Genomic DNA, 72,089 nt, shown 5'->3' on the forward strand with positions numbered 1-72,089 from the left:
TAAGTAAATATTTTTACCTTATTTGAGATTTGATACTCAACTTACAAATAAAACATTTTCATAAAATATAGCAACATTAGCAACGTTCATAATATTAATCCATTATTTATTACAAGGAATTGGGAAGTAAAAATATAATAAGTGGATTAGATGGACATAGTTGTAGAATTGACATCTACTCGTATCTATTGCTTACTTTCTAGCCTCTTCAACAATAATAATATGTTTTTTTTTTTCAAATTTATTTGTAAACTTAAGCGGGTAGATAAACTATTAGGGGTATAAAATGATTTCCAACCAATTGTATAATAGGTACTTAGTGCGAATTTCTAAGCAAGTTTAATTAAAAGGAACGTGTGGGCAAATTTTAATTTTAAATACATACTTAGCTCCTATGCAACAAACAATGTTCATCAACAATGTTTATCATTTGCGAAGAAAAATTAAAATTTTTATCAGAATGAGTGTGAAATACGGTAGATATTGGGTCGGTATAAAATTACAAATGGCCGTGACCCATTAGACATACAGCCATGATTCAAAATTGAAAAAAATATTTGAACAAATTTAACTTTAAAAATCATAAACAAAAGATATTAAATATATGCATATTTTTTTATATTTTTGACTGATTCTGCCCCGGACTGAATCCACTGTGCGTGGAACTGTCGATTGCACTGTCAATCAAGCCTCGTGTAAAGCCGTAGGGACTTCCATATCGTCATCACTTTCGCCTTTCTCTCGCTCGTACACCAACGTATACCTTAGGCGAGAAAAAGACGCAGAATACGCAATAACACGTTACAGTTAGGAACGTATTTTTATAGCTTTAATGGTTTGCTGACGCGGAAATTCATTTTCAACTGCAAGTTATATTGCGCAGGCATGTGTATTTGACATGTTAAAAGGGAATACGTGTCATTACATATGATAAGTACTCGCACGTATTTCTCGAATATACAAGCAAGTCGTTAAAGACATATGGTATAGCTTTTGTTTGTATATTTTACCTTTTTTAGAAGAATTGTATGCCTTTGGACCCGTTTTATTATTTTGCGATAAAACTGTAAAATTGTATCTATGCCTAATAAATACCGTCCTTACTTTTACCTTTCACAAAGAAATACGATGTTGTAATTATTCAATTTAATAAAACTACGGTACCTAATCGATTGACCCATCATCACATGGTTGCAACATGATTTACTAAATAACTTGAAAACTGAGCAAATGCTCTAGACCCTCCAGGAATTCAAATTGTAAATCAATCACCCTAGCATATCCATGCAAAGTTGAATAAACAACTCGGAAACTGGCTAACAAGCCGCAATGACGGCTGATTGCTCGGCTAGCTGCTATTTGCGAAGAAAATCAACTTTTTAGTTACCGTGGAACTTTTCCTTTGCCCTGGGAATGGGACCACTGTGCATGTTAACGCAAATTAAAATTTAAATAGGTAATGGTATGTTTTTAATGTAATGAGAAGATGAGAAATATATTATTGGTAAATATATTAAAACATAATTTTGGGTACGATAGGAATCTAAAGCTATCAAGGGTAACAAAAAATTTTTTCCCGAAGAGCTTACATTATGTTTGACATTTAGCCTTTAGGTTGATACCTACGTCGTGTGGGACTTTCCTTTTTACAAGCTTTTAATAAACTGCCCTGTTAGTATGTATGTACATATATTATGTATAGGTATTAGGTATGTTAGTGTGGGTCAAATCTGGGAAGCTAAATTTGACCCACTTCCCGATTTCCGATTGAGCTGAAACTTTGCATACATTATGTAAATCGGATGATAATACATTATTATGGAGCTGATCTGATGATGGAGACAGGAGGAGGCCATGGGAACTCTGTAATAAAACAACGAAAACTAATTGTATTTGGGGTTGTTAAAATTGTCTCGTTGAGTTTAGTGACCTATGGAAAGAGAAGTGTCAGCGAAGAAAACATATAATGGTAAGTTAGTACACTGCCAATTTTTTTGCTTGTTTTAAAACATTGCTTTAAAAAACGAGGTAAGCTGATATTCCAGGCTTGCATACAATTCGACAGGCCCATCAAAGCTTGCTTTCAGGGAAATATAAAAAGGAAAACAAGATTGAATCGACCACCGGACCGCGGGACATTTCGTACCATTCTTACAAAAGCGTATGTAACTTTGGGTACCATAGCGGTTTACAACCTTTTGGTTAAGGTTGATATTTGGACTAGAGATGCATCGGATATTCGGTTACTATCCGGTATCCGGCCAATCCGGCCAATATTTAAATATCCGGCCGGATACCGGATAGTAATGTCGGCGGCCGATCGTAAGGTTAGGCAGATCGTAATGTTCCTGTGTAATGTTTTGACGATAGTCCATTAAACCAATATACCTATATAGGTAGGATAGGTCCGTTAGGTTGCTTCATATGCCCGAAGGGCAAACTGCCCAGAAATAGGAGCCCCGCGTAGACTCAAAGAATGAGTCAAAGATTTTCACCGCCGACAGTAACATTGCAGAAATAAGTCCGCGCGAACGTGAACTACGAAACAGTCAAAACCTGGACAATGCACATCTGAAGAACTGAAATGTAGGTATAGTTCCGCCGGCCAAATATATTCGGCGGCGGGATACCGAATATTCGACCGATGGCCAGGCCGAATATCCAGTATCCGGTATCCGGCCAAACAACTATCCGTTGCATCTCTAATTTGCACCGGTACCATGGTTCTTGAATTCACTCGTCCTCGTCCACCCTTTACACACGCGCACGCACGGACGGGTTGACGTATTGCTTTCATGACTTAGTCAGGAGAAATGCCGGAATGCCGCTTTGAGTAGACTCAAATTTAAAAAAAGTATGTTTTTTTTAATATTTAAAAAATTTATACAAACATTAATAATGTTTTCGTTTAGTCGATTTCATTGGCAACGCCTATCTGGTAAATGGTCACAATCTAGTCAATACCTTTTAGCAATTCTTGTTTATATATATATATATATATTGGGGACCTCGGAAACGGCTCTAACGATTTAGATGAAATTTACTACATAGGGGTTTTCGGGATCGTAAGATCGATTTAGCTAGGTCTTATCTCTGGGAAAACGCGCATTTTTGAGTTTTTATACTATGTTTTCCGAGCTCGGTCTCCCAGATATTAATAATATTAAGCCACCCTTTTTTAATATAATACTTACTATACGAATTAAATACATAAATAAATTATTACGTTATTCATTAGTAGTAAAACAAGAGGTAAAACAACCGAAAGTCGCTTTAGATTTTTCACAACTACTTCGACTTTGTTTTTCATCAAATTTATATCTACCTATTTCTATTTTGAGTGACCTTAAAATTAATGCTAATCTCGGTTAGAAGTAATCGCATCAACGTGCATGCGTTTGATTTCACAATCTGTGACTTCTCAAGAAAGGGGCTATTGGGAGAGGGTGAGTGACAAATGGCTATCGTAAGGCGGGTTACGGCACGCGGGATCAATATCCTGCCAGGTTGCAGTGAAAGCGAATGTCAAATGATCCCACATTTACATTGCTTCTTGTATAAAACACTGGCCTTCTACATAGTCTAATAAAACATGGTCTTCTCTTCCCAGAATGACACAAGCCTACGTCACAATAACATGGCCGCTATATATAGCGCTATCACATATTATCATATAGCGCTGTCGCATGATGACGTAGGCTTGTGTCAGTCACGTGACCACGAAGAGACGGGAAGAGAGTACCAGGCGGAGTATATTATTATACCATGGGCCTTCTACTATGTGAATTATATTGTGCTGGAGCTAGATCCCGTGACTATAGTTATCTCCTATCTCTTATATACATTAAGTAAAAATAAATACTTAAATAAATATTATAGGACATTTTTTACACAAACTGACTGGCCCCACGGTAAGCTCAAGAAAGCTTCCGATCCTGAGCTGAGCTTGGCGATCCTGGCAGGGTCGCCATGTAAGGTGAGGATTCGGATTTGAGTAGAAACGAGTGTTCAGCTTAAATGATGCTTTATTACTGCACTAAATACATGAGTAAATGGTCCTTATATATATCCTATGAACTACGTACATAACTATAACCCCTACAGTGTTGTGGGTACTCAGACAACGATATATACAATATATAAACACTTAAATACATAGAAAACAACCATGACTCAGTAACAAATATCTGTATCATCATACAAATAAATGCCCTTACCAGTATTCGATCCCGGGACCATCGGCTTCATAGCAGGGTCATTACCCACTAGGCCAGACCTGTCGTCAAAATACAAATGTAAATAAATATACATATTTATTTATTAAGTTACTAAAACTCCATTTGAAGCTAAAGAGCTCTTTAGGTGGAAACTAGGGCTGTGCAAACTCACTTTCGCTCTCCTTACGCAACAACTGTAGCACACAAGCATATTTAAACTTATGTTTTATCTACATATGCGTCTAATTTAAACATTTATAGTCACTTTAAATGGCCAGTTTCCCTCAAGATGAACAAAGAAATATCATTAGCAAAGGTCGACCCTTGTCAGGCCTGCTCCGACCGACGTCATTTAAAATGCTTCGCACACCTCGACAAGAATTTAATTTCGACTGACACACACGTTTTAAATTTTTAATAGACACCGGTCGGAAGTTGCACATTACAATTCAGTAATTTCTTCTTTATTGGGTAAAGTGTAACATTGTTGGATATGGCTCGTTTTATTTAGGCCCGGATGTTAGCGGAAATTTTGTGGTTAATTCGCTCAAACTGTACTTCTAGGATGTTTTTTGGTGCATGTCGAATTTGAAGTTTCTTAAGTCAGTCTAAAAAGTTTGGTTTGGATTGACTTGGTATACGACAGAGTATCATTGTGAAAATGTAATGTTTTTAGGGCCCTGTCACTTTTTTTCGCTAAACAGTCGGGGCAGAGTTGTTTATTTGACGGACTCTACTGTTGTTTGCTTATGATACAACCTATATAAGTATATTATGCTAGCAAAACCTGTTACCAATGCAAAAACTAAAAAAAAAAGATTCAAATTCAAGAATAATAAGTACCTACCTACCTAAATTACCTTTGTAAGTACCTGCTACTTAAATAAAAATCTCATTCTTAACAAGCTTCTCTCACTTCATAAATAAAAGCTCATAAACCTACGAAGGAAACATGTTTATATTACGGAAATATAAATAACTGTACTAAATTTAGGTCCGGAGGGCGCGGAAGGCTTGCCGAAAGCGTAGATCATAATTCAGAACAACGTGTGTTGCACTTACAACCAAGGGATGAATAAAAGCTGGAAAAATTGTCGACATATTCTTGTACAAAACAATGGTACCTATTATCTAAACTACACAGTACTTATACCTAACCAAGCGACGCTTTGTGTTAGGTATTTATGTTGTTGCTGATTATTTAGGTGGTCCGCTAGCCGGCGCGGGTGCATGGAGCGACCGACCGGACGCACGCGGGTGTACTAGTATATTCTAGATATTTTTTCTGCGCGTTTATTGCCAAACCATCGTCTACCCCGGCCAACTCGTCTACACTCGACGAGTGGTATTATATAGTAGTGAGAGAAGTATGCAAGGCAGTATGGCGGCTGACGACGAGTAGCGTGGCCACACTACAAAACCGACCATCCCTCTTAGCCCTACTGAGTCGGGCGTATCGACATAAGTAATACTCGTATAATTTTGTAGTTATTCAATAAAGGCACACAGAACATATAATGTCAATATCATGTTATTTATTCCACTCGACTTCAATTGATATCTATAAAGTTTATTTTCAACTAAATATTTAGGTACCTATCAAAAATATATAGGATCAGATATTTTGTTCTTAATGTGTAAATTTTAAGTAGGCAAGGTTAACGTAATGCTCGACATGCTAATGCCCAATAGATGACACCTTGCTGTCACCTAAATTGGCAATGACTTAAGTTTCAAGATGACATGTACTGGGACCGCGTTGAGCACCAGTACTTTACCTTACAATGAGTTGGCTTGACAACAAAATTTCACGTCTATGTAATTCAACAAATTGTTTTTACGGCTCTCAATAAATTTTCATACAATTCTCCCAACTCACCTGCCAACACTCCACGGATTAACGCAAAGTTACTACAACCTTAAAACATAAGGCGGCTCGTAAATACATATAACGTTTGACACTAACCGTGTTCCACAAACATAAAAAAACGTCGTAAAACTGTGAAAAATAAACCGGCCAAGTGCGAGTCGGACTCGCGTCAAAATTTGTATGGGAACCCCACTTGAATATTTATTTTATTCTGTTTTAATATTCATTGTTATTAGCGGCAACAGAAATACATCATCTGTGACAATTTCAACTGCCTAGCTATCACGGTTCATGAGATGCAGCCTGTTGACAGACAGACAAATAGAGATACGAACAGTGGAGTCTTAGTAATAGGGTCCCGTTTTTACCCTTTGGGTACCGAATCCTAAAAAACACCTCTTAGGGTCGTGAGCGAGAACCCGATATTCACGTTATTTAAAAGCTCGGTTTTTCGTCGCGGGAAATTATGACAGATGAAATCCGCAGTGAGATTTCGCGGTGCCGGCTTACAGAAGAGACGCGAATCCCTTGAGCCTTCCTGAAAAGACGCTCACTTTCCCGACCGCGTAGTTTCGCTCTTCTTTTTCGGTTGTCTGATAATATTGTTAGTGATTGATCGGTCAAAACAATGTCTTTATACATGAGGGGCTGAGTTCTGAAACGAACTAAATGCCCCAAGGAATTGACATTACTTTCGAACCCTATTAGTTAAAGTTAAAGCATCTCAATCATATTTATACTTGCATTACAGCATACATTTAGCAGTTTTAGTTTGCATATTTATGGCATTATTAATATTAAAACATACAATTCCATCAAACCCCTACGGGAAATTTCCTACATAAAGATCTTATCTTGATATCATAAGCCCGAAATCACATTAGTTTTAGAAAAAATGTGTTAAATAATAATCATTTGTTATTTACCAGTCGCTTTTCGGAGTTTTCGGTGAAGGAAAACGTCGTGAGGAAACCGGACTAATCCCAATAAGACCGAGCTTCCCTTTTGCGTTGGAAGGTCAGATGGCAGTCGCTTTCGTAAAAACTAGTGCCGACGCCAATACCTGGTATTAGTTGCTATGCTGACCCCACGCTCCTATGAGCCGTGCCAAAATGCCGGGATAACGCGAGGAAGATGATGTTAACAGTAGGTAAATCAAAGATTTACTTAGTATGAGTAAATATGCAATTACCTACTTGAACTTTCGCTTAGTTTAGTTATTAGATATTCGCTTATAATAACACCATTAAGGTTAAAAGCAAATCGTGAATCGCGCAATAATGGCAGGCGTAGAATTCAGCTCTGCGATAACAGTATCAGCAAAACGTGAAGACAAATAGCGGCACGCCGAAATGAAATAATGCTAAATAAGCAATATGTAAAGTGTCGGAGACGGTAAAATGGAATCAATATTGATGGTCTAAGTTAAAAGAATAGGTCTATATAGGTAAATCAAGTATTTCCATTATTTTAATATTAACTACGTTACTTACCAAATAATATTATAGTAGAAACTATATGTGTTAGGTAATATTTGTCACTATCAGAGCTTTATTATGTCATCATTTTCTTTGATCTTTTCTGATTTGAATATGAGCATCCTTCACCACTTAAGTCCGCGTTGAATATATTAAAAATTTTCAACGCCATTTTCACCCACTTAGACATAGAATTTCCCAAAATATAGTTTACGAGTATGATTTACTTTCTCTGTCAGTAATACCCATGTTTTATATTTTCTAGTTACCACGTTTTCTATTCATAACAAAATGGAATAGTACCATGAGGGCGGTATAGCCTTTCGTTAAAGAGAGCCAATGTAATACCTTTAAACGAGCAATTCTTGTTTATTTATGTATTACGGGGATCTCGGAAACGGCTCTAACGATTTCGATGATATTTGCTATATGAGGGTTTCGAGGGCGATAAATCGATCTAGCTAAATTTTTATATGTTTTCCGAGCAAAGCTCGGTCTCCCTGATATTAATACTTACGAGAGCCACTAACGCTGTAATTCCCGTTATGCTTAAGTGAAATATTAACCAAGCTTTATACTTAATTAATTGACGAAAAAGTAATTTCGTCTATATATTATGATGTATTTTTTACACATTTTCTGATATTTTTGTTTTTAGGTACTTAATTTTATTTGCCATTTTTTTAATTCACAATTAAATACCGTCATTTGGAATAAGGTATGCATCGATTGAAATGTATAACTGTCCTGACAAAATGAACTTTATTCCTCTTAAAAACACCGCCACCATCTATCACTTGCACCGCAGACCTCTACGCTGGGGTAAAGCAGCAAACAGCTCCGGGGTGAGTCAATACGCTGACGAAGGCGCGGGCACACCTCGGCTACATCCAGATTCCACGGTTTATCTGTCACCGGCAGCGAAGGGACATCGTCTGAACAAACCTTTTTCATAATGTGATATGTACACACCCCTTTGATAGTTTTGGGTGGCCATTAAGAAGGAAATTTGTTCAGAGACGTCAATGTCAGGTTTTTTTGGTAAAGGTGGGAAAATTGGGGGTTTGTTATTGTTAAGCTGTCGTAACGTCGGCAACGACAACGGTTCTTGTGGAAGTTTTAAATAGTTATTTTACAAGCAGAACGGCCAATTTTCAGCTGAACGTGGTTCGAACCCTAGTACTTATGTAAGAAAATTCAATAAAAATAGGACTACCGTAAAACCACTAAACTGAAGTCAACACAGTCACACTTAACAACAAAATAATTAAATAGATAAATACAACCGACCCTTGTCAAATTAAATATGTCTGCCAAGTTCTGATATTTCAGCATATAGCAAAGGACTCCTATTATAACCCATGATTTTTCTTGTATGCATAATGATATATTAGACTGCCAATGTAACCCCATATCTCGTGTTAACTGTGTAACGTACTTAGGTCTCAAAGTAGATGAGCATTTTTCCTGGACGCACCATGTCGATTTTATTTATAGCAAACTTAAAGTATTACTGGGAAAATTTTATTATCTAAGTTTTAAAGTACCTCTGCATATTCTAAAATATTTATATGTATCCCTAGTTGAATCGATAATTGGTTATGCACTTGACTGTTACGGATTAACAACTAAAACTAATTTAAACAAGTTAGAATGTATGCAAGTTAGATTCCTGAAACTGTTAGTTAATAATAAAACTAGAGATAAAAATAAAAAAGACTATAGAAATTTGTTTAAAATATGTAATATTCTTCCGGTGAGCCTTAAGCATAAATATTTAATTTTGTACAACAATCATGGCAGTCGAGAGCATACCCATTTACACCATAACGCTGTTTGTGGAACCAGGTCGGTGTCTGCGGGCAAGTTTGTTGTGCCGAGGGTTACTAATTACTACGGCGATAGATGTCTCCACAAACGCCTTCCCTATATACTCAACAGCCTGCCCTCTGACATCAGACAGGAAGCCAATAAAGTCATATTTGGTAAAAAGCAGCGTAGTTACCTCGTAAATCGCGTGTAGCAATTGATGACATTATTACTAATGATAGATGTTAACTTTTTTTCTAATATAAGAGAGTAGAGACTGCACGATCCCACAGTCAAACCGTGTAAACTGTTTTGTGGGACACTGTAATTGTATAAGATGTATATTTTTATGTTAATAAATAATAAAATAAATAAGTATCATCTCGCTTCATCAACCAGCTTACTAGATTATATCTATTTACTATAAAATAAATATTGCTGGACCCGATCGCTAAATCCATGTTTTATTATCTGCTCTACCAAGATGCTGTGTCAGCCACCAAAAGGGAGCATCGAGCCCCTGCCGTTTAACGACTAAGTACCCTCCATTGGTATTTACTTTAGGGGTCGCAGGTATCTTTTCAAAAAGGATCATAAGTTTTAGAAGACAGCAACAGTTCATGTTTCTTAAGGTTTTCTTGCATTTTTGCCGACTAAAGTAAAATCAAATCATTTAAACACCTTAACAACTTCTTTATAAGTTTTCCCCACATTTTAGAACGAGATATTTACAGGCTATCGTTCTACCATCACTCGTCTCGGTTACCTATAAGATGGTGGTATTGGTGCTTGACGCGGTCCTAATACCTACATGTTATCTTGAAATTGTCAATAGAGGTGACAGCAGACTGTCAATTAGCATGTCTAGCATTAGTACAGTCAGCCAAGAAAGTGGTCTACCAATTTTCGACTCTATCATCTGATTGATAGACGCGAAAAGTGGTAAACCACTTTCTTAGCTGACCGTACCATCACCTTACCCAGCCGAAAAATTGCATGGACACTTTATGAATGAGTTCGTTGTACATGCATAGTTTTAAAGAGTTGGAACTAGTAGATACATCGTTCTCTAATAGTTTGTGATTATTAGAAAATCATAAGATAATTACTGTCTCATGTGTAAAGGTATTTTAAAACATTGTACAAAAGAATTTTCATTAAGTACCGGGTAACGCGACCACATGCCAGTCCCAAAGTCCCGTGTCAGTGGCACCTCGAATTAGATTAGATAACTTTTACCTACATAACCCTAATCCTTTTTATAAGCACCACATTTCTCTCAAAGCGCTCTATTTAAGTAAACAGATTAGAAACGCAATGTATTTGATGATGATCATAAATTTACATATTATTTATATTGATATCCATAATTCGAAAGAGTAATCTGAAGGCAGTTTATTTTATTTTTTTATTCAGGCGTAGGATAGGTATTAAGCCGCGTGAATAAAAATAAATTCAAGTTATAAAAAGCATACATTTAGCTACGCGGTGGTTTTCTAAATATATTACCCTTTCAAATTTTGGATAGGTACGAGATTACGAGTATGGACCTACATTATTAGATTAAACCTTTGTGCTGCATAAATTAATTGCTATACATAATATAATCGGTAAGTACTGAGCTCTTTTTTTCATTAAAAAAGTATTAAGTACCTAAATCACTACAATTTTACCTAAAGTTTGCTGTTATTAAGTTTTTTTTAAATAGTATAAATGATTTATTTCGACGTAAACAATATACCAATATATGGAGGAGACAGTAAGAGTTACATAAAAAATATAGATATATATATATATATATATATATATATATATATATATACATTTCTTGATGGATCTTCATTCTTCAGTATAATGTTTAGTTCCTCTAAACCAAGTGCATATATAAATTATATATTTAGGTATGATAATGTAAATAAACATTCGCCCTTGTCTGGAAATATCGGCTTCGTATTATATCTAATGTAGTGGTAAAACAAAGTTTGCGGGCACATTTTATTAGTAGGGAGGGGAAGTTTATGTCCACTTGAAAGTCAACAGGGCGGTATGAGAATGTCGGAGGACGAACAACAACGGTATCGTAACTATTTACGTACCTATTTATTTTGTGAATAAAGAACTTGGCTTGGACATGACAGAAAACAAGTGTAACATCTAGATGTTAGGTATCTAAAACGTAATAAATGAAATAATGAAGTACTTATATCTTTATTGCGAATATTTTATTGATTAGTTTTTATAGCTACACTCCCATTATATCTAACTCTGTTGTTTTATAACGTTATACATTTTTATATACATATCACATGACAGAGCAAAGTGATAGTGTCGTTATCGGGCGGTTAATACCTATTATAGGGCACCATAGAACTATGACGTGGATAATGGTTATACATTCTTAATTAATAATATAAGTCTAGGTATACCCACATTTTACCTACATGGGTTAATCATAAATGAGAGCCTGCATTTGGCTAGCCAACACTAACATTTGCTATGGCGGAGCTGGTAGAACTTAACGGTTTGTTTGCGTATCTGAGAACCACATTGCTGTTACGGTTATTAAACAAATATTACTGCTTTACAAAAATGAGTATAACATTTTAAATACCTAAACATTATTAGCCACTCATTAGCCATCATAACAAAGAACATCTGTAAATATTATATTTAAGACGTTTTTAAAGCAGACAGATTTCACTTATCTAAGAAACCTAGTTCGGTTTAAAAATTCTTTATTCTCATAAGAATTTGTTTAATTCACTTAAATTGAGAACTTACAATATATACATTTTATTTACATATTCCATGTCACAAAAGGAGCGGCAGACATTGTACTTAATTCTTAGTTACTTTAATTGTATCACTATGAACTTTAGCAGCACGCGTTACTTATCTTCAGATATATACATGAGATAATCCATCGAGCTCAAATCACTATACCAAAATTAAATCATATACCAAACGCTAATACAATTGCAGAACCAATTAATACAACAATGGTAAGATACGACCAGGACTACTTAAGCAAGTACCACAGACGAAAGGTCATTAGTAGTGTGTAATGAGACCTACGTGCCTAATGCGTCTGGCCTAATTGGATTTGCAAACCAATTAATGTTCAACATTCAGCTCATTATACGCCGTGCGCCGATAATGTCCAGTCATCGAGTAATTGATTAATTCTCGATTAGATTAAGATAGCACGAGTCGCGTTAAGAGGACGATTATGCTCTATAATCAAAACTTCATGTTTAGAGAAAACATTAAACATTATATAGAGTCTAATGGTTTGCTAGACCGAAAATATACACACCCTGTCTACAAAACAATCATTTAAAAACATATGGTTATGACTTATAACGTTTGCTTGTAAGGATTTAATTACCTATATGTATTTGGTATTGAGAATATCGTGCATTTTTACCAGTTTAAAATTTTAGCTTTATAGGTACCTACTTATAAAATAACTTATAAAGGCGCGATGACAAGGCTGACTAAGATTTGGTCAGACAGGGCAATCTCTCTGAAGACAAAGGTTGGGCTGATGAGGACACTGGTGTTCTCAATCTTCCTCTATGGGGCTGAAACTTGGACCCTCAAAAAAGCTGACCGCGTACGGATTGACGCATTCGAAATGTGGTGCTGGAGGAGAATGTTACGCGTTCCTTGGACAGCCCGCCGTACGAATGTGTCTATCCTACGCGAAGTGGGAATCACCCTGAGACTATCGACGATCTGTCTACGCAGAATCTTTGACTTCTTCGGTCACATAGCCAGAAGACACGACACTCTGGAGAAAATGCTGGTGACAGGAAAAAAAGAGGGATATCGAAGAGGAAGAAGTCCTATGCGATGGACTGATCAAATCAGTGATAACTCCGGCAAGAAAGTTCACGAGGCCATTCATACTGCCGAAGACCGAAACACGTGGAAAGCAATCGTTCGAAAAGTAATTTATAGAGGTCACGACCCTCAGCTATGAGGAATACGATTCAAGGAGGAGGACTTATAAAATCTGTGATCTACTACTAATTATAGTAATTATAAAGAATGAGTCACGTTAGACCGGGCCGTGTCATGGGCGGAGCACCTAACGGCCATATATTCTGTGCTGATCGTAACAGACGCGTTTTGTTAGAGAGTGAGTTTTCTGTACCTAGTACTTTTATTTATTCTGTGGTGTTACCTGCATTACACTGGTACAATAAGCCTACAGTATGTGCACACTGCACAGCACATTGATCCGCAATCGATCGAAGCATTAGCAGGCTTTGTCCGCGGTGGCGGTGCCAAATGGCGAAGTGAATGGCGGCTTTACCCTAATTGTCAGCTCATGGTTGGACGTTATTGTTTTCAGTCAAGTTCGTTACTGGCAATACTTGTTGCACTAGCTGACATTTTAACTGCATGTACCTACGTAATTCACAGAACACAGCCCACACCGTTACACACACAGTTAGTTTGACAGCCCAGACCGTGCAAGTGTTATTTAAACGTCAAAATTTCAAAAAAAATTACTTATTGGCTTATTGCATTGCATCGAAATCGCTGCCGGGCTATCAAGTTAGCTTGGTTTGACTTTAAATGAAACATGAATGTAAAGGAAAAGTGTTCTTAAACTTGGAATAAGTAGGTTTTTGTAAAAACTAGTCAATTTTGTTTTATTAGTTATTAAGTTTAAACTAGCACGAACGTGACAGGCGTGACAAATGATAAAGAGCCGACTATCTTAGGCCTTCGATCTAATTACGAAAACCACCAATTAGTTAACATGCTTGTATTGACACGGCACACCTCAAAATCAAGAGCGCCTTCCTGAAATCATAATATAATATATGATGATGACAAGAGAGAGATTCGGCTCGATTCGGGAAATTAATTAGAGACCCACTACTTAGATATGAAATAGTGAAGATATGTGACGTTCCACAGAAAAAGGTACCCTATGGCGGCCGGCGCTTACGTCGCATAGCGCCGCAATAATATTCTACGTCACATATCTTTACTATATCGTTTCTAGTTAATCTCTAATTCATTTTCCGAATCGCGCCGATTGAGATTTACAACCCTATAGTATACTCTTTAGTTTTTTTCATAAATGCTAAAACGGGGAGTAGCGGATTTGATGTGTCGTCCCTAAGCATAAATAAGCCCAACTTATAAATGCACTATACTTATTCAGACAATATACGCAATTTTTATTGTTTTGGTAAGAAGTAAATGCGGTGCAAGAAAGAAGTAAATCCGCTTCTTAAGAGTGACATTCCATTTCCAACTGCAGCTGCAATGCTGTTCATTTTACTAAGGAAGCGCGTCGCTGTCATTGTCAATTTCCATAGAAAATGAACAGTATTGCAGCTGCAGTTGGAAATGGAATGTCACTTTAACACTAACAATAAGAATTGCCTTTATTGTCAGAAAACTAGAGGGCATTTATAAGTCTGGCTTATTTATGCTCAGCCGCTACTTCCCATTCAAACGTTACTCAAATGCGAAACTTCCTTTTAATAATTTTGTGATTCACCTTCTGTTATAACTAATAAGGTCAATTACTGACGAAAACTTTAATTAGGTACAAAACATGAACAATACACATTAAAATTAAAAACATGTTTAGAGAGGATAATTTAGTTTTTGAAACTATTTATAGAAATATACAGGGTGGAAAGATAAGTCGGGCCCTGGAGGGAAACTACCTTAAATCCTTAAGCTGGCTCATTTTAGTTAAAGGAAACATTCCTTTATTTTTAAAAAGAAACAAAACTGCATTCAAAGACTTTCTAAAACTCGCTTGACTCGCCCGGGACTCGAACCGACTAAAAATTCCAAAAAATAAAAAACACGCAATTTTATTCTACTAGTCGATACAGTTAATGTTAATGATAACATTTCTCCAAGAAACATTAGGTATTACACTCGTCTGTCGTACAAAATATCCATAAAATCTAATATTTAGTACCTACTTAAGATTTTTTTAGACAAGCCAAATTGAAGAAAAATAGAAAAATACTTTGAATGCAGTTTTATTTCTTTTTAAAAATAAAGGAATGTCTCCTTTAAGTAAAATGAGCCAGCTTAAGGATTTAAGGTAGTTTCCCTCCAGGGTCCGACTTATCTTTCCACCCTGTATACTTGACTAATACTCGTAAGTTACTGGCAGGTATTTTTGCTTACCACGCATAACAACCGAACGTAACTGATAAGGGAAAATCATTTGATTTTGGAATTTATTACGCGAGAATACGTTAAACAATTGAACGTGTTTTCGAATCAGTTACGATTGTTTTACATATACCTACCTACTTAAAACAACGAAGGCTAATATGTTAATGAATGCAATAAATTATGTTACATTTGAGGAATTTTATCATCAAGCTAACGCCGAATTTTAACTTAATGTTCCGTAGATATAAAAATAATATATTTTTTTAATCGTAGTAAATATTCAACATGACAACATATCTACCATACAACCACATGATATTAAAATTATCAATATCTATTTATTTATTTTAAACTGTAGGTCTTACATACATACTCACAAGGCTTTGGTACTAACCAAGCCACAAGATTATTAGTACTTTCATTAAAGAGAATAAGATTATTGTAGGATGCCTAGTGTTCTTTAAAATGTCATAAACCGTATTATTCCTCACTGGACGTTCTCTATTCGCTCTTTCAAATTCCACCTATCTAGAAATTCTACCAGTAGAAGGATTTTCTATTTAACGCGGGTACCCTAAAATGACCATGAGATATTTTAACCGAAAACATTACCTGGCTCGGTCCAGGCATTGCATATTTGCACCTCACCGAGTTCAAACGAAGGCAAACCTTCCCAATTTTTTTTTATGGGGTGCAAAAATGTTGCAGTTGCTATTATTAATGTTTGTTAGTTTGCATGCTAAAGAAACAGTCTTTTATGATACTTTTTACGGAGAAGCTATAAGCCAGGACGCTCTGAAACAACATATAAAGCGAAATACAACATTGTAAGTAGAAATATATTTTTCATTAATTATATTTTTATTTGTCTTAATTTATTTCACCTATATTTTTTCACATAAAGTCTTCATTATATTTACCGATGTAGTGCATAATTATTTTAGATCGTAGGTATTTTCACGGAAACATACGAATGCTATTTTAGTTAGTCTCGGTGCAAGTACAGTCGCCATGAGATATATCGGAGCGGTCAAGGTGCTCACAAATATCTGAACACGCCTCTATTGTCAGGGAGTTAGAGTGCGTGTTCAGATATTGTGAACACCTTGGCCGCTCCGATATATCTGATGGCGAGTGTACAGGTTGACTGAAGTAGCATGACAAATATACGAACGTTTCCGAGAAAATACGATGGAAGACAATTATGGATGGACTACATCTGTGTCATAAAATTTGTCATCTTTCTAGTGGTGATACTGAAAGACCAATTCGAACGTAATATTAGCGCTATCGAGACGCACGGGCGAAAGATAACTAACTGATATCATTCAGATATCGTTTTGATGTCAAATGTACGTTCCATATGGCCTGTAAGCTGTAATATTAGTTACCTATAGTTTGACAAAAAAGAGTAGAAATTAAAAAGTGGCAATACTGTAGTGTCATCCCGTTTTCTTAGATTGATTTGAATAGTATTGCCACTTTTTAATTTCTACTATTTTTTGTCAGACTATAATATAAAGGAGCTCCGTGTGATATAATCACATCAATCTCAAAAAGCTTAGTGACAACAATTTTTTAAATTGTTACAATCATACAATTGCAAGTAAATTTTCATCCAAAGAATTTTTCATTTCAGTTTTTGCACAATAGAAATCGAACCTTGTGATCCCAATGAAGGCAGACGTCTAGACGGATCTTGCAACAATTTGGAACACCCCTCGAGAGGTGCTGGACGGACGCCTTTCAAGAGGGTACTGCCTCCGCACTACGGGAGAGGTAAGAAATAAACAACAATTTTATATGAAATAGAAACGCTTTTATTAATATAAATTTAAATTACTAAAAGACATAAACAGGAATATAAAACTAAAACTAACTACAGTAAAAATAACTAAAATTAAAAATACCTATCAAAATTTGGTGCCTTCGGGAGGGTGCCCAACACGCAGGCAGCGTTCCCGCGCTGGATTGCGATGGCAATTCCCTGCGCGAGAAAGCTGCCCGCGCGGGGGCTGCCCGTTGAAATAAGTGGACCTTTACATACATGCATTTGCTTTCACAGATTTTTTTAATACTTACTAAATTTACGAGTATAGGCTTTGTTGGTTTCGGAACTTTTATTTTCGGCCTCATTTCACTGTTTTCTGGAATAAAAACGAATGGCATTTGCCTTTAGAGTCTGTGCGACTCTTCTAGTCGTAGAATGTATTGGATCTCATACATTTCACAACGCTTCTCTTTTGGCACAGACTATTTTTCTTATGGCCATAAATACTGTTGCTGTTTAAACATGTATTGTTTTATGTGAAATGAGTTCCATTCGCATATACAATATCAATAAATATGTTCTCTTATAAAGTATGTAATATGAATGCAATATAAGCTTGTCCATTTCAGGATTTGAACCTAGACTGGCAGAGTCAGGCGATCCTTTGCCTCAGAGTCGTCACGTGCGCACCACTCTATTGCCCAGCGGCATTCGTCCTGACCATACCTTTACTCAGCTGGCCACTCACTTCTTTGTGTTCATGGCGTCAGATGTCGTCAATGTTCAAGATACTAGTAAGACTATACTATAACTACCCACCAGTGGCGGCGCGTCTAGATTGTTCGTAGGCAAGCCGTAGCTAAGTTGCCCTTCCTTTTCTTCATAAGTTTAAAGAAAATGGCTTAAGAGTCTGGATATCAGACAAGCCGATGGGAATCGAGTTCTATGGCCGCTCCGCCACTGCTACCCACTAAGCAAACATACCTATTTCATTCAAATTGTGAAAGATCAGAAACCGTAAATGAGATAATATATAGATACATAAATTTTAATAATTATTTATAAAACTACAAGCCATTTGCATGTCGTTTTTGGTTTATATTTAAACATTTTCGTGGTTACCTTAAATACTAACACAATTAGAAATTTTTAGAATCTGTGCTGATAGTAAAGACAAGTGTCGTATAATGTATTGGATCCCAATGATCCCATACATTCCACGACCTTCTCTTTCCGCGACGTGTAATAAACGTTACATTCAGCAATACCTTCAAGGAATAATTTGAGATGTTTTTACTGATACACCTAATCTCATTGCCAGAATCGCTTGTACAACTAGCTGCAGAAAATAAGAAAAAAAAATATACCTATTGTTTGAGATCAAGTGATTGCTTAAAACTATTCTATGTCTGTGAAGTTAGCATATCAAAGTCTAGCAGATCACGTTTTTATTGAAGTTCTATTAGCATGCACCGTAGTTCTAGAGTTCCTGATACTTTTTAGCAATAGTTCTGGCATTTTTACCGTGAAACCCAATATTATGGAACAAAACGACAGAACTAGTGCTAAAAAGTATCAGGAACTCTAGAACTATGGTGCATGCTAATAGAACTCCAATAAAAACGTGATCTGCTAGACTTTGATATGCCAACTTCACAGACATAACTATTCTTAATTTACAGTAAACTACATTCTATGGAAGCCTTACTGCTGTCTCCCGAAAGGCAAATCTGATCCAATGTGCACCCCCATAACCATTCCGAGCGACGACCCGGTATACAGGTTTTCAGATTTGCGTTGTCTCAACCTGACTAGACCCATTAGCTATCAGTCAAGTGGCTGTTTGATGAATGGCACTACGCCAGAACGAGTAAGTAAGATTTAATTATCTAAGTAAACATAAGTAAATACAATAGTATTGAATAATTTGAACAATGTCACACATGGCCTAGACCGACCATAAACTCAATGAGGATTGTATATGGAGCTGAAAATATTGCTTCAAATTAGAAATTTGCGCATAATAATAATATCGAAAATTATCCCTCTTACGCCTTAGAATGTTGTCTGAGAATGTTGAAAGTTTGTATCTGATAGGTACCTATTTCTTTGAGCGAGTAACTTATATGATGTGACGGCCGGTATGATGTGACGCTGACATAGTGCACCGACTCGCTGCCGCTTAGGCTGAATCACCAGAGACATACGAGCTCCCAGTGCTATTTTGCCTCAACTTCGCCTCCCCCTCGTAGTCTCTTCTTCCTAACCCTTGCTGCAATATTTTATTCCTAAACAGTTACGTTTACCTATACCTATGCCTCGTCGTATCTGCATGTAACAACTCACTAAATTATATACAGTTTTTCCCACACTAGCACATGTAATACAGACATAATGAAGAATTATGTTTCTTATAACTTAATTTGTTAACTCTTACAGGTTAATGCAGCTACACCTCTCTTTGACTTATCTATTGTGTATGGCAGCACGACGAAAAGTGCTCTAGAAAAAGCTAGACTGTTTTCAGGAGGACTACTGAAGTATGAGTTGGAAAATAATCGTGTGTGGCCTCCAAGGACTCGCAAATTGCCGAATCTTTGTTTGCTTAATGAAGCACCTCATGAATCTAGATGTCACAATACACGTAAGTTTAAAGTGGTTGTGGTTTACCTGCATAATTAATTATCCTATTTAGAATGGCTTACCTTTTTTTTTTAGTCCCCAGTTAATTAACAATCATTATATTCTCATAACAATGAAATATTTTACCAATCCACTATTTATTTTTTATAGCTGAAGACGGAGTAAACACGCTTTTCGGTATCAATATTTTTTCAATTTGGTTTTGGCGTAACCACAACAGAATAGCCTCAGAACTAGCAGTAATAAACCCATGTTGGAATGACGATAAACTTTTTTATACTGCCCGAGATATAAATATTGCCACATCTGTGCAAATATTCTACTATGAATTTCTGCCAATATTGCTTGGTAAGTTCTTTTTTTTCGTTTTTAATGCTTATCACTCAAAAGTTAAAAAACTTAGCACTTAGTGTAATGTCTTATACTTAGAGGTAACAATTACTTAGCACAAACTAATATTAACACGTGTTTGTTTATTTGTGGTAAAATTAGTGTACTGGTAATAAAAAAAAAAACATTCATTATTTAATTAATTTAGTTTAATGACTTACAGGTTGGGACAATTTGATGAAAGACTCCGTTCTAGCGCCCAACCCAGGGTTCCGAGATGTTTACAATAGCAACGTAATGCCGCAAATAACTTTGGAGTTCCCTTACATACTCCGATGGGCTCATCTAATGCAGGAAGGAAGGCTCAAGTATGTTCTCATTGTAAAATATTATAGTACGTATAATTTACTCGTAAATTAACTGCGTTATTTTTGAGCGTCATAATTTGTTGTTAAGTTTATCCTCCTCATTCCTTACTCACTTTTTCCATTGCACACTAAAGCCCACTTGCACCATTCCACTAACCCGGGGTTGACCGGTTAAACCTGGAGTTACCATGGTTACCGGTACAATTTGACACTGGGTCAAAGATGTAACCGCTTAATCCCGTGTAACTGGGATGGTGCAAGTAGGCCTTAAAAGGAACTAAATAATTAATCTCAATCTAATACCTACTAAATAACAAATTGAATGGGAGCTTGGTTTGTTTTGATCAATGGGAGGCTATTTGATATTATGTATAATTATGTATGTTTGAATTGGAAGTGAATATTTTAATACAAAAAAAAACAAAACTCATGTCAAACAAAATGACAACAACTATCATACAATTGTTTTATTTGGGAAAATGTAACATTTTAGAATGTACAATGAAGCCGGAAATTACTTAAAGCAAATACCAATAGTCAATCTCACATTACGAACCGGATATCTTGCCGTAGATGATAACATAGATCACATGACACAGGGCAGCTTTCGACAGGCCAGCGGGAAAGTCGACTATGTGATCGATCCTGACGTAAGTATTGTTTCATTTTATTATGGCGGGTGCTGGTTTTGCATCCAGTTGGTCTTCAGTATTATATATATTTTTTCACCACACCGGCTCAGAAAGGCTTACTTTGCACTTCAAAAACTGATAGAAAAGTAGAATTTTATTCACATGTGAGGCAAAATAATCAAATGCATATTTTGATTTGTTTTCCTATGTTTGCTGGTAGAATAGACTTTTAAATGATGATTTTGGATGATATATATTTAATAACATTCATTTGGATTTGATTTTGTTTGATTTTACATTTAATATTTGCTTCGGGTTTGTGTGGTGAAAATTTTGTGTTTCACTCGGGGGCAAATTTTGTTTGACCCTCGTGCTTTGAAATCCTCGCAACGCTCAAGATTCCATTTTTCGAATCAATCGCTACGCTCGTGGTTCAATTTTGGAATCTTTCGCTTGCTCGGGTATCAATATTAGCACGAACGAGCGGTTAAACAACAACTTTGCTTCCTTGTGAAACAAATAACTTTTTTTATAATCATGTTGACCCTCGACTAAACTAACCCTCATATTTCTAGATGGCCGATGTTGTACTCGGTGGGCACCAGCGTGCTTCGGACGTTGCTACAAGCGACTTGACTAAAGGAAGATATTTTGGTTTTCCTTCTTACTTGAAATACAGAGAGTATTGTTCTGGGTCTAGAGAAACCTTTAACAGTTTTGATGATTTTTCTGATTTGATTGATGCTGACGTAAGTAGTTTAATATTAAATATTAGCAAATCGTTTTTAAACTTATGCTAAATATGATTTTTCTATAATATTGCGTGGTGGTGGAAATATTTACAAGCTACGGTAACAGCAGGCGTTCCACAAGGCAGCGTTTTAGGACCACTCTTATTTATCATTTATATTAATAAAACTATGAACTTATCGAGGAATCCGTGATTCTTTTTGCTGATGATAGCACCGTCATATTCACAGAAGAAAATTTACAGACTTACGAGACAAAAATAAACAATTTCTTAAAATCGCTTATTGAATGGCTGAACAGTCTTCACATAATTAGACACTACCAAAATGCACTTTAAGCAAAGAATAAACACTGCCTATAAGGAAATTTATATTGAAAGTTATTTGTTACCGATTAATCTCTGCGCTTAGTCCTTTTCTTTTAGATTTTCAAATTATTTACATTTGATTTTGTTGTATTTTTTTATTTTTAGAAATTGGAACTCCTTAAAGATCTATATAAAGATATAAATGATATCGAACTCATGGCTGGTATGTGGGTGGAGAAACCAATCAGGGGTGGTTATGCTCCTCCCACGTTCTACTGTTTGATGGTCGATCAGCTTATTAGGAGCATGATATCTGATAGACACTGGTACGAACGTCCCAATCGACCAAATGCCTTTTCTGCAAGTAAGATTTCTACTTTGTGGAATACGTTACATTTAAATTAAATAACCAAACAGAAATAACTCTATACAAGATATATTTTAACCGCCTTAAAAAAAGGAGGTTCTCAGTTTGACACGTATGTTTCTTTCTATGTATGTTTGTTCGCGATTATATCGCGTTTAGCTGAATCAATTTTGATACGGTTTTCAGAAAAATGTTTGTTACATTCTACATAGAGCTTTTGTGCTTTTCAGTGGGTTGGGTTTTTGAAGGCGGCTGTCTTTAAAAAAATAAATTAAAAAACAGTTATTTAGGTTTTGTTTATTATTAAAATTTTTATTACCTTTTTTATATATATTTTTTTTTTGTATTCCAATAAACATCTTACAGGGCAACTTCAAGAAATAAGAAAAGCTACAATCTCGCAGCTCTTATGCGACGTTGGTGATAAAGTGACGCAAATCCAGCGACATGGGTTTATACGCGCTAGTCCTATGTAAGTGCATAATGTACATAAAAATATCGCTTCAATGATTACGACTAAAGTCTGCTAATAGGTGAAAATATCGAATTTTAGGCTTGTACTTATGTTAAATCGTTAAGACGCCACAAAAAAAAAAGATGAAAATGTTTTTTATATGGGGCTCCCCTGTTTTTAGTTTAATTTAGCTTTTATTATTTGTTTTTATAGTGGTAATCTAGTCGGTGCTCAATATTTAACGGTGTTAATAATTGACAGTTGCCTTGTCACGTCGATAATAGCGGCTATTATAATGCAGATGCCTCTCTTGTCTTCGAAGAAAAAAAGTGTGGAAAATCTTATCGTTAACCAAAACTATGCAAATAAATATTATGCATGGCCCTGACCTAAAATTTCATATGCTTACATTTTTGTTTTGTGTACTAACTTTTAGAACCTAAGTATATTATTAAAGTGAAAATTTTTCACTAATACTTTTTATTTACAGTAACAAAATGGTCACCTGCAAGAACATCGTAAAAATGGATTTGAAAGCCTGGAGAGACCGGGCATGCGGATAGTGATCAAAATATTTCAAACAGCTCCTCGTGTTTTAGAATAAAAAAAACCGTAATGTATCCTTCCTTCAAATTAAATTATATTTTTTTTGTCTAAATAAGCAATTTTTTTAGTCATGTCCTCATGTTTAGACGAGAGTGGACAACCATTTCTCAACACAAACATGCAATAGTCCCATTTTCTTCCCTAGGTATTAATTTTATTAACTTTGGAAATATTTTTACTTACTTAATTCATTGTGGAAATCCTCCTCATCATGTTACCTTTCCATTTCGAATAGCCTAGCTAGGTTAGGGCATCGCGATTAATTTTTAAACTTGCAAGTGCGCCGCAGACTGAAAAAGAAAAGGAACCCCTGGCCTACTATGTAAATGTCAAGCCAAGGAAATGGCCATACATTACACATACCAGTGTTCTTTTTCAGTTGGATAACATATATCAGTAAACAGTAACCTGTTTATTACGGTGAACATGGCAGGCAGTAGTTATGGTAGTTATTAGTGAATTGATTCGTACATTCCCCGTCTATGTACGTTCATTCATTTGCAGTCCAACCGATCTGGGAATAGTTTACACGAATATCGGCCCACGGGGTTATTCTGGCTAAACGATGTGTTAAGCTTGGGTTATATACGACAGACCCGGTTCTTATGTTACGGGTGATAATTTAATAGGGTCTCTATTGTTACTCAAATAGTTTTAAGTCATAATGTATTGTTTGTCCGAATTTTCGATAGTCATAATTGGTTTTTCTCAGAAACGCGTAACTTTTCAGGATTGCCATAAAACAAACCTAAACTAACCTATCTATAGAATAACCTTACGAAAGTCCTGAAAAGTTAACGGTTTCAGTTTTATAACTAACGATAATATGACAAACAATACATTATGACTTTAAACTTTATGGGAAACAAAGGGACCCCTAATAGATTATATAAGGAGTAGATATAGAATAGATAATAACGGAGTTTGCACATTTTTCAAAGTGTCGAAAATTCTGGAACATGTATGTTGTGTCCTCATTGAAGTTGCAAGCATTCATACGGTAAAAAAAGGATTAAAAGATGACCGTTACGTCACGTTAGACCGGGCCGTGTCCGGGCCGGAGCTTCCGGAGCTTACTTTTCTATGACATGACAGGCGATCACGTGATGCTTTCCATATACATAAAACGATGCGCCGGAAGCTCCGGCCCGGACACGGCCCAGTCTAACGTGAGTCATCCTATTTAAAAGCAAGCATAAATTATCAGAATCAACAGTAAACCTCGGAAGCGCTCGCAGTATTCAATTTAGCGAATAGCTACAAAAATACCAGCAACCCAGTCGTTGGGTAGTTGCACATGCATCTCCATTTCCCGCGAGTTTAAAACTATTTATTCAATTAACGCGCAAACAGCGAACGTTTTGGAAATTTATTTCATTTTACTTTAACTGTACTAGGCATCAATTTCATTTCATATTGAACTCGCGTCTGCGATATCGCGTCCGTCCATGGGACTCGTGAGGGAACTTTTCCGCGGTGCTCTGACAAATCGCGTCCGATATAAGCCCATATTTTAAAGCCTGATATTAGAAAATTTTAATTACCGAGCCGATTTTTACAGATAATCTAACGATCCTTAATATTTTAGTGATATCATTCGCAACTTCTATTTCGTATTTGTTTTTATCGACTCAAGAGAAATCCACATTGATATTTTCGTGATTACCTAGTGGCGAGTCTGAAAGTAAGTCTTAACTAACTCAGGTACTTAGTACCATTTTTACGGGTATTTATGTACCTATCGAATAATTAAAAAACGTATCCCATTAAGGAAAAGCAGCGTTAACCATAGAAGTTCCACAAGTCGATGCAGCAGAATCATCCTCATAGTTAGTGCTTCAATATATCGCCGTTATGCATTCTGCCTTTGAACCGGCAATAATTTAATTGAACCGTCTTGCGTCTTCTTGGCTGAGCCAAGTTTCGGACTTGCTTGGCTTCAATGGACAAACTTTATCACTAACCGACTTAAGATAGTGCAGTATAACGTTAGGAGTCATGGAATTAATTCGGTTTCGCTTATATAATATGGTTCGCTTAACTTTAAAGCTTGAGAATGTCTCATATTCATGGGCATTGTCTTTGCTACCTATATTGCTAGGAATAAAATGTTATATAACATTTTGTGACGGGGACAACAAATAAACACGATCATGTTATCCCTGTCCCACAATGTTAAACAACTTTATATTACAGCCAGTATGGGACCACCATAAACTTTGGTCCGCGGTCAATAATTTACCTATTCGTCTGCACCTTCCTCGATCATGTTGGCGCTTTGCCATGAAGAGATTTACAAATTCCTAGACACATCTGCATCATTCGTAATGGCAGGGGTATTATTCTTAGACTAATTTGCTAACATCTAATATTAAATAAAAAAACTGGTCAAGTGCGAGTCGGACTCGCGTTTCAAGGGTTCCGTACATCACACAATATTAAAAAAAATTTTTGTAATACGTGTAACGTGACGTGAGTGAAACGCCTTGAAAAACCCGAATGAGTCAAGTTTTCAACACATGTAACATGAAGTTTTCTGGCGTGGTGGCTTATATCTCTGCAAATATGCTAAGTAGCTTCTAGATAGGAAATTAAATGCCGAACAATAGTACAAGTGTCTAAATGCGAAGACTGAAGACCGAGCTCCGCGTAGGGCTGAAACTCGGAGCGTCCAATTCCAATGGGTCGCGCTTCCTACAACTTCCGCAAGTGTTTTAAGCGAAGGCCGAAGAGAGATAATACCTACAGGGTGGCCAAAAAATAAGTAAATTCCCGTAACCAGGGAGGTATTGGGATTATACCTACCTACTGAGCAACATTTACTATGGGACCCGAAATCGCGAAAAGAAATGTATCCTCCCATAGAAAACGGACCAGTCAAAACGTATGAAACAGCCAAATTTTTCTTTGCGATTTCGGGGTTGCACGTCGGCAACGGAAATACACTTAGTTTATTTTTTGGCCACCATGTATAGTGCTTTTTAAAACACGTGACAATACCTAGTAACCTAATCAATCAGTATACTACAAGTAACATTGCGGCTGTGTGCCAGATACAGCTTAGTCGCATTTTTTATCTTAAATCCGACTCACGCTTGAAGCTAAAGGCACATCTCTTCGGGACGCTTCGGGTCTTCGGCCTTATGCGGATTTCGGCCTAGGGCCTTCGCAATAGCTGTCTAGAACTCTAATACATCACGTTTCACTTAAACCATTGCGGCTGTGTCCCTAAAAAACCTAAACCGCATTTTTGTTCTTAAATCCGACTCACGCTTGACTCTAGATTTCTAATAGGTTTTCCTGACATCTTTAGGAAAAGGACTATTTTGTGTATTTTTTTCAGAGTTTTAGACTTAGTAGTTTCGGAGATAGAGGGGGGGGAATGGTAATTTTTTGTCTATTTTCTTGAATAACTTCTAGAATTTTTATCGTAAATTTATAAAAAAAATATATTTGAGATTCTCACAATGAGCTCTTTCGTTTGATATGTAACACGACATAGTTTGCAAAACTTTGATTTTTAATTTTATGGTTTACCCCCCAAAAGTAGCCCCTATGTTTAAAATTCATTTGTTGACGTTACATATCCGTCTTTGGGTCACGGACTTACATATGTGTACCAAATTTCAACTAAATTGGTCCAGTAGTTTCGGAGCAAATTGGCTGTGACAGACGGACGGACAGACAGACGCACGAGTGATCCTATAAGGGTTCCGTTTTTTCCTTTTGAGGTACGGAACCCTAAAAACGGAAAAGAGAAGAAAGGGCAAAGTACCTTTATACATTAAGCACGCTGCAATACTGCTACATTAATACTGCTGTTGCTGTAGTCTGAATTCGAACGGTTCCTTTATACAAAATGAGACAGAGAAAGAGCAGATTTGGCTGAGAGGCCAATTCGATCTTCTTATATTTCGATGTCAAAACGATGTAATTTTATTATCATTTGCTATTGCGTCTTGCTCGCTCTAGCATGTATTTACGAACAGGTAAGATCAAATTGCACACGCGGATGACAACAAAATGACATAATTTTGATATCAATGTAAATTCGAATTGGCCTGGGCTGTAAGGAATCGGGCTGGGTAGCTAATAGCTATCGACATCGGATGAGTAGTGTTTCTATGTACCTCTATTGTACAGTAAAGACCTTGACCCGCGGCGGCCGTGGTCGTGGTAGACATTTCCGTCTTAAAAAAGGTACCAAGAACCAAATGACGCGGCAGTCAAAAGATAATAGTTAGTGATGACTCAATACCGGAACTCTGACTAAGGAAATCGTTATCACTGGCTTTAATTCTTTACGATATGATAGGTACTTTCCCCGACGTAAGATAGGTATCATATGACATGTTTTTCTAGGTGCTTTTTGTAACCTTTATACTTTTTTTTTTATTGGTCCACTACATTTAGTACATTACCATTTTAGTGAAAACATTTTACATTACGAATAAAATATGCAAGATTTTCTTTCTAATCATTTGAACAACTTAAAATAATTCGGAAACGGAACAGACACGTTTACTGTCGGGACTGTTTGGAAGCCATTTCACTGCGCAAGAAATGCGAAAGGCGTAAAATTTTGATGGCTGCCACTCGCGTTACGCTTACGGATTTGCATATTATTGAGTCTCACGGATTGCCTTGAGCTTCCGAATCTCCCGATATATATCTAAGATAGTAACTTTGTAAGCAGGCTAGTGGTATCAGTCGCTTGGTCTAAGCAGCACTTAAGCATAGTTATTACAGATATCAATTACTTACTACTTACTCAGTCCTTACGACGGTTTGTCTACTTAAGCAGTTGAGGCACTTGTGCTCGGAAAGGCTACGGTCTGCTTAAAGCCCCATCTGCTTATAGCCCAGAGAACTTGCATGGAATATTCGATACATTTCTAATTGCGGTTGCGTGACATACGTGAAAAAAAGTTTCATTTACCGTTATCGTTGCTATGCGTTGCGTTGCGTATGCTGTTTACTAACCGTCACATAATTTATGTGACGATTATTCAGACTTTTGCCAACAAGCCAATGAAATATAATGAACAACATAACAAGCAATATTAAATAAATAATTACAGAATAATTTAAGTGAAAATACGTTCGTCTTATAAAAAAAAAGTTTATTTCACTCATGTTCAAAATAGTGTTACAAAATTTACCGCGACAAATTTGCGTATCTAAAATAGGAATTATGTTCGGACTGTGTACATATTCCAGTCGTGGAAATAGGAGTAAAACCTGTGCATGGACTGCCGCGGCTTGCGGTTGAGAAAACCGCACATTTCCCTACATCCTTGATTTATTCTTGGCGTGTTTTGTAGGGGGTACCCACATTGAGTTAACAACAGCCTGTGCTTTTGCATAAGAGTATGAAACAGAATGACAACTGCGACACATCGGGCCAACATATATGAGGCCTTCGCATACAGATTGCGACTAAATCATTTTTACCAAATCGTAAACGTGAAATTCTAAAATGCAGACAAGCAAGTAAAAAAATTGTAAATTGTATAATTAAAAAAACTACGAGTACATACATACATTAGCGTCTACTGTCTCGTTAGATACCTTTCTAACGTTAGGTAGATAAGCTAAAAATAATTTAAAAAAATATTTAAACCATATTCAAAAACAACTTAACTACTTATTTGATGTTTTTTTGTTACATGTCTTTTTAGAGTATCTATTACTACTACTATATCATTTAGTACGCTATCAATTTGTTCCTGGGGTGAGATTGTAACATAAATATCAGTTCTGTATTTTTTAAAGGAGTATAGGTCTGTATCATATTTATACAATACTTAAATATATCGTGTTTGTGTAGTGTGTTGTACTTATTCTTATTTAGTTTTCTAAATACCTTCCAGGTCTGGTTCTTACTGAGATTGATAGAATTACGTATAACCAAGATATGATTCTTGTTTAGAATTTTTGTTTCAATTTTTACTTTTCCTTTAGTAGAAGCATAATTTATCATTTCATTAACGTACTTCTTTACTAAGAGCTAATTACAGTGTTATAAAAAAGCCTCAATGTTATCTAATCTCGACTTTCCATGTTTTAAAAATACTCAGAATAAATAAAAGAACACGTCACTTGTAACACACAATCGTCTTTACAACGATCGTAGATACAAGACCATACAAAATACATTTGGTAATAAAAGGAAAATAATATAATTACATCCCCTATATTCTTGTATCGAAAGGATGGTTTCTGAAAATATGGTTCTTAGGTGCCTATATTTTAGGCTTAATATCTAGGTGAGGTAATCTTAATTAAAAACATCATAAGCTCCGTCTACAACAGGGCTTTCATATTCATTCTGTGAATAATTAAATTGTGCCATATTGTTTTCCATAAGACGTGTACCAAAAGACGATTTTTTTTTATTATTTATTTCATTTTGAGGGATTATATAAGAACCTAATTGAATATTATGAAAATCTGAGTAGGTACTTATTCATAATTTCGATATTATTGGTTACTGCTTTTTAAGGCACATTTTTGGGGGCATTCGTCATCACATGGCAGTTTTAACACTTGCATTAAAACTATCATGCCGGTAAGTGGCACGTGTTAAAAACCTATTAGGTAGGTATATGTACAGCTATTTTAGTCACGCCTAGGAAAACAAAGCATGAGCATGAAAGTGCTCTGATATAGACTAACTGTATATAAATATAACTAGGCATTTATTCGATATTAAACTTTCAACACTGTCGCAAAACATATTTTAAACTGTTTAGACGACAACAGTTTCTTGAATTTCTAGTCCCTAGTAGTGCACGAGTGACAGTCGCCGCGGGCATTCGAGCCTGAGGAAGGACCCCCGACGGGCCCGAAACATGTCGCCAATAGCGAGTAAAAATTCAAGTGAGTGAAACCATTGTCGTCTAAACAGTTTAGGGGTTTATTATAAAACGTTGTCTTAACAAGTGTTTGGTCTTATTTTTGGTAAGTGCCGAGGTAGGCGTTGCAGCTTGGACAGTAGTGGTCGGCATTCCTACAGGAATCCATACAATAAGGCACGCACACGCAGGGCCAGCAACTGCAACATAAAAATATAAACATATATCACCAGACAAAAAAAATACAAAAAAAAACAACGGGTTGCACTCCGGGAGTGCCGACAGAAGTGATAACTCAATGACTAGTCCAAAATGTCTGCAGCACTATATATAATTGACCCATCCTCCTTTCTATTGAAAAAGTTTAGTTCCGAAATTGCTGGCCAGTGAGCTTAAATTTGTAGCGTTAATTGTTTAAAATTCGATTAGAAATTGTAAAGTTACCTTGCAGACCTCGCATCTAAATATATTTGGTCATGATATTTTGAGTTTTATTCACCAGTACTAGAGTTCACTTTTATTTGCGATTTCATCAAGATGTAGCTTTATTGACTTTTATTTGAGTGATACGAGTATAAAGTAACAATATAACTGTGAGATCCTCGTATTTCAGGCCGTACAAGATTAGAACATTGAGCTTTATTGCTTAATATAAAAGTCCATTTTTTAATAATTGACCTGATTATGATACGTTATGACTACAGTTCTTTGGTGAATCGGGGGGCACGGCAGTGCCCCCGCCAAGTCGAGCGCGAAGCAAACACTGCCGTACCATCCTTTACTGGAACCATTTCGCCGCATTTTCAGGCCCCTATTTGAGAACCTCTGGATAAGACCAGAACGCAGAAATTTTGGTCATCCAGTAAGCTATAATCACATACTTAAAATCCAAAATTTCAAGACTGTAGGTCATTTAGTTCCGAAGTTAAGCGAAAGCAAAGTTTCGCATTTATGAAACTCAGTTATGATCATCAGAATAGAACTAGTACTTCCCATAAACTCAGAGAGCTGAAATTTGGTAGAGTTAGGGTTTAATGGCCACATAAAGGGAAAACCTAAAAATATTGCAATATCAGTCACGTTTTAAAGATCTAAGAACTGCATAAGTAAGTTTGTAATCCCATATAAATATATGACATTACAAAGTTACTGTTGCAGTTCCTACAAATAGTAGGTAAAGTAAAGTAAAGGTATACTACGATGTACGATGTGAGTATGAATGAAGATATGTTTAGTTATGATATGTGTATACATAGTATGGGTATGAGTACCCGAAAAGAAGGACTGCCTACAAAAAGAGATGAGATCCCATCAAAAACATTACATGTAAAAAGGTGCAAGTCTCGCAACGCTTTTACTACATAAAAGTTTTGAGATGTAATGTGAAACCAAGTCGGTTATTTTAATCAGTGCCAGGGGGTGTTAAAACCGTATCAATAAGATATCTTTAATTTGTAATACGTATAATGACTTGGCCATCGCACGGCTGCATAAAGACAAAAGGATCATCGTTACCTATTAAAAATAATTCTAATTGAACATAACGCTAGCGCTAATTGCAGTTTGAGCATTACACATATTTACGAGTACGGTACGAGTAAAGCATTATGTGCGATTGCCAAGTCATTATATGATGATTAGTGACGGATTACTGATTATTGTTTAATTATTAGATTTAATGAATGGGCAATACGAAAAACTGTTGCTACTGTACAAGAATCAGAACCGGAAAAAAAGAAAAGAAAGATTTGTAATAATAAAAAAACTACTCCTAAAAAGAAAAAAAATGTGTTAAATAAGAAAATCTAATAAAATAAATCAATATGCCCACGTTTCTACAAAAAGAAGTGAAATCCCACCAAAAACATTCTGTAAAAAACTAGCCAAGTCTCGATGGAGCTGCTTGTTTATCTCTAAAAAGTAATGAAATCTAGACAAAGTCGTGCCAAGTCTAAGGTTCCTTACTGCGATTTCTTTATTATTATAGTTAATGTTGTGTGACTTGGCCGTTGAAGGGTACACAAGGGTACAAAACCAGGTGCTCCATGACACCATTGCACCAATCTGCCATTGCACCAAAAAGAAGTGTTTGTTTCAGGCTCGCCCATACATAAGTATTATTGAAATACGCAGCTTTATCAAGCCTACAATTGACTGGTTATTGAATCAACGTTTTCCAAGTGGCAATTTTCCATCGTCAACGGGTAGCGGTTCTGGCGACAGATTGGTGCAATGGTGTCATGGAGCACCTGGTTTTGTACCCTTGTGTACCCTTCAACGGCCAAGTCACACAACATTAACTATAATAATAAAGAAATCGCAGTAAGGAACCTTAGACTTGGCACGACTTTGTCTAGATTTCATTACTTTTTAGAGATAAACAAGCAGCTCCATCGAGACTTGGCTAGTTTTTTACAGAATGTTTTTGGTGGGATAACATTGTCCGTGACACATGACGTCGGCGTTACGTTACGCGTTACGCGTTACGATGTATCGAGTTTATAATTTTTCCCCACCTCAAAAAGTACTCAGCGCCGCTAAAGAAATTTTCACTTCAAAAAGCTTTCATTTTTTCGAATTGACCTTTCAATGCGGCCAATTCAGTCATACGGGAAATTCTGTCAACAAGCATTTTTCTCTAAAACAGTACACAATTGGTAATTTCCTGGACAAAGCAGCCATTGATGAAACTAAAAGCAATGACGGAATTTCCCGTATGACAGAATTAGCCGCATTGACCTTACCTAAATACCAGACTAATATTTATAGAGCTTAATAATATAATTATGGATTGTTCATGTGGTCAAACACGGCAGCTAAAATATTTAAGACAATGGGAGTCAACAATTCTCATTCAATAATATAAACCGAACACTAGTAACTTATTTACTAAAGTCTGGAGGCCTATTGAAGAACATTAATTGCGTTCCATACATTAAATTGAAACTAAAAACTTATCTTACTCCTCCTACTCAAAAAAGCCAGCCAGATGGATCTGGATCCAGTTTAATACAAGTTATAATATTGAAATGAAGGGACTAGGTACTTACAGGAACAAAAACAGTAGCAAGGCGATGACGTGCGTCTTTGTGGTAGCTTTGTGATCCACCCGTGTCACAATAGAGGCGTGGCATGAGGGGCAGGTGAGGTTGGTGGGCTGAGGACCGACCGGGGCAATATTCATGTTGGATCTGCGGGAAAATAAACACAATTTTGATAAATACGAAGTGGGTAAGCAAAAGTAGAGATTTGAAATAACTTTGTATTTTCTTTTGGGTAGAAATAGTTTATACAGTTATTTTAAATTACGAAGAAAAGAACGACCGCTTCTGGATAAACGTATTCCCTATTTTCTTCGATGCGTAATTAAATAACGTTAAAGAAAATATGTTACACAATTTACTGTATATTAATCATTGTTATAATTTAGAAAGCGAATATTTGATTCACTGGTAATCAGCATCACGTCAGAGAGTTTCTTCTCGTAGGTAAATATGTAATAGTATTTTATACAATCGTGATATAATGGACAGATTTTCAGACGAGAACCATCTAAGGTCACGAAGCTTGCTGAGTGGCGTTAGTAGGTACGAGATTGAAAAGCTTAATTATATCACTATACAATTTCAGTCTGATATACGAAGTAATGTGGCCACCATTTGCCGTTTAGTTGATGTAACAAAAAACAAAAGTTTCCCCCGATGAGGGCGCCACTGGACGGTCGATGTAACACATCTTGTTAAGATCTAATTGATGTTTGAAGTAATTAACTATGTCAATTAATGTAATTGCTCCTGTTAATGATGGGATAAAAACATTTGCTCTATTAAAATTATCCAGCTGTAACTAACCCACTCAGAAGTCAAGGTCACGGTCAATTTTTAGATCCGCGATACGCAGCGCCGGCGCCTCGATTTCTGAACACACGCGAAACGTATTATTTTGTGCATAATTTATTTTTACAGATGGTAATTCCAAACGCCGAGTTGAAGCGCTCAACGCACCTTGCATCAACTCACTTACCTGAGGTTAACCGTTAAACCTGGAGTAACCATGGTTACCAGTACAATTTGCAACTGGGTTAACGGTTTAACGGGTTAACTTCGGGTTAGTGGGATGGTACAAATGGCCTTCAGTAGGTATCTAAGTCAATTTTTAAGACGATTTGCATTTGGGTTGAAGAAGATTTGAAAGTGGTATCAACATCATAATTCATCAGCTACTGTAAATGTATCCTTTACGCAAATAATTGCTACTTATATATGTACTTACATACTTTAGTCTTGGTTTTAGGTCTTGATTGTTTTCTTTGTAACCTTATAATTTTGTCAATCAAATTAGTGCCATAGAAGTACTAGAAGTTAGTCTTTTACGTTATGTATTTACACAATGACTGTTGGATGAATAACCAACTGAATCTATTTATTTGATAAGTTGCCTTATCGACTTGTCTTACTCACTATAAATTAGGTACCTATACTTGAATTAAATAGATTAGATAGGAAATGACACTCTTTCACATAGAAGTGATAAACAATGTTTCCCCTTAAAATTAGTCATCAAAGACTGTTAATCTAAATATAACTTATTTTTCCAGCTTGATCTTGTTGACTCTCAGACATCTGGCCATTCATCATATGTATTACATATAAAACTTGCTTGCCTTACCTTACATATGTAGATGGGCTAAATCAGGTGTTTTTTTTTTATTTCACCAGGCCCAGCGGCCAAGCAGAAAAGTTCACCTGATATTTATTTAGCTTTACTACACTAACATACTTGACGGATTTGACGTCTATTACCAACCTGTCAACCGGACATTTCACCCAGATGGACGGTTAGTACTTTTTTTTCCAATCGGACATCTGGTTTGCTGGTTAATAATAGGTAATCCTGACCTACACCCTGGCTGTACGGTTGAAACTTTTTTTTTCCTAACTATTCATCCAGGTCGCAATCAAGGTGTTCTGTTAGTATTTTTTTCCTAATCAGCCAATTGAATTGCCAACCAGGTGGTCAGTTAGTATATTTTTCCCAACAGACCAATTATAAATGCCAGCTGGTTGGTCGGTTAGTATATTTTTCCCGACAGGCGCACCAGACACACCAACCAGGTGATCAGTTAATACATTTTTCCCAACAGACCAATTAGAAATGCCAGCTGGTTGGTCCGTAAGTATATTTTTCCCGACAGGCCATCCAGACACACCAACCAGGTGGTCAGTTGGTACATTTTTCCCAAAAGTCCAACCAAGATATACCACATCTTAATAAATGATAAGTTTTTGGCAAAAATTTCATTTACAGTACATAATTATGGTTCTATTTTCCCGTACTAGTGTGTAAAATAGCACTTTTCGTGCGTATGTCAAAAGTTTAAAGGGCCATATGTACTGTAAAACGTCGTACGATACACGTGCGAATAGGTAATTCGCAACTCAAGTCGATTTAATACACTCCCTTCGGTCGTGTTTTAATTTATCGCCACTCGTTTCGAATTTCCTCTTTTCCGCACTTGTATCGTAAATAACTACTTTGGTACAAGCTTTTATCGCTGACTGTACTTTTCTTTCCACAGGCAACTAATGCTCATCGAGACAATTCTAAAAACCACAAACACAATTAGGTTGCGTTGTTTCATCACATAGTTCCTATGGCCATCTCCTGTCTCCATCATCAGATCAGCTCGATGACACCATAATATTGCATTGTCACCCGACTTACGTATGTATGCAAAATTTCAGCTCAATCGGAAACCGGGAAGTGGATCAAATTTAACTTGCAAGATTTGATTACACACAGACAGACAGACAACGGTCAGGTGAAACTAAAAAATAAAAGCTTGTAATAATAAAAAAAACAATTATAATTATTCAGTATTTATACATCCATACATAACTTCTCAAACTGACCAACATTTGTTCAGCAACTTTTATAAATTATGAATCCTTTAGACTTCCTCTTTTTCATAGAAAATAAATATTGACTTAAATGTACGCTCACATCAGTGTGTATGGCGTTGCTTGTCACGCTTTAAACATAACAAAATTTGCAATACATTGCGTCTTAGAATAAACTTTAAAGTGTAATAAAAATCAAAATATGACTTATTTTCAAAAATTGCTGAACAAATGTTGCTCAGTTTGAGGAGTACAGCCTACAGTTTAATTTATTGCTCCTGTTATAGGAAACATCCTGTATGGCAATGTTTTTTAACCGCCTTTAAAAAAAAGGTGGTTCTCAGTTTGACCCGTATGTATGTATGTTTGTTCGCGATTATCTCGCGCTTGGCTGAACCGATTTTGATGCGGTTTTCAGAAAAGTGCTTGTTACATTCTGGAGAAAATTGTAGTACCTAATATACATAGATCTGAGCTGATGCTGAACCCTGGCTACCGTCCATCTAGTGGAACTCAGGTTTGGTGCAACGTAGGCCCACGGTATTTTGCCAGCCGTTCGGGGCAGTTCCAAATCGGCATACTATAAGGAAAATATACTAACGGACCAACCAGCTGGCATTTCTAATTGGTCTGTTGGGAAAAATGTATTAACTGATCACCTGGTTGGTGTGTCTGGTGGGCCTGTCGGGAAAAATTTACTAACCGACCAACCAGCTGGCATTTCTAATTGGTCTATTGGGAAAAATGTACTAACTGATCACCTGGTTGGTGTGTCTGGTTGGCCTGTCGGGAAAAATATACTAACCGACCAACCAGCTGGCATTTCTAATTGGTCTGTTGGGAAAAATATACTAACTGACCACCTGGTTGGCAATTCAATTGGCTGATTAGGAAAAAAATACTAACAGAACACCTTGATTGCGACTTGGATGAATAGTTAGGAAAAAAAAGTTTCAACCGTACAGCCAGGGTGTAGGTCAGGATTGCCTATTATTAACCAGCAAACCAGATGTCCGGTTGGGAAAAAAAAGTACTAACCGTCCATCTGGGTGAAATGTCCGGTTGACAGGTTGGTAATAGACGTGATTTGAGATACAGTTATACCACAGACAATTATTGTGCATCCCAAGATTGATGGTCAGAGATTGGTCCTAGTATTACACCATGTATTTATATAAATGGCCCATCACTACTTAGCTACATGGATCACACACACTATAACTTTTGTAGGAAATTAGATGAAATATAGCCCGAATGAAAATACGCACTTATTTGTGTAAATTTTGTTGCACTACCCGGCCTACCCGTGTGAAGCCGGGATGGGTCGCTAGTGATATATAAAACTTCGTTGGCAGCGAAATCGCAAAGGCGCGGTTTGGGCGCGGTTAATTACCTAACTAATGCCATAATTATTATTGTAGCAGTCACCTACAGCTACATTATGTATTTTGCATTATTATGCCAGGATAAATAAATACCTACCTACCACTGATATCTTTTTAACCTTGCTGCAGCGCGGCACGTAGACAAACAGGAAGATGACTTTATTTGTGTTCTGATTAAATATTTTTTTTATATTATAAAAGTAAAAATATTAATATATACTGCAAATCACATACTATGTACCTAGATCACTACCACGATAAGGTAAACGTACTAGTGCTCGACATGCTAATGCCCAATAGATGACACGTTGCTGACACCTCTATTGACAATGACTTAAATTTCAAGATGACATGTACTGGGATCCCGTCGAGCACCAGTACGTCTACCTTAATTAAGTATCAGTGTATTATTAAGTTTACTGTTTGCCTCTCTTTTCTAATAGCTTTAATCGCTCGTTCCTCTGCAGTAAGAAAGAGTGAACGACAACGCATTAATGCTTTGGAAATGTCTAAGATACTTCGGTCACCTTATACGCAAGGAAGACGACGCAATTGAGAAGCTTGTCGTTCAGGGCGCATCATGGTTCCATTTTTATCGCCTGTCATTATGTCCGTCAATTTCGTACATGCATACTTGTTAGAACGTGACAGGTATGGTGACAAGCGATAAAAATGCTACCGTGTTACCGCTACAGACCAACCCACAGACCAAGTGAAGGTTCCCATTGGGTCACCCTTGAATAAGTGCGTGCGGAGAACAATAAATAGAGAAGCATGGCGAGACACTATAAAAATACAATGACCTCAATGACCATGACTACTCTGACAAGAGTACCTATACGACTTACAAGAAGTAGAAACTTACTGCCGTATTCGAACTTCAAGATATTCACAAGAGACGACACGTACTAGATCCATTCTAGATACGTTATAGTTTAGATATCAACTAAGTTCTCTTTTGCAGCGCAATTCGGGCAACCAATGAATTAGATCTCTAAGTCATATCCTGTGGAAATCGTTCAAGAGTATCTCCAGAATCGCGCAAATGTCAAATTTGACAGGTTAGATCTTAAACATATTGTTATCGTATCTTGGTGATGTCTAATAGATGTCTATTTCAAAATCCGAATCGGGCCCATAATTTTGCTCACATTAGCAATGTGACTAAGTAAAATTCTCAACGAGCGACAGAGACAGGAGTTATGAAATGATACTCGTAACTGCCCGATACTAACTTTAAGATACGTCAATTAATAGATCTAGAAACGATATGGATTAGATGTGTCAGTGTCAAAAATCATTTTTTTGTTTGAAGAACGTCACATTTGACAGTGACACTGACATATCTAAGCCATATAATTTCTAGATCTATTAATTGACATATATTAAAGTTCGAATCGGGCCCAAGACTAAGATTAAACTAACTAGGCTATAATAGATCTATAAAACCGCGATTAAAGCTTAGTTCTAACAGCAATACACTTAGTAGGACTTAGTTGACCACAGATAGAATTTATTTCGTTTTGATATAATTAACTTAAGTGTGATTTAGGCCCTGGTCTCCTATTTTATGCTGTACGCGGCGTCTGGCGTCAGCGTCAACGTTTTTGAACAGAAAAGACGCTGACGTCGACGTCTAAAACAGACCACAACAGTACATCTCTATAGTAAGCATCGTGACGCAGACGCTGTAAGCGGCCGATGGCGTTTATAGGAGACCAGGGCCTTATACATTATTGTCAGGTAAGTATTCAATGGATCGATACACTATAAACGGAACCACAAAAACTATGGTAACCCAATACAATACATTGATAACACACATCATTAGATAGTTAGATGTTATCAGTAGTATAAGTACAAACATTGACTGTCCCGTGCCAAGGTCACTTGTCTTATTGCCGGCTAGCGGCATTCCGGTTGTTTTCATTTAAACGATAAAAATGTTACAAACAAGAAAACAAGCTTATGTAGATTAAATTACTTGCAAACTTTATTCGGTAAGTATATAATATATTTACGTATAAAAATATTTAAATTTATGTAAATTAAAATGTATTTCAATAGTATATTTCTGGTATCACACCCAGTAGCTTATTTAAATGTAGGTACGTGTTAAAATTTAACATAATGATGACGTTTTCTTAAATTAAGTAAGTACCTACTTATTTGCTACCGTAGGTAAACCGTTATCATTTGACGGCACACTACACAAAACGCTCAGACATCTTAAAATAGTGCTATCACCTAACCTAGATGCTCAACCCACAGTCAAACAATACTCGTACTGTTGTTACAAAAAAACTGTCATCGTTCCCGTACCTAAATGATAAACGTAACATAAGTCACCACGCTACCGAACAACCCGATATAAAAGTAGAAAACGCTCAGCATCTTAAAATAGTGCTATCACCTAACCTAGATGCCCAATCCACAATCAAACAATACTCGTACTTTTGCCACAAAAAAACTGACAAGATTCCCGTACCTACTTAGGTACGGGGTATTTTTAGGTTATCATTTGATAAACATAACATAGGTCACTACGCTGCAGAACAACCGGATATAAAAGTATATAAAAAATAATAAAATCAACTCACCTGTACGGGCTGTCACTACAAAAACACTATTATAATTCCACAGAACGGGCGCGCGCTTGTAATGGTGATTTGAGACTAGCGGATAGCGGTAGGCCAGTGTCGTACTGTGTGCAGGCCTCCGTAGCCTCCAAAGAGACAAACGATGACTCATCCTTGACGTAGGCGTAATGATACTAGCCAAATAATCGTGTTAAGTATATTATTTTTCTTAAAATTTCAATCTTATTTTCTTTGTGAGTGGGCTCATAATATTTGGGTATTTAAGAGTTCACGCGGTGGTAATTAAATCGATAAATAATTATAAGTCCTTATGTATATGAAAATAGCACTGTAATAATCTTCTTATCTTATTTATATTATACGAATACACCGCTGTGATTGTACAAACTGTTTCGGTATCGTTTTTTTTTTCGTAAGTGTTCCTTTACTCGCCCTGGTTTTCATGTTTTTAAATCAATGGAAAGCAATAGAACGTAATTATGATACATATCTAATAATTTTTCACAGCCTAACTAGAGGACCTGAGAATTTGATATTAGGGTTAGGTACTATTATCCTTTTATGTTTTCCAATCAAATGTAGGAAAATTCGCCGTTAGTACGTTAAGTATTTGTTTGTGATTCCAATTGAGATTATCGCTCTGATTTCCTTTTCATAATGACATTTTTTTCTTCTAAAAACACGAATACCTACCTACGAAAATAGCTGAGGCTGGTGAGGTGATGGTGATTAAATTTAAATTTATCATAATTTTCTGTATCATTTGAAGCCAAAAATGATAATATTTTTCAATTGGTCAGAAACAGAAGCAGAAAGGTTTTTTAAGCATTGTGTAAAGATTTTTTTCCAAACACAACCAATACCTATGATGCTTTGGTGCCATTATCTGCATAGGTAGGTACCTATCCGTTTGTAGGTAGGTACGAAGTGCCAGATAAATAACGCCAATCAATGTGTACAAGAGAATAACCTGGTGACCTTACGTGACACAAACATTACTGCCACCCCCTAGTTGAACATTATTGCATGTTAATGAGTATTCTCGAGGTCATTTCATAATAAAGATTTAACATGCTATGCATCGACTTGTAATGTTATACATATTATTCTTATTTAGAATAAATATATTCTAATCATTTAACAATTATTGGAATGTGTTATATGTACTCTTACATAGGTGCACAGTTAAAACCTAATATGTTACCAAACCAATGTTGGTTAAAACTCGAAATAATATTCTAATATTTACAATGTAGTAAATATTCGAATTTTATTTTATTTTACGTACACCTTTTTTATTAGGGTTACTCGATATGTTTATCAATATATATGTTTTTCTACTCCCGTACTTTTATTTGTCATTTAAAGGGTCGTGCACACACTTTTAAAACCCTACCTTATAGTTGTCAAGACAAATCTATAGTCTATTCCCTAAAAAAGAATTTGTGCATACACGCAGTATCTTTTTGGCGATTTTACGATACTTCGTGTAATGACCACTTAAAAAATATTGAGTGAAATACAGTGTTGCCAACCTTATTTTAAATGTCATCTCTGACAAATAAGTGAACCATACATGTTTTTTTTTAAATTTCATTCAGGTATTCATTCTTTTCCCGCCCGTACCCTCCATTTTTGCTACTTCTTGAATTAAAAAGATTTGTTAAATTTTCAATTTTATTTCAAAGTAAGTGCTTGGTCGTAGAAAAAGTATTGTATGCAACGTTGTTTAACTGAGTCAAAAAATACTCGTGGCGTCTTTATTAACAATTTTCGGCTTCGCCTCAAATTGTTACTCGCGCCACTCGCCTTTTTTGACCTCTCTTAAACAACGGTTGCATAAAATACTATTAACAAAGCACTTTAACATTCAATAACGAAGCTAAATAACTAACGCTGAAGAGGTAAAATAAAAAAAAACTGTTAAAATTAAATAGTTAAATCCATATAAAAATAACTTAATAACTCTGTGTATTACACGTGCTCCTTATGTTCTGTATTTTCTACTCATTTTCACGGTATCAATGCAAATATATACCTACTGAAGTATATAAAATATTAACAACAAAAATAGTAGGTACATAAGTATACCACAATCCTTGGTACAATGCTTCAGGGGCCTATTTTAGGTTTAAACTACCTTGTTATTAATTTCGTTAGTATGTACCACTGTATACATAATATATTGTATGTAAATAAATGATTTTTCCACAACAAAAAGCAAACCTCGTTTGTTATAAATATCAATATAACAATATTTTGTTTGCCCTATTTAGAAAATTGACTCCTTCATGCCACTCCTATTATTTAAAGTTGAATATCGCTGGATGTGTTTTAATCTGATTCGAGGTTCGTCGACACGTTAGACAGAGCTAAGGTTACATTTCATTACAGAAATGCAACAGCGGGAAACTAGCGACGCCACTATCAATTTCCTTGATAAAATAAATAACGTAAATAGTAGAACAATGGGGTTGGCCGGTCGAAGTATATAGCAGATGGCAGCAGCATAGTTTGTCTTGTCAATCCCTAGAATTGTGTCAAATTTTTGTTTTTTTTTATTGGAATTTTAAGCCCTGGATAACAATCCTTTAAGCCATATTTCATAGAAAAAGGGGCAAGCTGGTGATGGCATCTATGCAAACCTTTGACAGTTGCCAACCCCATTAAATCGCGATGGAATTGAGTCAACGCCAGCAACTTGACAGTGACATTGCCTGTTGTCCATTGCTGCAACAGCTAAGCTTCTGCGTTGTAGTCTTAATATTTACACTGCTGGAGGTGGAGAGTGAAACGTTTAAATATTTCAGCGTAGTGGCTCCATTTCGACATGGCTTTGATATGTTGAGTTTAAAACCAGGTGTACAGTAAGTCTATCCAATGTAGGTTCCAATAAAAGCTCCACAATTTGTGCAATAGTGATCGGTGTTGAGACATGAGTCCATGCAGTAAGGCAGGAATACACAAGGCCAGCAACTGTAACAAAAAAAACTTTGATATATTAAATTGTCTTTTGTGTTTTTTATTATTATTTTTTACTGTACATATTTATTTTAGATGGCATTCCTATATTAAAGCCTACCACTTTTATCTTATTGCCTTCTTCTTATAAGTAACTTAAATACTAGGGACTAACGGCGCGATTCGAACTTTAAGATATCGCGATATTAGACATCCGTTAGACATTCACTAGATATGAAATAGTAAAGATATGTGACATTCCACGGAAAAAGGTACCTTATGGCGGCTGGCGCTTACGCTTATTATTAACGCCGCTCCAATATTCAGTCGGGGCAATGATACCTTTTGCCGTGGAACGTCACATATCTTTACTATATCTTATCTAGTGCATCTCTATTTCATTTCCCGAATCGCGCCGTAAGGGTCGGTTGCACCAAACCGCCTGTCACCGCTAAAGCGTTTGCTAAATTTCATTGTACGGGAAATTTCACAGATCTCTGCTGCTTAACGTTGATCAGTCTGTTAACTGTGGTTGGTGCAACTCTCCCTTAATCGCGTATTCAAGTTTCAAGATTGTGATCGTGGTCTCGGGGAAGATAACAATTTAATACTAAGAAACATTACCCAAAAAGACAAAGAAGAAGTGCAGCCACGTGTGTCCGCGTCGAAGCTCTCCGGTTAACCCTCGTGAATACACTCTGGTGGCATGAACGGCAGGTTGCAAGCATGGTGTCGGGGCCAACCATCGGCTGGTGCTGGATGATCACTGCCCCAGGGACCACATGGGTAACCTGGACTGGCGGTGGTCCCGGTGGTGGGTATCCTGAATAAGGTGGGGGCGGTTGTCCTGTGAATTGGACTGTGAAATTAGATGCGTCAAGTCGTTTAGTGATTATATAAAGTAAATATAGTCCTTATGCAATTACTTATTTTAATCATTATTAGTAAGTCATAAAAAGTAAAATTAACATTTCACAAAGGATTCGTTTCGTCTTAAATTAGTTATTAAATTTGTCGCATTAAGATTAATATGTTTTTCCGTCTCTTTTTATAGGTACTTACTCATAATTTGTTTATTTATTGTATTATTTATATACAGCATGTCACTGTACGTATGTTACTAACTAATAAATAGATAGGTACTCAAAAAGAACATTTAGTCATACCATGTTGAGTTTTCACTCTAGAGTCTAGATAATATACAAAAGAGGGTAATTTGCCTAGAAATCATATTGATCCTACCTGGCTATATAAGCCAATGGCAATATACACCGTGATATCAAAATAACACTAATTATCTTTTGTTAAAAACAAGCTACTTAAGTAAATTTATAAAGAGAAATACCTATAGTAAAAGGTACAATATATATGCAGAACGGAGAAGAAAAATTAAGTTATGTTAAGATGAAAAAAAAATACAAGTACTAAAACTTACTCTCCATGTCTGTTATTTTCACAAAGTTTAATATTATTACTATAAATACTATAAAATATGTATTTAGGAACTCAATCACAACACTGAACTGAGTCAGCGCAACCGCTATCTATACATATAATAAAGCTGTAGAGGGTCGAAAGTCTGTACATGGAAGATATTTGAAAAAAAGTTGGCTGGGGATACTTAGAATCGATAACAGAACACGTTCCAACAGTTTTTAGAATTTTTGTCTGTTTGTCTGTTTATCTGTTTATCTGTTTGTCTGTTTATTTGAACGCGCATCACGTGAAAACGGCTGAACGGATTTTGATGCAAACTTTACTAATCTGTCGAGAAAATCTCCGGCCAGGTTATAGGCTATAAAAATTCAACCCCTAAAAGGGGGGGTAGCCACAACCGTCGCTTGATTTAAGTTTGCCCCTGAATCTTATGGCGCTACTTATGAAGGAGGGGCAAACTTTTTTAAATATGTGCTACCACTATTGAGTACCCTGGTAAACTAACAGATGGCGCTGAATTTAATACGTAGTGACATGAATAGCCACCGAGGAAGGTTTTTGCTAAATTAACTCTAAGTTTAGATGAGTGGGTACGGACATCAACAAATTTAATTGAATAATTATGTCGAATTATATTGTCCCTGGCGCTAGGCCGGGAAAACGCTAGGTCGAAGAAGAATTATGTCGAATTAATAATATACAACAAAATTAAACGACAGTAAATTAATTACCCCTCATTGCACAGTGCCATCTTTTTCACGACTACCCAGAAAAAAGAGAGAGAGAGTGTATTGTGTTTTCAGCGTTCGTGTTTGTATGTAGGTATATATTTATTTATCTGAATTTCTTTATTACACCTTAACTTCTGAATGCCTTAACCTTAGCCCGACTACGGAATGCAAATCGGTTATTTTTTGTATGGAAATAATCGGTTTTTAACCGAAACCGCGGTTATTTCCATACAAAAAATAACCGATTTGCATTCCTTAAGCCCGACGTACGTGACACGCTGTACGCTTACCAAAGCCGGACGCCGAAGGCGTCCTCATAGTAAAACCTTCGGACCAGTGCCGGATTAACCAATAAGCAAAACAAGCACGTGCTTAGGGCATCACGTTCAGGGGGGGCACCAAAATGCCAGGTTGAAAAAGTAGAACAAATTTGGAAATTAGGGACAGACACATCGTTTTTACCACACGATTTTTTTTAGCTGTCCAAAAGCTAATTTGCAAAAATAATGGCGCGTAATTCTTTGGGAAACAATCGGTAGCAGTAGAAGAGTCGTGATTACATGCATAGATTCGATTTCAACCCACTCTTTTGTGGTTCGGCGTTAGGTCTTATGCGAGGCCTTCTGCCTTACGGCAAAGTTGATCTTCTGCCTTAATTACAGTTGGGCGTGGATCCAAATCCAAGCTTTCCTCTTTCGCAGCTGGGCCTACTGCCTTGCTCACACTTCGCCAATTCAATTCACTTGGTCAATTCCAAGCTCTGCTTTCTTGCATCTTTTATGCATGAAAACAACCTCGCTGAGACCCTTAAATATCGAGCCCTATGCGAAGCTAGGCTGATAGAAAACTGTCCCATCCCTTCTTTGTATGAAATCCTGGATTCGCGCCTGGTTGGGACTAAAAGTAAAATTGCGTTTTTTATATCGAAAAATTTTCCGGTGCCCTCATACTCAGAGCGTCGGGCGTAACGTACGCGTTTCAAAACTGGGCGTCTTCTGCGCCCTCATACTAAAAGTTTCGGGCGTAGACCGACGTACGTGACACGCTGTACGCTTGCCAAAATTGGGCGCCGAAGGCACCCTCATACTAAATGCGTCGGGCTACGCCCGACGCACGTGGCACGCTGTACGCGTTCCAAAGCCGGGCGCCTTCGGCGCCCTCATACTAAAAGTGTCGGGCGTAGACCGACGTACGTGATACGCTGTACGCGTTACAAATCCGGGCGCCTCCCTCATACCTACTCAAAGCGTCGGACGTAACCCGATGTACGTGACACGCTGTACGCTTGCCCAAGTTGGGAGCCGAAGGCACCCTCATACTCAAAGCGTCGGGCTAAGCCCGACGCACGTGGCGCGCTGAATGCGTTCCAAAGCCGGGCTCCTTCGGCGCCCTCATACTAAAAGAGTCGGGAATTGCCCGACGTATGTGGCGCACTGCACGCGGTCCAAAGCTAGGCGACTTCGACTTTCTCATACTAAAAGAGTCTGGCGTAGTCGGACTACTACAAATCGCGCTCTAAAAAGTATGAAACAATAAGATAGAATTATTTTAAGAAATTATCATGCAGGAAATTATAAATGTTATAATTTTTTGAATAAAAAATACAGCGTAATGTAATTTACTATTTTTTATATATTTAGCTGCTTACTGACACAAACCGAATTCCACGCGAGCGGAGCCGCGGGCACAGCTAGTACATAATACATACAATGTATGTTGTTGATAATTGCAAGATATCAATGATAAAAATAGTTATCGAATGTTAGTCCTGATAAATTTGATTAATAATTGGAATTTGAATTTGATTAAGATTATATATTTAATCAAACGAAGATACTTAACCAAGGGATTCTACGAATAATAAATAAGCGTGTGACTAAGAAAACAAGTTATTGGTATTATAATATAAATAAACACATTACTTAAACATAATTATACACCAGTTATCACTTTTGAGAAAATCTGTTACAATAGTTTAATGGCCGAATATAATATGGTTTTTGCTGTATTTTTTATACGTTTAAGGGAAAAAAGATCTAACAATAAGTAAACAAAGGGTAACGAGAGAAATTAAATATATATACAAATACTTTGGTGTACTGGCATTACTTGCACTGGTGGGTAAATTATTCGAAAGTGACAACCCTAAGCCGTGTTTGGTGGTGGGCAATGTTGCCATTCATGGTCATGTCGTCATCATCATCTCCGCCATAAGACGTCCACTGCTGAACATAGGCCTCCCCCTTGGACCTCCACACGTGCCGGTTGGAAGCGACCCGCATCTTGTGGGTGGACGTCCTACGCTGCGCTTGCTAGTCCGTGGTCTCCACTCGAGCACTTTTCGACCCCATCGGCCATCTTCTCTGCGTGCAATGTGGCCTGCCCATTGCCACTTCAGCTTGCTATTCCGTAAACCGTAATCCGTAATCAAGGTCATGCAAATTACGGAATCACATTGCTCACCGTCTAAACTTTTGTGTATTTAGGCCTTTATAGTTAAAACCTCAATATAAATAGGTACCTAATCTATGCTTCATGTTTTGTACATTACTGAAACGCGGAAATGTTTGTCAAAGGGAATTATTTTCTATTTGCAACCATTTTTATGGTTTCGTACCCAAAGGATAACAACGGGACCCTATTACTAAGACTCCACTGTCCGTCTGTCTGTTATCAAGCTGTATCTGTATCTCATGAACCGTGATTGCTAGACAGTTGAAATTTTCACAGACCTACATTTTGATAGTAATTGCAAGACTACCAGTAATAAAGTATGTAAACGAATATAATTAATAAAACGAAGATAACCAAAGAACTCTTCGAATAATAAAATAAGCATGTGACCAAGAAAACAGTTTATTGTATTGCTATAAAACAAACACAAAAACTATATACATATAGAGGTACCGATTAATTAATTAATATGACTTCTAAACTAATTAGGAATAATAAACTTCATTAGAAACTTTGCAAAAATACAAATATATTTATAAAAGTTTATATTCAACCCCAGATTAGAAGGCCTTAACAATTGTTTTCCTATTGTAGCTACAATTATAAATCAATTATAATTATAGAATAAGAATTTACCCACAAAAAGAAATTTAATTTTGATGTAACTACCTAATTTGTTTACTTACAATGCAAACATTTATTTACGTTATATATACGAGTAATAATACCTATAATAAATAACGGAATGATAGGTAACTTAGTAGTGGTTTAACAGTCTGTTGGACCATTTCTCTTTCCTAGCCACCATAATCAATATGAAACCAAACCTAAATTTGAGAATAGGTTTTCCAAAAAGCTACACATAATAGTTACGTTTATTTCTTATATAAAAATAATTAGTGATCATACTAAGGTTATATTATTCCGATGGTGACTGCTGCAAAAGCTGCTGCTGGAAAAGGTCGTAGGTATGTATGTTTCCCACTTAATGGTGACTAAATTAAATAATTTAGCTGCACGAGTAATTTCCAGCAGACGGATTTGCCCTCATTTGTGAAAAACTTTTGCGGGCATACAGGTGACCCCAAAACGGTCATTAGATGAAAAACAATGTCAACTACCATACAAACAATGTCAACTTACCTATACCTATTATGCTTAAGTATTATTTATTTCTTATAGATAATTTTCTAATCACAAACAATTACGTCTAAAAGAAAGTGAAGATAATTGGCGGCCATACATAAAAGTAAAATGGCCTGGGTACCGATTTTTGAATTTCGATCGCTCGATTTCGTCACTCGAAAATCGGTGGAAAACGGCGAAATTCAAATTTTTGAAGTACGAGCGATCGAAATTTGGAATCTAGTGGTATTGACCACTCGATTTCAATTCTATTAGTAGAATTTAAACGCTTAGTTGTGGAGATATCATTTAACGAAATACACGAAATCGAGTGTTCGAATTTCAAAAATCGATCCCCTGGCCCTATACTTGCTAGTCGTCGTCTTAGGTAAGGTTGCTAGTCGTTGATTTTATTTAAAAAAAAACAATTGTCCCTATTCATTTAACACTAGAACTTATATGTGACGTCCCACGGGTAAAGGTACCTTATGGCGGTTGGCGCTTACGCTATTATTAACGCCACTCCAATATTATTGCGGCGCTATGTGACGTAAGCGCCAGCCGCTACAAGGTACCTTTTTCCGTGGAACGTTACATATAGTAAGTCTATCTCATGTAGGTTCCAATGAAAGCTCCACAATTTGTGCAGTAGTGATCAGTGTTGAGGCAAGAGTCCATGCAGTAAGGAATGCATACGCAAGGCCAGCAACTGAAATAAAAAAAAAACATCAAGTTATTGGAGTACAAAATAAAATCTATTGGAGGTAATAATCATTGGTAGGGTGCTGGCAAAAGGGCTAGGTATAACCGCAAAAATCAAAGTTCGCAAATTGCGGGCATCTCTCTCTGTTACTCTTATAACGGCTTCATTTTAGTAAAAGAGAAATATCCCCGCAATTTACGGATTTCGGTTTTCGCGGTAGACCCACCAATTAGCACAAGCCCGCGCCCGCGTCAATGCTGCAGAAATGCCCTAACAGTAGGGAAGCTGCGGTTAACATCGGTTCGTCACCTTAATTTGCATAGAACTAGGCTGTTAGTGGTCATAAATATTTTAATGTCCGGTTATGTTTATAGTTGAATAGCACAGAAAATAATTTATGTTTACAAAGAAACTTCCAAAACCCAGCCCTTTTTGTCGTGTATTCTTATCAAAAAATTAACGAAAATAACAAACAGCTCTTATTTCGTAGGTACCGAATATTTATTATTTAAATTCAGTGTTACTTTTTGATATTTGGAAACGTCTTACCCAAATATACAAAGAAGAGCAGCAATAATGTGTGTCCGCGTCGATGCCTTGCGTTCAACCCTTGTGACTATATTCTGGTTGCAAGAACGACAGGTCGTCTGCGTGGGATCTGGCCCCACGCTCTGCTGGATGATTACTGCCCCAGGGACCATAGTTAGATGGGCGGGCTGGATCGGCGGCGGGCCTGGCGGGTATCCAGAATATGGAGGGGGCCCTGCGGGGTGCTCTGATGAAATAGGTGCATCAAAGTTGTTGGGACTTTTACCTAAAATATAACCATTATTAGCTTTTTGAAATTGTAGGCAGGCAATAGAATAAAAAACAGCAAAAATGATTGTATAGTAACAAAAAAAGTAGGTTACACAGGTGGTGTGGGACAACGATCTAGAACGCCGAAATTAGCTGAGACTCTTTCCAAAGACCAATGTGCAATGTGCAAAATATTTTTCGTCGGGTAATGTACATATCTCGTTTAACTTAGACAGTCGGTAAGAATTTATTACATATGTTCAGTTACGGACTAGTTCACTGGTACATAATATACGAAACCGGAAACTAATTTATAGTACCTACCTATATTAAATATTCCAAAATGTAATAAGTACCTATATAAATTCTATGATTTAATCCTAATCCTTGCTAAATGCTTGTAGTTCAAGATAGAAGACGATGATATTCTTATTTATTTAAGACTTACTTTCCATAATAGCTGCAATTTATTTCACTAATTTCTTCTATACTTTTTTACAAATAAACGTATCTAGATATTAGATAGCAATATTGAACTGAGTTAACCCATCCGTACTCCGATACATAAAAGCCATTTTGCTGATAAATGTAGGTACGTCAGTGATAACAAAATTATCGGATATAACTGATATATTGAACAAAACGGATTTTTCGACAGCTCAGTCAGCAGGCGTGAGATTCTACAGAATAATAATAAATTATGGCGAAACGCAGATGACTCATACAATTTGTACCTACTCAACGAACGCGATAAGGGCGTCCGGTTGTCGCAGTTAAGTATACCTATAGGTGACAGAATATCTGACAAAGTTTTATTAATAACACTATGCTTATTGTACGTACGTTATTATCTAATGTTTTTACATTATGCTCTTGTTTCGTAGTTCTAAGGCTGACGCTATTTCATGGTAGTCAGGGTAATACAGATAAAAAAATAATTTGTATTTCCGATATCCTCTTTAGATCACTATCAATATCAATTATGTACTTACTACTTGGGCGACCAGAGGGCTGACCAGTATTTCGCACAGCGTATTAGCACTGCTATGCAGCGAGGAAATGCGGCCAGCCTTCTGGACACCCTGCCCGTTGACTGCGATTTAGGCCAATTTTTTTTCCTTTACTAGCTGGTGTGATAAAATAATTTTAATTTCACATTTACCAATCGCTTTTCTAAATCGGATTAACCCTAATATGTATATAGGGCCTAGATTCTTTTCTGGGAGATCAAATGGCAGTAGCTTTCGCAAAAACTAGTACTTAACCAATTAGGTTTCCAAAGAAGACCCTGAGCTTCTTTAGAATCCTACCAGTATAATTCCTAGATAAGGAGGAGGAGAGGGATGAATAAAACAATTATTATACACCAACCATTTTATTGACGAGTATTACTCATTTACTCAACAGATTTCCTTATACTTAACTTACTCTTATTTGTAATCACCAATAGAAAATCGAAGTACAGGGCATTAATTTAAGTAAAACTAAACTAAGAATATGTAGTACATTGTGTGTAAACAAAAATACTAAATTATAAAAAAATAAAAGTAAAACTCACTTATACCTAATCCGTATGAATTAGTAACATAATTTAAACGCTAACGCTATAACTCCCTAGTGAATAATAGTTTTTTTTTTCACAATCCATAAATCCCGCAGGAACTAATAGGCCCTTATCCTGCATGAAATTAATTCTTTCAGAGCCAGTGTGATAAAAATATTTTTGGGAATTCAAGATAATAATTATACCGAGATAAGGAATAAATCATAATTATAATCATATTTAATATTTGTCATTACAATAAGTACATACGCATAGTATTACTTATTTTTATATTTTTATATCAATACATAGTGAAAACCGCTTTCTGTGGCAAGATTTATAATTTTACCAAATTACAAACTACACTTTTGGTATTTCGGAAATCAAAATCAATGGTTTTTAATAAATTAGCTCTCAGCCAGATTAATTCTGAATTTAACTGGTGGAACCACATTATTATTTTGATGCTAAAACTGTGTAGGTATATGAATGATGTACAGTCGACTTCAGATATATCGGAGCTGCACAGGTGCTCACAAATATCTGAACACGCCTCTATTGTCAAGGCGCTAGAGTGCGTGTTCAGATATTTTTGAGCACCTTGGCAGCTCCGATATATCTGATGGCGACTGTACGTTAAGTTACGTACGCCGTCTTTAGCGGTCACGCACACTACAATAAACATTAAGCCTACACATACGCACACAAAGACATATTATCGGCACAAAACAGATAAGTACAGAAGTCAATCACATGTATGTACTTTACTTTTCATACCTACGCTCGGCGGTCGCTCTAGGGTTGCGATTGTTGCGAACTATGACTTATGCACAAAAAAACTATCGTGGTAGTGGCACTCGTATCCATCGTATCGTATCTCGTATCTAGTTGTTTGATTTATTGGTGAGGATGAAACGGGAAGAATGGAAATATAAATTAATAATAACATTAATAACTCAAATAGGTATTTTCATTTTAATGTCATTGTTATATTACAAATTTGCCACAGAAAATATCTTGCGATGATTTCGAGATTGGCGAAATGCACGATTATTATATTTTAAACTGTAATAAATTCGCATTATCATGTACAATGTAATAAATTCGCATACGCATTCTCTCTGAAACCACTGGTAGCTTAAAAAACGACAATTCACTGGTTAATGTTGAATTTAAACAACCGTCCACTGTACAGTTATAATAACTTTTTGTTTTGTTTCTCCATTATTGCACAAAAAAGTTCACAGACGCTTGTCTCAAGCGGATGGCACTCGCGCTCGCACTGGTCCCAACTGGTCCGAGATATCGTGTCCGTGAGCGGTGTCTATGTGTGCGTTGCTCGAGCGCGCTTTGTATGTTGATTGATTTCTGTACCTATCCCTTTTGTGTTATCGGTCCGACAGCTGACGGGGGGACCGACATGGCTAAATTTATCGGAAGCATCTTAATAACAATATGACTTACCAATTACAGCTGCAGGAGTGTAATTGGCATTAAATCCGCCTTTTTTACGTTATTTATCGTTTTTTAGTAATAATGATTTATTAAATGCATATATAAATTCATAGACACACATATAAATCTTACATTTTACTTCGCTCCGACAATATCGGATCTGACAATCAATACAAAAACGCTTAAAAGGTTAAGCTACTTATTTTACTCTTAACCCCACGGTACAGGGGTATACCGTGCTTATGCGGTTGAAATACCGTACGTTTTGATTTAAAAAACCATAGTATATTCATCTTACCCCGTGAAATTTTGTAGAGTAAAGACGAAAACATGTTGTTAATCCTTAGGTACGAACAGCCTTATTTAGATTTGATAAATCAAATACAAATTAATAATAATACGTTAGTGTTAGGTTTTACTATAACATGTAAGAATCTTTTTCTAATATATGTACATAAATACCAGAGATGGGGTAAGATTGAAAACGACAAATTTGTTCGTCCTTAGCTCACAAGATGGCTCTTCAAGTAGAGATAGATCATAGTGCGACAAGCACAACTATGGTATTAAACATAGCATTGAACATAGCAATATTTCTTTAACTATAGTGTGAAGCGACTTTAGTGTGCGTAAGACCCAACAAAGGCTCCGCATTTAGGGCAGTAGTGGTCAACATCGAGGCAGGAGTCCATGCAATACGGCACACACACGCAGCACCAGCACCTGAGAAAGGCATACACATCTAAAATTACACGAACAGTGTTTATGAATAGTAAAACAAAAAACCATAATAATAAAAGTAGTATCCATTTTTGTTAACTTTCAACTCCTCGTTAATACATTATACAGAGGAGAGAGGCAATGTATCGTTCCTGAGTGAAGCATGGGCCTAAGGTCGAGGATAAAACGAGTATTTTATGCTTTCTGCTTTTCAATTCAATGCGAGAAAAATATGTAAATATCACATTAGCGTATTTCGATGTAATTTTTAGGAATAATTTAAAAATGTAATTCATTCCTACATATGGTCCTACTTTCCCGCACTAGTGCGGGAAACAGCACTTTTTGTGCGTTTGTCAAAAGTTTAAAGGGCCATATGTACTGTAAAACGTAGTTCAATATACGTGCGAATAAGTCATTCGCAACTCGTGTCGATTTAATACACTCCCTTTGGTCGTGTTTCAATTTATCGCCACTCGTTTCGAATTTCCTCTTTTCCACACTTGTATCGTAAATAAATATTATGTGGGTACCGATATGAGAAGTGATTTTTTTAAGAACCATGTTCGTTTTGTCAGAATACGGACCAAAGAAAGAAATATAATGCATACTAATTAATTATTTTTTAAACTCGTAAATATATAAATGTAATACAAAGTCTAATACTATAATCTATCAATTATGTGTTTGTCAACAGATACCCTGTACCTAATGCACAGGCTTGGGTGATTCATTTAAAATCACTGTGGTATCTGCCTATTAATAAGTGCCTTCATTTTATTGACGTATGTTATCGGCATAACCTTGATGTAATGACGTTTGTAACAATCGAGTAAATAGATAAAAACTCTCGCATTTTCAACCAACTTTAAAAGGAGAGGTTTCTATTAATCAATAAGATTATTTTTAAGAATGTTGCCCGATTTCTTAAAGTCGCCTGTACGGATATGATGGTCGTTCTTGTCTACGTGACAGCGTGATAAAACGGTGTCCGTCACTTTCTATCCCACGGTTTTAAACAGTGACAGTTATTTTATCACGTGGATAAAGATGGATAAAGCCATCCATAATACACCGGCTGGACCTAATTGGAAAAGGGAAGTAACCTCACAGCTGATCTCATTGTCTTCATGTAATCAGAGAGTAGGTAATTAACATTTTTATCTAATGTATCTATCTATATAATTCCTTTAAACGAGCAATTCTTGTTTATTATCATTTTGTTTGCTTCTATTTATTTATAAGGTTTGTTTATGTAAACATTGTTTATTTATTTATATATTTCGGGGATCTCGGAAATGGCTCTAACGATTGCGATAAAATTTGCTATATTGTTACCTTTGCGATTCGCCATGGGAATTATCATGGATATAATGAAAAAAAAGTACTTCAAAGCACAGTCCCAACATGAAACTTGGCATTGCATAACTGCATGTAGCTTAAATGTAGGTAAGAAAAAAATTTATTCCTGTTTTAGATATGTAAACCAGTATGCATTTTGCCTCTTTCTTGAAGACCCGTGTAGTCCCTTATCTATTACCTGTAATTCCCCTTAGTGCGTAATATGTCATCAGAATAAAACATATTTTTCCTCATAACACTTTTAACTCTCGCGTTTAGTACACATATTTAATTACACAAAATGAGCCTTTCCGTGACTACAGCTGGTGCAACTCAGCTGAAACGTCGGAATTTAAGGTAAACACAAGGAAATTATATCACGGTAGACCCGTTTGTGTAATTAAATATATTTTTCTTCGCCTATACTGGTCTCGGCAATGTAAACCATATTTACTTAACAATATTCACGGTTTTCATTTTACATTTGATCGTAATAGGAAAACCTACTCGGCGAAGCTCTGTCAGTAAACAACTCTTATCTGAATTGAGTAATATAATTTTCTTAGAACACTCCACAATTGCATTACCTACTGGTTTATGACTATGATGCCATTATATCTCTAAATTTAAAATGCGTATTTTGTTGCTTAATGTATACTAAAAATCTAATATCACGTCTAAAAGGTTGTATTCATATGCGATAATTTCGCTAATTCTGCCAAAACAGGCATGTTTTCTAGTATATGGCCACTTGGCCAGACTAGACATAAAAGGCACCTACTAATAGAATAGGTCTTATAAAAGCGTAAGCTAAAGTCAGGTGTATAATGACAGCTGAAATCAAAACGTACCCAAGTACACAGAGTAACACCGCCATGAGATGCGTCTTCATCGTCGGTTTCCTATCAATCCTTGTAGATATCTGGGTATTACAATTGCGGCACGTAGTGCGGGTAGACTCTGGCCCCACGACTGTTTGAACGATGACGGTCGGTCCGGTGATCACGGTGGCTCCAGGCGCCGTTGGGTGCACTGTCGGACCAGGTTGAGGATGCGGGTACCCGGCGGTCGGGTGTGGGTACCCGGTGTTAGCATCTTGTGGCGGGTGGGGGTATGCAGCTTGCGGCTGAGGGTGATCAGTATACGGAGGTGGCGCAGTACGAGGCGTCGTGTCCTGCATGGGAAGCGTCGGGTACGCCGCGTCTAAACTGTGAGCGTCTTTACCTGAAAAGACAACTCAATTTCGTAAAGAAGACACAGCATATTGTAAGGAAGATAATGCTCGTCTGAATACTGATAACTGAAGCTAAAAAAAAACTATGTCGCAATGAGCATGTACAAGAACAAAACAAATACTTATTTTCATAGATAGGACTGATAAGAGGCTACTTACAGAAAGGACAAACAAAAATAAAGAAGGATCAGCATATAATATAACACTAAACAGAAGAAATTACCAAAGTAATAAATCGACATTATTCTACTATTTTTTTAAACTAAAACAGCTAAGTAATCGATGAGACTAGTTGACTTGTTTAGAAACTAATTAAGGATTACTAGGTAGTACTTATTATTGTCCTTCTTAATCTTACTGTGGATCTGTACAATAAGTATATAAATAACATACAGATAAGATATAGATAAGCGGTGTTAGCAAACACAACATAACGTATTCTTGAAATAGCTACCTATCTTGTTTTTACTAACACGGCTTCAGAAATTCAAAACCTCAAACGAATAACAGCATGTCTAAACACACAGGGTGAATATACATTCGTCCATCCATACGATAGGTATAAAGCAACTAAAAAAAGTGTATACGTGCAAACTAGTAGGTACGCTTGCATATCTTCGCGGCACTTAGGTATGTCTTATTATTATTAAAAATAAGGAGTAGGTATATTGGCGAATTTCGCGAACTCAAAAACGGCTCAGCTGATAATGTTCAAAATTATATTTGTTAAGAATAGTAGTTTCGTATCAAGCCTTATTATCTTAAATTTTCGTATTTTTTTGAAGTCAGGGGGGCACGCATTTTTTTCTTAAAATCCCTTAAAAATTAGAAATCATATTACAGTTTATTTACATTCGCCTCCATAGTTACTGAGTAAAATGCTTAAATGGCTGTGGCAAACAGACAAGACGGACATGACCGAACTATTATAAGGGGTTCTGCTTTTGCCATTTTGGATACGGAACCCCAAAAAAGGGTATTTTAATAATAGGTATAATTCTAAAACAAAAACTAATTAAACCGCTGTCTATCTTATAACCTTGCCTATGTGACGTCTAATGTCAAGTTCAAGTACGGCCTAATATAAATTGGCACAGACCACGCCTAACAACAGCGTCCTTGGTAACGCAAAACTCCCCAATTTTAGACTAACCTTGCATTGTACGCGATGTCCTATTCACACTTGAAGTGAGATTATTGCACCCGAGAGGTTATTATTACCCACTTTCAGGCACACAACGTAAACAAAGTGAGTATAAACAATTAAACAGACCGGATCACACGTCCGAACAGCTAGCTTGTTGCTGCTCAACTAATCTAGACAGTTTCGTCACTAAAATGTACGTGTGGATAGTTTTTCTGATAAAACCAAACGCATTCGCATTATGAATGTTTATCAGACGAGCGCAGACTAGACGATATTAAACTATTGTGCTGTTAAAACATCAATAGATTAATTTCGTTTTTGGCCTTGTTGGTCAAAGTCATGTTGTATTTAAGTAGGTAATTACGTATTGAATATATTTTTATTACATATCCTAATGACGAATGAAATATGTCACATTGATTTGTTCAGACGAAAAAGTACGCCTGGTTTTTTTTTTAGGAATATGTATTAACTTTTTTATTAATCTATGTGTGTCTCCCACTGCTGGGCAAAGGCCTTCCCTCTCCTCTTCCAATCCTCCCTGTATTATACTTATACATATTTAATGAAAAATATAATAATCCTTTAATTTCTATATTTTTGCAATGTAAGTTTAGTAATAAACGCAGAGTAATAAAATAACTACATATTAGTACTGCAAATAAAATGGATAATTATTATATTTTTCATATTGGATAAGTGCCATATGTCCTGCAGGACATTCAATACTCTAGCATTTATGTTCTACAACATATTTATTGATAATGTAGTGTGTATAATAATGAAACCGAAGTAAGGTCGACCTTCACTTCACATATACATATATACCAATGGGGTTGCCGTAAAAAAAATTCTTTTATTTCTTTTAAATCTTTTTTTTTTTTACTTGTTAGCCGTACGAACTAAGTTTCAGTGGAAAGCATACAATATGCAATACCTATGCATAAGTAAAATAATTTCATGCAAAGGCAGTTAAATTACAAACTTAATTCAGTTTTTTATTAATTAGCAAATTAATCAACAGACATATTATAGCTTTCCTGGAATATTTATATATACAATAAGAATGTAGTCAGAAAGCTATATGATGGAAACCTATTTGGCTAATGGACTGATATAGGAATACGCAGACATGGCGACATGGCGTGCCCGCGCCATCCATCACTTAGGTTAGGTAGCAAAGTTAAAAAGATGAATGTATGTAGGTACCTACATATCTACTGCGAAAAACTATTGGAGCTTCCAAAACTAATCTATATAGAATAGAATAGAATAGAATAGAATAGAATAGAATAGAATAGAAGAAATTTATTCAGAAAACGCTTAAATTTAGGTATTACATGAGACAACAGAACTAATTTATTATTAAACGTCACTGAAAAGGTCTCCACTCAGCGTAATGTCAAGATACCATCTAAAGATCTCGACGCTGGTCTTCCGTGGAAACCCTTACGAGAGAGCGCAACTATATGCTAAAGTACAAATTTTATATAAGTGTAAAAATTTCAAGTAAATTTATTAAAGCTCTAATTATTATTCAATTAAAAACTAAAGTAAAACTAAAATAACAACCTACGGTACCTAAATAGTCATTCATTTGGTTTGGTTTATCTGGCATACAAGGTGAAATAAATTATTTAGCAGGCGTTCGTTCTAGTAGGGATGTCACAGTAGTAATAGGATAGGAGTATATATACCCAATAATTATATTTTTTGTAAGATTAAAATGTGTTTTTTGAATTTACATTTAAATGAACCAATTGATGGCGAGTTCCTTATAGGTGGAGGTATATTGTTCCAGCACTTCGTGGCAGAGTATTTAAAACTGCCACGAAATGCTGCGGTGCAATGTCTAGGGCAAAGAAGACGTATGGCTCCCCTAATATGGCGTTGTGAAAAAGTTAACTTTTCATAGAGGTAGGGGGGCGTCATGGATTTTATAATGCCAAAGAGCATGCAAGCAAAATGCAGCGACCGCCGCGATTCCATATTCATTAACCCACTATTATTTAAATAAGGAGTTACATGGGTTCGAGGTGGGATATTAAAACAAAAACGTGCACATGCGTTCTGCACCCGCTGCAATAGCTTTTTTGTTTGGTACAATAGACATCCACCTATAACAATATCAGCATAGTTAAGTTTTGACAGAATCAAAGATTCACATAGAGATATTCTTACGTCAGTACTTAAATATCTACGTACACTATATAATATCTTAAGTCTATAAAAACATACTCTAGAGATCTCCAATACGTGGTTGTGAAATCTAAGTTTGCCGTCCATGAGCACACCTAAATTCCTTGCTTCCGTTACATGCTCAATACAGTCAGCCCCAATTTTAATCAGAGGGTTGTGGTTGCACATTTTACGCCTTTGCTGCTCAGCACCAAGCACAAGGAATTTTGACTTTGCTGGGTTTAAGACTAGACTGTTTTTGGTGGACCACTGAACTATTCGTCTCAAATCGTCATTGATTTTTTCCACTGCACATGAAGTATCATTTGGCTTACAAGATAAGTATAATTGAATATCGTCAGCATAAATGTGATACGCACAGTTTTTAATAACTTTCACTATATCCGCGCTATACAGTATATACAGAATAGGACCCAATATTGAACCTTGCGGCACGCCACGGGAGACTAAAGAAGCATCAGACACTTGAAAGTTACCATTCTCACTAATTAATTGTACTCTCTGCCCGCGACCGCTTAAATAACTGGAAAACCATTGTAGTGCCTTGATGTCAAAGCCATAATAGGCTAACTTGGAAATAAGTAAATTGTGATCGATGGTGTCGAACGCACGTGAAAAATCGAGCAAAACCATGAATGATCCTTTTCCAGCATCAACATCAGTCAAGATGTCATCCACAGCGTCAAGCAAGGCAGTTGATGTACTACGCCCAGCTCTAAAACCAGATTGCTTCGATGGCAATATAGAGTTAGCTTCTAGAAACTCAGTCACTTGTTGGCTAACTACTTTTTCTATAATTTTCGACAAGTAAGGAAGAATACTAATTGGCCGGAGATCTTTGTAGTCGGTTGGATTGCTAATTTTAGGAATGGGTTTAATAAGAGCTTCCTTCCAGGCTTCAGGAAATATTCCTGATTGTATCGATTGATTTATTATGGCTGTGATGACTGAAAGGGTGCGTGGAAGCGTCAACAGAATCATGTCACGCGTGATGCCGTCAGATCCCTGGGAGTTAGAAGAGATTTTGAGAATAATTTTTGACACTATGTTTTCATCCACTGGCTTTAGACTAAACGTAGATGAGCTAAAACGGTTATATTCAAAAAATGTGAGGTCTGAAATTGTGACATTTGTAGTCGGAGTATTAAGAAAATGATTATTGATTGAATTAGGATCATTAAACTGACTAGAGAAGCTGTAGTCTTTTTTGTTAAAGTCAACAATACTTTGCTTTATATTTTTCCATAACTTACGAGAGTCTTTACTTTGTGCATTAATTTTGCTATTAAAATATGCTTGTTTCTCTGTAAACATGGCATGGTTAACAATACTTTTTAATTCTTTGTAATATAACTTGTGAGATTCCTGACCAGTGGCGCGGCATCTAGCGTGTGCTTTATCTCTAAGTTTTATCATATCCTTCACTGTGTGCGTTATCCAAGGATAGCTATTATTTTTTAAATGAATCTTTTTGACAGGAGCAAATATATCAAATATGTGCCTAAGATATACGTTAAAAGATTCAAGTGATTCATTAACATTATCACATATAAGTCGTTCCCAAGCAATTGAGACGACAAGCGCATTAAAATCGTCGAGCGGGATATGTTTTAGTGGCCGACAAAAGATCCAAGTGGGAGATGGCTTAGGTTTTTTGACTTGCAAGTTGCATGTGATGAATGCGTGAGCACTTAAATCAGGGACATGATCAATACACACATTAGACAGCTTGTAATTACTACATATAACATCTATAAGGGTCTCCGAGTGGTCAGTACTGTGAGTAGGGTGAGTGACATATTGATTAAAATTAAAGTAATGCAGAAATTCCGAGAGTTTTTTAGTATTTGTATCATTAGGCGAGAGCACATCGATATTAAAATCACCCATTATAATTATATGATCAAATTCGTAGAAAGCACCAACAGACTCTGTCATGGCGTCGAAGAACGTGTCTACGTTGAGCCAGGGCGGGCGGTACGCAGTACCTATGGCAAACCTAAGTCCATTAAGTTTTATACTTAACCACATTTGTTCTACTAAAGGCGCGTGGGGATGATCAAGTTTACGCGCATAGATACCGCGACGAATGTAAAAGCCGACTCCGCCGCCGCGCGAGCGCACCTCGGCCGGGCGCGGCACGTGCCGCAAACGGTACCCCGCGGGGGCAGGCGCGCGGGCCTCCTCACCTGCCCGCAACCAGGTCTCGTTGATCGCCATTATATCCACTGAGTGTCGTTCAAGAGCTACAATAAACTCCTCATGGCGTGTCCCAAGTGAGCCAGGGTTTAATAAGCCAATGGTCACATATTTATTGTTGATTATGAATTGCAGAACAAATGCGAACGAAATCTCAATGTACTTACAATTTATTAATTTCTTTTTTAGTACGCTTAAATGATGACTGTTTAGGAAAACCTTTTGAATTATGTTGGTAACATTCATATTAACATGCAGCTTCAATAAAACATTATAAGTGCAAAAATAAAAATCATATATTCAACCATTATACTGATAATTATATCGTCGTCTACATAGTAGGTATCCACTACAGTAGTGTATGTAGTCACTACACTACACAAGCCTTATTGAGCATAGGTGGACTAGGGCAGTTTGTAAGATTGCCCCACAATATTTATTTACGTATAATAACTATTTACAATGAAGAAAGTGATCTATATATGAATGAATTAATATAAATTTAAGTTACGACCTTTTCCCGTGACTTTGTCTGACACTAAATTGCAAGTAGGTATTGCAACCCTGCACCTCCTCAGGGGATAAACTCCGAAATAAATAATAAGAGTCATATGTGCTTTTTTAGTTTATAAAGTAACTACATACAAAATTGACTGAAAGGATTTGATGAAATTTGGCGCATATATATTTTAACCAATTATAATTTATTTTATTTTCAATGGCCACGACTGCTCCGACAAGAGTATCCGACTAAGGAGAGATTTTGCTCGACTTGGCGGGGGCACTGCCGTGCCCCCAGATGTAGGAGGAACAAAGATACTTATCTAACAAATATCCAAATATCGTAATAAAAATATTGAATTGAATTGAAATATAAAAATAAGGATTAGGATTTGGGATAATCTTACAAAAAAAAACCTACCTATTCGTAGTATCACAGTAAGCACACACACGCACGCCTACGAATCTGGAGGTTCAAAGTTTGAATATGGACTTTAGGTAATTTGTGAGTTTATCACGAATTTGTTACTGAGTTATGGACGTTTCTATGTATTTAATGAAATAAGTACTGATCATCGGAAGATCAGCGCTGGAAACCACCAGCAACATGCTGAAATGGGGCCATTTCATGGCACTTTAATCTTATTTTGTGTTTTCTTTTATATAATGTATTGTACCGATTGTTTGTGCTTACGAATAAATCAATTCTATTCTACTGACGTACCAGTCTATATTTTATAATTATAATTATATCATTGCGTCGTCAAGTCCCTCTCGCCACAATATACACCCCTTATTGAACTTAGTGTGGCACTAAGTTGAGTTGTGTAAGAATAAAATTGTTCTATAATATTTATTTATTAGCTCGGTATACTAAATATATGTACCTGCATAAGTAACTCATTATTAACGTCAGGATGTCCCATCCTATTCTGAGCAAGTGGACAATGGGAGGCCCGTATCTTTGTCGTATTTAGCTGTATAATTATATTGCTCCGTCGGCGGCGATAAGATAAGCATAGATTTTTAGAATTTGCATACATTTTGTTTATTTAAACGAGAATGTAAGTGGAATTCCATTTAATCTAATGTCATTTTAGTACGTGTAGGCATAAAGAAATAAGTAAATTTTCTTATTTTGCTATGGTATTAGGTACTACGTGTATTGTATGTGTTTTCAAAATAGTTTCATAACTTTTTATTTCTACTTAGGTATTTCCTCAAAAGTAATTGGAAGTGATCCCATACACAACCTGGTACAGCAACCAATTTTTTTAAGCTATAGGATTGAATGAGATAGTCTTTATTTTAAAACTTTACTTTAAAGGTAACTTAAACTTTTAAAATAGTTTTTGTACGTTTCTTATTGTTGGTTGATTTTAAGGTTCGATTCGAGTGATATTTGATTCTTATAATTGATTATTTTACCTTATTTCTTCGCATGTTTAGAGAAAAATAAATATACTCCTTGGCAGAAATAACGATTGGTGAATTCATCTTTTTTGTCGGACTCAGCTTTACATCGTCAAACAAAATAAAAGCTCATCCACGAATTCATTGTCATTTCCCGGCCTCTGCACTTACTTATTACAGAATTGTAAAGTCGTTTTTTTAGAAATATTGAATTTAATCGGAAGAAAACATAAAATCTATTAAAAAAGAGTTAATTGTGTCTATTAAATCAATAAGTTAGCTGCCAATCAATGAATATGGTGATGACGTGACATCGGGCCGTCAAGGACCGCGCACAAAGGCCCCTATTTGTCCCCGACCGGCGGCGGACAAGCAATCTCCTAATTGAAATGTCCAGCGTGTTCTGTAAATGGACAAAACTGAAATTCTGAATATAAACGTTGCTCCAGAAACTTCGAGGTACGCGATTAATCAACATGTCTGTACAATTCTGTGTTTGACTTTAATTTCCAACAGAATTAAAATTGGTATTAGAGTCGTTCTGCATGCACACCAGTTTCCGATAATTCGAAAATGAATGTGTGCGGGTATCATACATGAATACGTATAGTTAATCACTGTAATCAGACAGAAGTGCAATTCGATTAATAAATTCGTTATAGTTTTTTTAATTATTCATTAGGTACATAATATTTTTTTAAATCTTGAGTACCTGTAGAGATAGGTATTTACCAGGTAGTCAATGCTAAGGCACCATATTATATTTATATACTTACCAAGATTCCAATTCAGACTTCTTATTGTACTGTAAGGAAATAAACAAATAGCAGGATTTATTTTCAACTTTAATTAAAATTAATAAAACTAGTTTCTTTAAAGTATTTATTCATATTTCTACACAATACACATTTCACTAGGCACTCACCGTAATGGGTAGATAGCGTGCAAGGAATATTTGCGCTGGACGATGAATCCATCATCGAGACAGTTTGTTTTAGACTAGTCTGCGCCGCACCAATACCACCAATAGATGTTTTATGGGCATTATAAAGAATGTTTTTAATTTGCTCTAAATTAATATTTATCGGCAAATATATCAGACTAGGTAAATACTCCTGATAATTCTACAAAAGGCATCATTCTGTGACTTACTTGCCTTATGACAAATGCTTTAAAACCGGAACATCCTTCAAGAAGCAAAAAAAAATAGAACAAACGGAATCACAAAAAAAATCTAAGAAGGTAACCTATTTAAATTTACAATTTCAGTTGTCATTTACCATCTAATTTACGAGATAATGGAATTGTGTTTGCCAAATTTCACCGACAACGTGTTCTGCAAAATATAATAGAGTAAACAGGCATTTACGTGAACCGCGGAATGTTGTTCGTCATTTCACATCTGTATTCCATTAGCAAATACGGTTTGGCCTACCTAAAGATTTACCAATTAACGTTGACCTCCCGTACCCCCTCTGAGAGTTTGTGAAAGCTGTGTTTGGGGGAAGTTAATGCTTAATCAAGGGTCTGGCGTAACTAGACGATAGCTAAGACGCAACAAACGCCTGAGGTGCCACAGACCAGGTAACGAGTAGCAGATTGAGGGCTGTCACTAAGGCTAATGCGTTTATATGGCCAAGTATGGATACTTGGCTAACCTAACCGCAGGTGGTATGTTGGAGAAGTCAGGTTTGATCCGTCAATTGTGGGATGTCCGGTAAACTCCGGTACAGTCAACAAAGGCTGCAAATATATCTGACACGATCTTATTTGTAGAGCCATAAGAGCGTGTCACATATTTTTGCGGCCTTCGAAGAGTAACATTATTGCTGGTGACTGTACACTTACAATTTGTGCTTTAATAATAGGTATAACAGTTTTCGATGTTATTTTTTGTATAAAACACCATCTTCGGGGGCTTCAAATTCTTGATACTGAAACTTATTCAGACCGAAAAATTGTAGTCTCAAATTAAAACATAATATTATTCTGCCGCCTTAAGAAAAAAAACCAGAAGTGACAATTTTTGCGAAATTGAGTTATTGACACCCTCGAAATCAGGAAGAAAAATGTGATTTTTCTATCTAGCAGTTATTTCTTTATCTCTAATAGGTCACGATTTAGACAAGCATAACTACACACCATTTTGGTAAAGTTGCTGCCTTTTTGAGAAAGAAAAAGCATAAGTATATATTCATAGACAGAAAAGTACTAAATTGACGACTTGTGTTGTTTTTCCTTTGTCTTGAATTTGAGGCCAACAATTATTTCACAAGAAGAAAAACCATATATTAGTATTTTATCAAATTTCTATGTAAAAAACCCATAAGTCGACAGAAATGTTCATAATTGTTAGTATAAAATAATTATTAGTCATAACTCTCGGAATCTGAAAAAACACAAGTTGCACGTTAGGTTTTTTCTATCTCGTATGACTCTTCGTTATGCTTTTTCTGCTTAGTGTCGGTTTCAAAAAAGTAAACTTGTGCTTTATTTATTAAACGTTGTGGTCAGTTATGTTTTATCAGGCTAGTAGGTAGTCTCCTCTCCGGTTCCCTTAAGGACAGATTTCGGCCAGTTCACTCGGCGCGCGCGGCTTCATATAGGTTACTTTCCATCGGAAGAGGTTGCGCGTACGTCGCACGTTTTAATTACTCCTGTGTCAACTTCGAAAAATATTAGAAGTGTTAATGTGTATACGTGATTGTAATAAGTAAAGTGTCATACAAATTATTCGTAAGTATACTTATATCCATGTTACGTTTGTCACCTTGTCGCCTATTCCAGATTTTGCCTATTTTTTAAAAATAACTTTAGGTATATTTGTCGCGGTCATTCTAGTACCTACGTTAAGGCTTGGAGCGCGTATTTCATTTCATTTATTTATTATATTCAAATGTATATGCGTATCTGGAATTACCATTACCTATTTATTTATATTGGTGTTAAGTAACTTGTCTATTGGGACTGGTGTTGAGTACCTACCTATTTTACATAACCTAACCACGAATTTAAGGTACAATGGTTTAAAATAACGTGGCTTTAAGTTTCGATCACTCCGGCACCACCGAGCTTAATGTATGTTGCAAAATAACACGCATAGTTTTACATTGGCACATGGCTTAATTTTATTACATGATACACCGCCCAGTCATGCTTGTTCATGAAACAGGCTTTTCCCAACTACTTATTTTTCATTATGTCTGTTTCCTGAGTATTGCTGTGTTGTAATTTTTATGATTGCATGTTTTGTTATGATAAAATATAATTGATAATTTTCTGAGTGTTTGAGCTAATATTCTAAACATATTTTATCCTAAAAGTCAAAGGCTGTTTGTGCTTGCTTCTTGGCAGTGGGTGTACGCTTTTTTTTTGTTTTTGTTATCACTATCAGTTTAGTAACGATGCGGCAGTCATCCAGGAGCAGACGATTGCTTCTTATGGCCAGAGGGGAAAAACAAGATAATAATGTCGGGCCACAAACATCAGAAGCGTCTCAATAAATTAAGGACTAGTACTTAGTACAATCTACTTGTACCTCATTTCAGTATTGTATTACATCATGACATTTTAAAGGTCTCTGATAGCATTTGTACTTAGGTAATTAGTGCAATCTAATTATGGATTTTTTTAGTTTTATTAATCAAAGATCTCTAAAAGTATCTCATTTGTTTTCTTTAAATAAATAATTGTGATTCTTCATCGTCTTTTTATGAATTCTTTTAACGAGATAAATCATAATTTGAAGACGTTAACTAAGCAAAAAAAACATAAAGTGCCCAATTGTGCTTTTTCAGCTAAGAGATCGGTCAGTAACATAAGCACAACTGTCTACTTGTGTTTTTATTTCTTAGATATCGTAATGCAAAACTAACACAAAAACCATAAGTACACACTTATGTCATTTAATATTAGTAAAGATATTTTTATTTTATTTATATTACGAAGCAGAAACTATTTTTTCTGAATAACTTATTTAAATAAAAAGATAATCGAATAATTTACTATGCAGAAAAATTCTACACTATTACTTTATTCATTAACAAAAATTTCAACTTCGTACTTTGAATTTAACCTATTTGAACAGGAGTGCAAAGTTTTTTGGCTTTTTCTCGAAACTTACTTTTTGTCAGTTATGGTTTTTTTTCTTAAGGCGGCAGTATTTATATTAGGTCATATTTATAAATTTTGAGTGACTTGTTTATTTATTTATTAAAACTTTATTGCATAGTAAAAAAATATACAGTGACAAAAGGCAGAATTAATGCTACACGGCATTCTCTACCACTCAACCTTTAGGCCAAACAGAGAAGCATAGTTGGTGAGGGGTATGCAAAGAACACTAAAACTTTGATGCTTGACTTACTTCTAATTACCTACCGCTTTTTGGGCTAAGTATTTATTTTTAAATCCTACACCGACTCGGCTAAGAGTTCTAACCCGGTGCTCTCATTAAAGCATCTAATAACTACTACCAAGATTACCTAGATAACATAGATGCAGTGACCAAATCTCAAAGTTTATTATACCTGTAATGTAATTGAAAAGTGACAGCCCTGCCAAGGGAAACATGTCAGCTAGCCCGTGTAATCTCGTTCGGATCGCGGGCCTGAATTTCATAAGTGCTCGGTTCAGTTAATGGATGAAAACATTAACTCCTTAGGGTCTGACGAATTTAGGAGGCTTTACCCAGGTGGCTTGTGAGCATTCACTCACGCCGCTGAGAATTAACCGCGGGTTTGCAATCAGCGGTAATCACTTGAGATGTCATGAGTCTATTTTATAAAGTTGAAACTAGTCGCAATTTTAGTAGTCCAAAATGGAAACATTTATGTAATTGATACTGTATGTTGAACCAATGACAAGATGCCTAAGAATTAGATATTGTCGACCTATTTATGTAGAATTTTAACTTAAATAAATAAATAAATTCTCCGGCCAGCCACTGGTGAAGGCGTCCAAGTCATCCCGCCATCTCCGTCTGGGCCTGCCACGTCCGCGCTTCTTTTGCGGCATCCACTTGGTGGCTATACTAGTCCACCTATCCAACGCACTACAACACTACAACGGGAGTCATGGAAATCAGGGGGAGAGGCCTTTGCCCAGCAGTGGGTCACCACAACAGGCTAACTAAAAAAAAAAAATTAACTTAGTAAAACAGGAATCATTATTAGCAAACTTTTTGTTTCGCAACCGCCATTATCTAAGAGGAAATTGTCCTTAACATATTTATATATTATTATTCCAAGTCCAGTCCTTACATATTCCAAACATATTGCAATTGTGTATGTATCTAAGTACATATTATTTTTCCTTATAAGTAACTTTAATAAGTCGTCTCATAAATTGATTGTAATTACTAATTTGTAGTTTAATCGCTTATGTGCAACATTGGCAAGCTATATATTTTGCTTTATCGTTTCTCCTTTAATTTTCTCCTATATTCGTGTTAAACAGAGACGAACAAAATCTACCACTACTTAAAGCGGAGACGCTTTCCATATAGATTTTCGTGCACTGACCCGGCTGTTGCTATCTCTATTTACATGTGCATAATTATATATTATTGCTGTCCCGCCCATGATACCGGTTGTCAATGTCACTGTGCAAGTTTGACAAAGTACAATGTCAACTCGAGATTGTGGAATTTTTGAATGTATTCTAATATTTTGTTAGATTTCGGTCGTAAGTAATTAGTAATTACGAGTAAATAAATATGAAAGTCAATGTTGTGGAACTGTATGCTTTGTGCTACTGCTACCTATGTATGAGAAGGTATAAATTATTTGTAGGTATACCTATACATATGGTTGAAAATCATAAAATGTTCATAAATTAATGCCAAGGACTAGCCGACTAGACTATGAATGTACAACTCTTTAATACACTTTTAATCACTTTTATACAGGGCTGCTGGATTCCTTGTTAGTTGCATTTTACAGCTAAACCAAAACAAAGAATAAATTACTTGTCTGAGGCTCACTTATCATCATTTGGATACTTAAGTACTTATTTATCATAGGCACATTAATTAAGAGATCATTTTAAATATATGACTGTCAAAACAAAGTCACTTTGATAAGGGTACTTGGAATATAGGTAGTTGTAATGAACAAAATTCCAATCATTTAAGACCCAGAGTAGGTACCCATATTTCAAATAATATAAGACAAATATACCTACCATTGAAACCTAGGTATTCTTCGTTTCTTGGTGAAATAAGTTTGATTTGTACACCTTTACTTGCTTACATTGGATATCTAAACTACTCGCAGTTAGGAAGTAAAAACTGAAACTGTCCGGAATATTTTTTTATGAGCTGGAATATTTATGACGTGTTATATTTTGCCGTATCGGGCCTTTGCACGCGTTTCCACAACATTGAGCGACTATAGTTAAACAAGGGACACGGGCGATCCCAAACATGTGAATAACCACTGTGCAATATCTATATATAGTTTGGAGGCCGTCCGGGGGTTTTAAAAAAGTGTCCAGGGAAAACCTGGACACTTTTTATGTGAGGAAACACCAACACCTTATTGAATTTAATTATTTACCGGCATTATTGTGTACAAAGTACATAAATACGCGTCCGGGGAAAAAAGGCGATTTAGGCCAAATGTCCGGGTGTTTTAAAGTCTTTGTCCAGGTTCGGCGAAATTAGAGATGGCAGCCCTATCTATATGGCTTTGGGATTAGATAATCTAGCGCTGTTCTCTAGAACCAATGCAGGTAAACCTTCAAAACTAAACAGTAAAGTTAAGAGCCCTTCAACGTGCACACTAGCGCCACAGCTAAATAATCGTAATTATTTAAATTTAACGAAAGATATTGAAAAAAGGGGGCCGCTACGTACTTTATTGTGTATTTAAGTACCTTTTGAATACATCAAACTAGTTTTTATGTTGCTGGTTTCGTCGATCTAGGAACTCAAAACAAAAACGGCCGTTTTAACTTTGGACGCATAGATTGACGAATCCAGCAACATAAAAACTAATCTGATGTATTCAAAAGGTACTTAAATACACAATACAGTACGTAGCGGCCCCCTTTTTTCAATATCTTTCGTCAAATTTAAATAATCACGATTATTTAGCTGTGGCGCTAGTGTGCACGTTGAAGGGCTCTTAAACACATCCTGTTATGAGGCGCGCACCAAGGTTACCGTACAAACTTTAAGCTAAACTGATTCCATATTTTTTTATTTGAAAGAAAGTAGACTATAGATTTTAGGTTCACTTAAATAAATAGAACTGATCGCGTAGGAACACAGTTCGTACTTCATATTAATAGAAGATAGATCTAGAAGAGAACCTATAAAATACAATATACCGTTTATCCGATTAATAATATCACAATTTAATGTTATAGTAACTATATTATAGTTAATCAGATTAACTATAATATAGTTAAATCACCGTGTTTGAGCAGTCTTGATTATTTAAAAATCTACTTACCTACAGTGCGTTTTCTCCAGTATTTTTTATTAATTTATAGTTGACATTATCATTGTACAATCAAACCATCTGGTTACCTTTATCATATAAAATATGTATACACCGTGTTTTTATTGAATTCCGTTAACTTCGGGGTATGATTAAGAACGTTTAAGAGAA

The 72,089-nt window shown here is 36.1% G+C and overlaps 3 protein-coding genes across 4 annotated transcripts; 1 reads left to right on the forward strand and 2 right to left on the reverse strand.

Moving 5' to 3' along the window:
* Positions 1 to 16,241: 16,241 nt before the first annotated feature.
* Positions 16,242 to 23,727, forward strand: LOC134666927 (peroxidase-like). The gene is made up of 12 exons (XM_063524233.1): positions 16,242 to 16,369; positions 17,182 to 17,321; positions 17,943 to 18,107; positions 18,996 to 19,183; positions 19,753 to 19,957; positions 20,107 to 20,304; positions 20,510 to 20,654; positions 21,148 to 21,304; positions 21,862 to 22,035; positions 22,509 to 22,707; positions 23,077 to 23,182; positions 23,655 to 23,727. Exons 1-12 carry the CDS (start codon positions 16,242 to 16,244, stop codon positions 23,725 to 23,727), a joined length of 1,878 nt encoding a protein of 625 aa, XP_063380303.1.
* A 5,156-nt stretch (positions 23,728 to 28,883) lies between these two features.
* Positions 28,884 to 33,837, reverse strand: LOC134666574 (lipopolysaccharide-induced tumor necrosis factor-alpha factor homolog). The gene is made up of 2 exons (XM_063523774.1): positions 33,678 to 33,837; positions 28,884 to 30,827 (listed from the first exon to the last, which is right to left on the reverse strand). Exons 1-2 carry the CDS (start codon positions 33,809 to 33,811, stop codon positions 30,725 to 30,727), a joined length of 237 nt encoding a protein of 78 aa, XP_063379844.1. The 5' UTR covers positions 33,812 to 33,837; the 3' UTR covers positions 28,884 to 30,724.
* A 19,829-nt stretch (positions 33,838 to 53,666) lies between these two features.
* LOC134666575 (lipopolysaccharide-induced tumor necrosis factor-alpha factor homolog) lies at positions 53,667 to 65,486 on the reverse strand. 2 transcript variants are annotated; one of them, XM_063523775.1, is made up of 3 exons: positions 65,399 to 65,486; positions 56,632 to 57,004; positions 53,667 to 54,442 (listed from the first exon to the last, which is right to left on the reverse strand). In XM_063523775.1, exons 1-3 carry the CDS (start codon positions 65,451 to 65,453, stop codon positions 54,340 to 54,342), a joined length of 531 nt encoding a protein of 176 aa, XP_063379845.1. In that variant the 5' UTR covers positions 65,454 to 65,486; the 3' UTR covers positions 53,667 to 54,339. The 2 variants fall into 2 exon arrangements, with proteins under 2 accessions (XP_063379845.1, XP_063379846.1); XM_063523776.1 differs by lacking the exon at positions 65,399 to 65,486 and adding an exon at positions 58,168 to 58,335 and having other exon boundaries at positions 53,668 to 54,442.
* Between the last annotated feature and the right edge of the window lie 6,603 nt (positions 65,487 to 72,089).

The sequence above is a fragment of the Cydia fagiglandana genome, chromosome 8 (assembly GCF_963556715.1).
Source record: "Cydia fagiglandana chromosome 8, ilCydFagi1.1, whole genome shotgun sequence".
Taxonomy (NCBI): Eukaryota; Metazoa; Arthropoda; class Insecta; order Lepidoptera; family Tortricidae; genus Cydia; species Cydia fagiglandana.

Bases quoted from the DNA above. Each gene is read 5' to 3' on its own strand.
- LOC134666927 (XM_063524233.1), top strand. From the start codon at position 16,242: ATGTTGCAGTTGCTATTATTAATGTTTGTTAGTTTGCATGCTAAAGAA. The intron at 17,322-17,942 runs GTAAGAAATAAA...TGTCCATTTCAG, and splicing joins GCCTCCGCACTACGGGAGAG to GATTTGAACCTAGACTGGCA. The intron at 19,958-20,106 runs GTAAGTTTAAAG...TATTTTTTATAG, and splicing joins ATCTAGATGTCACAATACAC to CTGAAGACGGAGTAAACACG.
- LOC134666574 (XM_063523774.1), bottom strand. From the start codon at position 33,811: ATGAATATTGCCCCGGTCGGTCCTCAGCCCACCAACCTCACCTGCCCC. The intron at 30,828-33,677 runs GTAAGTACCTAG...TTTATGTTGCAG, and splicing joins TTGCTACTGTTTTTGTTCCT to TTGCTGGCCCTGCGTGTGCG.
- LOC134666575 (XM_063523775.1), bottom strand. From the start codon at position 65,453: ATGATGGATTCATCGTCCAGCGCAAATATTCCTTGCACGCTATCTACC. The intron at 57,005-65,398 runs GTGAGTGCCTAG...TTGTCTTTTCAG, and splicing joins CACGCTATCTACCCATTACG to GTAAAGACGCTCACAGTTTA. The intron at 54,443-56,631 runs GTACGTTTTGAT...TGCCTTTCTCAG, and splicing joins GTGTTACTCTGTGTACTTGG to GTGCTGGTGCTGCGTGTGTG.